Source organism: Pelophylax lessonae (assembly GCF_965119305.1).
Source record: "Pelophylax lessonae genome assembly, chromosome: 13".
NCBI classification, from domain to species: domain Eukaryota; kingdom Metazoa; phylum Chordata; class Amphibia; order Anura; family Ranidae; genus Pelophylax; species Pelophylax lessonae.
The window spans coordinates 6,450,991-6,515,877 of record NC_138780.1 but is presented as its reverse complement, the minus strand read 5'-3'; the positions used below and the strand labels follow the sequence as shown (position 1 = coordinate 6,515,877).

General features: G+C 49.3%; 3 protein-coding genes and 1 long non-coding RNA gene across 4 annotated transcripts; 2 read left to right on the top strand and 2 right to left on the bottom strand.

Moving 5' to 3' along the window:
- Positions 1 to 7,194: 7,194 nt before the first annotated feature.
- Positions 7,195 to 8,417, top strand: LOC309543451. The gene is made up of 3 exons (XR_014224792.1): positions 7,195 to 7,483; positions 7,730 to 7,884; positions 8,140 to 8,417. It is a non-coding gene; the product is annotated as an uncharacterized lncRNA (long non-coding RNA).
- Positions 8,418 to 13,345: 4,928 nt separating this feature from the next.
- LIX1L (limb and CNS expressed 1 like) lies at positions 13,346 to 32,011 on the bottom strand. The gene is made up of 6 exons (XM_082242809.1): positions 31,775 to 32,011; positions 23,296 to 23,459; positions 19,399 to 19,539; positions 16,857 to 16,952; positions 14,726 to 14,803; positions 13,346 to 13,636 (listed from the first exon to the last, which is right to left on the bottom strand). The coding sequence occupies exons 1-6, from the start codon at positions 31,980 to 31,982 to the stop codon at positions 13,394 to 13,396; spliced, it is 930 nt and encodes a 309-aa protein (XP_082098935.1). The 5' UTR covers positions 31,983 to 32,011; the 3' UTR covers positions 13,346 to 13,393.
- An 831-nt stretch (positions 32,012 to 32,842) lies between these two features.
- Positions 32,843 to 42,140, top strand: RBM8A (RNA binding motif protein 8A). The gene is made up of 6 exons (XM_082242752.1): positions 32,843 to 32,998; positions 34,535 to 34,594; positions 34,742 to 34,819; positions 37,861 to 37,997; positions 39,881 to 40,017; positions 42,011 to 42,140. Exons 1-6 carry the CDS (start codon positions 32,932 to 32,934, stop codon positions 42,054 to 42,056), a joined length of 525 nt encoding a protein of 174 aa, XP_082098878.1. The 5' UTR covers positions 32,843 to 32,931; the 3' UTR covers positions 42,057 to 42,140.
- An 8,094-nt stretch (positions 42,141 to 50,234) lies between these two features.
- Positions 50,235 to 64,452, bottom strand: LOC309569670 (gonadotropin-releasing hormone II receptor-like). The gene is made up of 4 exons (XM_082275606.1): positions 64,355 to 64,452; positions 54,830 to 55,895; positions 52,466 to 52,670; positions 50,235 to 50,779 (listed from the first exon to the last, which is right to left on the bottom strand). The coding sequence occupies exons 2-4, from the start codon at positions 55,403 to 55,405 to the stop codon at positions 50,286 to 50,288; spliced, it is 1,275 nt and encodes a 424-aa protein (XP_082131732.1). The 5' UTR covers positions 55,406 to 55,895; positions 64,355 to 64,452; the 3' UTR covers positions 50,235 to 50,285.
- Between the last annotated feature and the right edge of the window lie 435 nt (positions 64,453 to 64,887).

Here is a 64,887-nt window from a genome sequence, read left to right as displayed (position 1 = left end):
TCCTGTATGCCGGGTGTAATTCTCGGTATCTGTTCTTATTCTGTATGTATGGACTCTGCACAGTACCACTTCTCCTGTCCTGTATGCCGGGTGTAATTCTCGGTATCTGTTCTTATTCTGTATGTATGGACTCTGCACAGTACTACTTCTCTTGTCCTGTATGCCGGGTGTAATTCTCGGTATCTGTTCTTATTCTGTATGTATGGACTCTGCACAGTACTACTTCTCCTGTCCTGTATGCCGGGTGTAATTCTCAGTATCTGTTCTTATTCTGTATGTATGGACTCTGCAAAGTACCACTTCTCCTGTCCTGTATGCCGGGTCTAATTCTCGGTATCTGTTCTTATTCTGTATGTATGGACTCTGCACAGTACTACTTCTCCTGTCCTGTATGCCGGGTGTAATTCTCAGTATCTGTTCTTATTCTGTATGTATGGACTCTGCACAGTACTACTTCTCCTGTCCTGTATGCCGGGTGTAATTCTCGGTATCTGTTCTTATTCTGTATGTATGGACTCTGCACAGTACCACTTCTCTTGTCCTGTATGCCGGGTGTAATTCTCAGTATCTGTTCTTATTCTGTATGTATGGACTCTGCACAGTACCACTTCTCCTGTCCTGTATGCCGGGTGTAATTCTCGGTATCTGTTCTTATTCTGTATGTATGGACTCTGCACAGTACCACTTCTCCTGTCCTGTATGCCGGGTGTAATTCTCAGTATCTGTTCTTATTCTGTATGTATCGACTCTGCACAGTACTACTTCTCCTGTCCTGTATGCCGGGTGTAATTCTCGGTATCTGTTCTTATTCTGTATGTATGGACTCTGCACAGTACCACTTCTCCTGTCCTGTATTCCGGGTGTAATTCTCGGTATCTCTTCTTTTTCTGTATGTATGGACTCTGCACAGTACCACTTCCACTTCTCTTGTCCTGTATGCTGGGTGTAATTCTCGGTATCTGTTCTTATTCTGTATGTATGGACTCTGCACAGTACCACTTCTCCTGTCCTGTATGCCGGGTGTAATTCTCAGTATCTGTTCTTATTCTGTATGTATGGACTCTGCACAGTACCACTTCTCCTGTCCTGTATGCCGGGTGTAATTCTCGGTATCTGTTCTTTTTCTGTATGTATGGACTCTGCACAGTACTTCTCCTGTCCTGTATTCCGGGTGTAATTCTCGGTATCTGTTCTTATTCTGTATGTATGGACTCTGCACAGTACTACTTCTCTTGTCCTGTATGCCGGGTGTAATTCTCGGTATCTGTTCTTATTCTGTATGTATGGACTCTGCACAGTACCACTTCTCTCGTCCTGTATGCTGGGTGTAATGTGAATCATTCCACTAATGCTTCATGCTCCTCAGTTTATGGAGATATGGATGTAGCCTGGACTCTAGACCTTGGCCATTCAACCATGGGGATGTTCCTTCCTCAGCCCTGAGGCTATGGATGTGGCCCGGACTTTAAACCTTGGCCAATTACTTCTGGAGGTTTTCCTTCCTGAACCCTGAGGGTATACATGTGGGCCAAACTTTAAACCTTGGGCAATCAACTCGGAGGGTGTTCCTTCCTCGGCCCTGAGAATATGGATGTGGGCTGGATTCTAAACCTTGGCCGATCAATCCTGGGGTTTTCCTTCCTCAGCCTAGAGGGTATGGATGTGGGCCAGGATCTAAAGCTCAGGCAATCAACGCAGGGGTCCTTCCTCAGCTATGAGGATATAAATGTGGGCCAGAAGTTAAACTTTGGCCAATCAACTCTGGGGGTGTTCCTTCATCAGCCTTGAGAATATGGATTTGGGCTGGACTCTAAACCTTGGCCGATCAACCCTGCGGGTGTTCCTTCCTTAGCCCTGTGGGTATGGATGTGGGCACGACTCAAAACCTTGGCCAATCAACTCTGAGGGTATCCCTTCCTGAGTCCTGAGGATATTGATGTAGGCCAAAATGTAAACCTTGGCCAATCAACCCTGGGGGAGTTATCCTCAGCCCTAAGGATATGGATGTGGGCTGAACTCTAAACCTTGGCCAATCAACCCTGGGGTGTTCCTTCCTCAGCCTTGAAGATATGGATGTGGGCAAGACTCAAAACCTTGGCCAATCAACCCTGAGGGTGTCCTTTCCCCAGCCCAGAAGGTATGGATGTAAGCCAGACTTTAGACCTTAGGCAATCAACCCTGGGGGAGTTCCTCCTCAGCCCTGAGAATATAGAAGTGGGCTGGACTCAAAACCTTGACCAATTAACCTTGGGGTGTTCCCTCCTCAGCCGTAAAGTTATGGATGTGGTCGGAACTCAAAACCTTAGCCAGTTACCGTGGGGGTGTTCCCTCCTCTGCCCCGAGGATATGCATGTGGGCTGGACTCTAAACCTTGACCAATCAACCCTGGGGGAATTCCCTTCTCATCTCTGAGGGTATGAATGTGGGCCGGCCTCTAATCCTTGGCCAATCAACCCTGGGGGTGTTCCTTCCTTAGCCCTGTGGGTATGGATCTGGGCACGACTCAAAACCTTGGCCAATCAACCCTGAGGGTATCCCTTCCTGAGTCCTGAGGATATGGATGTAGGCCAAAATTTAAACCTTGGCCAATCAACCCTGGGGGAGTTCCTCCTCAGCCCTAAGGATATGGATGTGGGCCAGACTCAAAACCTTGGCCAATCAACCCTGAGGGTGATCCTTCCTCAGCCCAGAGGGTATGGATGTAAGCCAGACTTTAAACCTTAGGCAATCAACCCTGGGGCAGTTCCTCCTCAGCCCTGAGGATATGGAAGTGGGCTGGACTCAAAACCTTGACCAATTAACCCTGGGGTGTTCCCTCCTCAGCCGTAAAGTTATGTATGTGGTCGAACTCAAAACCTTATCCAGTTACCGTGGGGGCGTTCCCTCCTCTGCCCCGAGGATATGCATGTGGGCTGGACTCTAAACCTTGACCAATCAACCCTGGGGGTGTTCCCTTCTCATCTCTGAGGGTATGAATGTGGGCCGGCCTCTAATCCTTGGCCAATCAACCCTGGGGTGTTCCTTCCTTAGCCCTGTGGGTATGGATCTGGGCACGACTCAAAACCTTGGCCAATCAACCCTGAGGGTATCCCTTCCTGAGTCCTGAGGATATGGATGTAGGCCAAAATTTAAACCTTGTTCCATCAACCCTGGGGGAGTTCCTCCTCAGCCCTAAGGATATGGTTTTGGCCCGGCCTCTAGACCTTGGCCAGTCAACCCTGGGAATGTTCCTTCCTCAGCCCTGAGGGTATGGATGTGGGCCAGGATCTAATCTTTGGCCAATTAGCCCTGGGGTGTTCAATCCTCAGCCCTGAGGATGGTTCTGCCTTCTGAAATGGTCATTGTTAAATGGACAATGGATGGTTCTGAGGGCTGGGTCCGGCTTAGAATTTCCGACACCAGCACCAACCACACCTTGGCTGCCGCAAGCAGGCTACATACAACCGTTTTGGGGATCTCTCATGGATTCTGTACACATAACACAAATGTTTATGATCAGAAGGAACTATTTTCATCGCTCTGCAACATGAGAAATAAAATATATTCCTCTGCTCTTTGACAAAGGTAAACGCTGGTAGACAGTTTGGAGTCTTCTGGGTGTACAGGTCTCCCCTTGCTGGGTGTTGGAGGCAACATGTGGTTTTACGTGTTCTGATATCAGATGTTCCTAGATGATTGAAACCTGACCACACCTGGCCTAGAAATGCAAAGTACCCAACAGGTCATTCCTGACAAGGAGTCATAAATGGGAATTCTTATCCTCACAGGATGTTCTCGCATAAACCTCCTATTGTGAGGTATGGGTGTAGAGGAGCCTCAGATAAGATCTCCTGGGGAGGTTATACCAACATCAAAGGCCAACTGTTAATAAAAGATGACCCAGGTCAAAAACAGTGATTCGTGGACAGATGGCGCCCCTAGTGGAAGAATATAACATGCTTCCTATAAAGATGAGATACTAGGAAAGGGGGCATCTTATGAACTGTCATTGGACAAGAAGACAGTGGGTGTTTATGTGGGTGGTGTCTGAGTGGGCTTTAAATGCGGATTGCCAGCTAGAATCTGTCTCTTGGCTGTTGGCTCTCTTTGCTTTGGGCCATCATGGCTCTTGTGCTACCTCTTTCTCTTTTCTGTGTGCTTGAGAAAGATATCGAATCCCGAGGACGAATATGTAACGTATTATCTGTAATTGTTTTGTCTTCTATGCTCTGTAATATTCCTTTAGTGTTTTATGTTAGCATTTCTACTTTCTTTATAATAAATTTGATCCTTGTTTATTTAAGCAGTGTGTTTATATTTATAGCTAGCATTGTTAGCATACCTTCCATTAACCTTATCAGAGCTTTGTTAGACTATTATAGGAATAGACAATAGAATACATTTTTATAATAAATAGGGGAGGTATAAAACCACCCCATGTTTATTTCACTGGGCTTCGGGATAAAACAGTTAGGTCTTCCCTTTGGGACTCACGTTCGGTGACAGTTCATTTATCCTTATCTCTACCTACCAGGAGTGAGGATGTCCTCAACGTCGGCCGAACGATTGGCCGTCTTTTGTCCGGGGCTGTCCTGTCGGTTGAAAAGTGCTAAAGACTGCACACGAATTTTGTCAGCCAACAACAGCCGACTGCAGAAGTGATGTCATGTGATGGTTAACTTTCCGTGTGTTTTTTCTTCTCTGAGCATGCCCAGTCTTGCTAATCTGCTGTTTGTCGGCCGAAATCTGTACTGACTGGCGAACAATCGGCCGTTCTGGTGTTGGCCAACAAAAATTTTAATGCCTGCACACCAGATTCTGTTCAGCCGAAAAGTCGCAGTCGGTTGTCGGAAGCATCATACTAACAAGCCGACAATCGGCCGATCGGTCGGTGGCCGAATATTTACGGCCGACAATCGCTACGTGTGTACGGGCCTTTAATTCTGGTCTAGTGGCCTGCTCTTTTCAAATTCTAAAGGAGGAACATCTGTCCAATTTAAGCAGACTAAAGAGCAAAAACCAATAAACAATCATTGGTGGCCGATTCCCCGACCTGCAACCACACGCATGCAAACAGCGAGGTCTGAAGCAATCCATGTGACTTTTTTTTTTACATTTCACCCCAGAAGAAGAAGCCACTCTTGTCGGAAATCCATATTTTTTTTATTTGTATATACCGAAATACAAAGAGTTGCCGAGTATGGATATAAAACACAGGATATTGGTCCGGAAGCAGTCGTGGAGACTTCGTTAGGTAGTAAGAAGCAATATAAAAAAAAAAAGAAAGGAGATTTATACAAGAATATAGTGTACAGCCCCCGCTCTGTATGTGGGGAGGACCGACATATTGCTTTTGTTCTAGAAAACATTGATATTACAGAGCTACCGGTACACCTCCCACCTTGTCCTGGGAAATGATACAGAACTACAAAATAAAATGTGACATCGATCGGGAAGTGTCATTGCCTGTTATTGGCAGGAAAATGGCCACATTCACCCATCATTGATACAAAAGGCCCAATTCACAAAGATTGTAACGCAAGGATAAGGATCTTTATTTTATTCATGATGGTCATTTTCAAACCTCAATGGACACAAATTAGTATTCTTATCCCCCCTGTGTTAGTTTGATTGTTGGAGGATTCCCTTTTACCCCTCTTTCCCCTGACCTTACCTACTCCACCTTCCACAGATGCAAACTTGCCTTGTTCGGGAGGCAGCCGCTTCCAGCATTTAACATCCAGTACCTCAGGTCTTCATTGGCCTGGCCACACCCTAGTGACCCATGGACTTGGGTGATGGTCCCATCCAATACCTCAGGTCTTCATTGGCCTGCCCACCACCATAGTGACCCATAGACTTGGGTGATGGTCCCATCCAATACCTCAGGTCTTCATTGGCCTGCCCACCACCATAGTGACCCATAGACTTGGGTGATGGTCCCATCCAGTACCTCAGGTCTTCATTGGCCTGGCCACACCCTAGTGACCCATAGACTTGGGTGATGGTCCCATCCAGTACCCCAGGTCTTCATTGGCCTGGCCACACCATAGTGACCCATAGACTTGGGTGATGGTCCCATCCAATACCTCAGGTCTTCATTGGCCTGCCCACCACCATAGTGACCCATAGACTTGGGTGATGGTCCCATCCAGTACCTCAGGTCTGCATTGGCCTGGCCACACCATAGTGACCCATAGACTTGGGTGATGGTCCCATCCAGTACCTCAGGTCTTCATTGGCCTGGCCACACCATAGTGACCTATAGACTTGGGTGATGGTCCCACAGAAGTTTATAGAGCTGTGTCCAGAGGCCATAGACGGTCCAAAATACGTCAATAAGATTGTGTTCTGAGGCCAGAGACAATCCCACAGAAAGCTATAGGGTTGTGTTCCAAAGTCAGTAACGATCCCACAGAAGTCTATAGGGCTGTGTCCTGAGGCCAGAGATGGCCCCATAGAACTCTATGTGAATATATTATGCAGACCCAGAACAGGACAATGAAGACTTGCGGCACTGGATGTAAACAAGCACCAGAATCCGTGGCTGGCCAATCGAGGTAAATGCACTTTGGGGGAAATGTTGGTTAGTGAGGTGGGGGGGGGGGGGGGTTTGGCACAAAGGATAAATGCAAATTTGGGGAGGGGGGTTGGTTAGTGAGGTCACGGAGAGGGGGTACATTTTTTTCAAAGTCCACTTATCCTTTAACAATAGGATGAAGATCTTTATTTTAGTCATGCGACTCATATTGAAACCTCATTGGACACAGCTGAAAATAAGGATCCTTATTCTGGCGTGTTAGCGTCATGATTTCAACATTCATCTGCGATAAAACTGAGTGACGGATGGCTCTGCGATTGTGCTTCTCCAACATATCATTCCAGCCAATAACATATTAGCTTTCAATTACAATTACGCCCAAAAGGACAGCATTGTAGTGTATATGGAGGTAAAGTGGACCTGTCACATAAATGGGCAGCGGTGGGCACCACTAAGCTGCAATGTATACACAAGGTGATATTTGGGAACATTCATGACATATTCAGTATCTGAGAAGCCCGCCTAATGTCCTCTTTTTTTAAAGGAGCGCTACATTCTAAGCTTTTGTTTCATTCATGTGGATAAGATCAGTTTAATATAATCTGATCCATGAGCAACAAAGCCCAGCTCCACTGAAAATTTATTTTATTTTGGATGGAACAGGAAAGGTTTTAATAACCATTTGTGTCCCCATGGGGAGATTGCCCTTCACTTCCTGTCAGGAGAGGAAGCAATGGAAAATCTCTCCAATGCTAACCCAGACAGAGGCAAGCTTGTAAAGTGGGAAAAGGAGAAAATGTTCCCCTTTCTGCTGACGAGCGCACCGCTTTTTCGTGTATGGGCGTCACAGAGACAGGAAGTGAGAAAAATCTCCCCGTGGTTACACAGACAAATAAAACCCCCGCTCGATCACCCACAATGCCCCACCAGCCCGTCAGCATCTGATCTTTACCAAGGCTCTAGGTCACATGACCAAGTACAAAACACTATGTACAGTCACTCTCTCTAGGTCACGTGACTGAGTTTAGAAGACTATGTACAGTCCCCTATAACATGAAACACCCTCAATGCCCCCAGCAGCAGCCAACCAGCATTTGATCTTTAGCAAGGCTCTAGGTCATGTAACCGGGCTCAGAAGACTATGTACAGTCACTCATAATGTGAAACACCCACAATGTCCCACCAACATCTGATCTTTGGTAAGGCTAGGTCCCATTACTGAGCTCAGAAGACTATGTACAATCACTTTTTACATGAAAAACCCAAAATTTTCCCTGACAGCCACCCAATATCTGATCTTTGCCAAGGCTCTAGGTCACAAGATCGAGCTCAGAAGACTATGAACAGTCAATGCGAATACTGATGTGGGCCAGACTCCAAAGCTTGACCAATCAACACCAGGTGTGTTCTTTCCTCAGCCTTGAGGATACGGATGTGGACTCTAAACCTTGGCCAAACACTGGGGGTGTTCTTTCCACAGCACTGAGGATGTGGACTGGACTCAAAACCTTGGCCAATCTATACTAGGGGTGTTCCTTCCTCAGCCCCACAGATGTGTATGTGGGCCGAACTCTTAACTTTGGCCAGTCAAGCCTGAGGATGTGGGCCAGACTCTAAAGCTTGGCCAATCAACACCAGGGGTGTTCTTTCCTCAGCCTTGAGGATACGGATGTGGGCTGGACTCTAAACCTTGGCCAAACACTAGGGGTGTTCTTTCCACAGCACTGAGGATGTGGGCTGGACTCATAAACTTGGCCAATAAATACTAGGGGTGTTCCTTCCTCAGTCCCACGGATGTGGATGTGGGCCAGACTCTTAACCTTGGCCAATCAACACTTGGAGTGTTTCTTCCTTAGCCCTGAGGATATGAATGTGGGCTGAACTCTAAACCTTGTCCAATCAACACTAGGGGTGTTCCTTCCTCAGCCCTGAGGATATGAATGTGGGCTGAACTCTAAAGCTTGGCCAATCAACACTAGGGGTGTTCCTTCCTTAGCCCTGAGGATACAGATGTGGGATGGACTTAAAACATTGGCCAATCAACCCTGGAGGTGTTCTTTCTTAAAGCCTTGAGGATGGGAGCCAGACTCTTGACCTTGGCCAGTCAAACCTGGTGGTGTTCGTTCCTCAGCTTTGAGGAGGTTGGCCAAACTCTAAACCTTTGCCAATTAACACTAGGGGTGTTCCTTCCTCAGCCCTGAGGATATGAATGTGGGCTGAACTCTAAACCTTGGCCAATCAACACTAGGGGTGTTCCTTCCTCAGCCCTGAGGATATGAATGTGGGCTGAATTCTAAAGCTTGGCCAATCAACACTAGAAGTGTTCCTTCCTTAGCCCTGAGGATACGGATGTGGGATGGACTCTAAACATTGGTCAATAAACCCTGGAGGTGTTGTTTCCTGAGCCCTGAGGATGTGGGCCAGACTCCTTACCTTGGCCAGTCCACCCTGGGTGTGTTCGTTCCTCAGCTTTGAGGAGGTGAGCCAAACTCTAAACCTTGGCCAATCAACACTAGGGGTGTTCCTTCCTTAGCTCTGGGTATGTGGGCTGGACTCTAAACCTTGGCCAATCAACACTAGGGGTGTTCCTTCCTTAGCTCTGGGTATGTGGGCTGGACTCTAAACCTTGGCCAATCAACACTAGGGGTGTTCCTTCCTTAGCTCTGGGTATGTGGGCTGGACTCTAAACCTTGGCCAATCAACACTAGGGGTGTTCCTTCCTTAGCTCTGGGTATGTGGGCTGGACTCTAAACCTTGGCCAATCAACACTAGGGGTGTTCCTTCCTTAGCTCTGGGTATGTGGGCTGGACTCAACCTTGGCCAATCAACACTAGAGGTGTTCCTTCCTTAGCCCTGAGGATGTGAGCTGGACTGTAAACCTTGGACATTCAGCACTCGTGGTGTTCCTCCTATAGCCCTGAGGATGTGGGCTGGATTCTAAACCTTGGCCAAACAACCCAGGTGTTCCTTCCTCAGCCCTGGGGACGATTCTGCCTTCTGAAATGGCCAGGGTTAAATGATCCGTAAATGGTTCTGATGGTTGTTTCGCAGATAAGATTTCCCTCACCAGCGCATCACCTGTGGCTGCAGGAAAGAAAATCACATGGTCTACGGCTGGCCTAAATGCCCCCAGCAGCCAGCATCTGACCTTTACCAAGGCTCTAGGCCACATAACCGAGCTCAGCTCAAAACCCTAATGTGAATGAACATGGCCACACATTCTCGATCGGACCCCAGAAGGTGTACATTTTAACAACAGGTCCACTTTAAGCTCCTCCTATTTTGACTAGCACCCAGTAGTTAGTGTTCATCTCATTTTTTTGCTTAGTGTTAAGAACATGAAATAAAATCTAAGTCTGCATCCTTCTACAAACTGCCGTTAGATCTGTAAACTACTTATAAAAAAAAAAACAAAAAAAAAAACCAAAAACAAAATTTTCTCTATAAAAGCCGATTTCTGACCGAACTGTTAGGAATACGCTACCATCTCAGCCTCGGAAGATGCGACTGATTGCGGCTATCAAAATATAGAATATATATATTTATAAAAACAGTACAGGACACAGAGCGCCGGAGTATAAAAATGCTGTACAGAGCGCGCTCCTACAAAGAAAATGTGCAAAAGTGTATCGTAGGCGGAAGCCACCTCTTGGCAAGGGGGGGGGTGGAAGGTTGTGGTTTTGTTTCGTCTTTAGACGCATTCAGATGGTCAGAGGCCGGGATAAAATCGGAAATAAAAAGGCAGCTGGTCCCATCGATTGGTGACCCGGTTCATGGCTGCTTTGCAAATGAATGCTGAGAAGGAGTAAGGAATTCTGGGTAAATGACATTTTTGACACAGCAGGTCTAAAAGTGAACACCTGTTGGAGCGATCAGCGTTATAAATCTGGCCGCATGTTACAATCGCATTGTACAACGTACTGATTTGATGGTACAGAAGGGTCCATGTTTGTGGGGTTAAATGAGTTCCGATCCAATCTGAAAAATAAAATAAGCCAGGCCATGTCTGCCTTTATTTTTGAGACCCTGGTGCTCATCCAGCAACCCCCACCATTAATGATGGGGTATAAAATCTTTGCTTATGAGAATGGAAATTTATTAGGCCCACCAATAATCGCTGGAGCCCTTGGGTTTATTTTGGGAGTTCTATGGTGTACTTTGTCTACTCCCTCGATGGGTCCCTAAATAAATCCCCAAGGGGGCTGAGAATACCGATCCCCTGTCCTAGAAGAGCTTAAATGTAGTTGGCAGGTCAGCTGGACCTGGAGTGGTGCCAACCACCACAGTTCCTAGAAGCTGGAGTCATCAGCTGCTCCCCCTTCTACCCAACACTAGCCCTATACTGTCTCTCCTCTTTGTCCATGTCTACCCATTGCTTCTCTATCCCCCATTAATGATGGGGTATTAAAGATTTGCTGATGAGAATGGAAACTTGATTAGGCTCACCAATAATCTCTGGGGCTCTTGGGTTCATTTCATGAGTTCTATGGTGTACTTTGTCTACTCCCTAGATGGGTACCCTGCCCTATGGGCTTTGTCCCTAAATAAATCCCCCAGGGGGCTGAGAATACCAACCCCCTGTCCTAGAAGACCTTAAATGTAGTTGGCGGCTCAGCTGAACCCTGAGTGGTGCCAACCACAACAGCTTCTAGAGGCTGGAGTAATCAGCTGCTCCCCCTTCTACCCAACCCTATACTGTCCTTCCTCATTGTCCTGGTCTACCCATTGCTTCCCCCCCCCCCCCCATTAATGATGGGGTATTAAAGATTTGCTGATGAGAATGGAAACTTGATTAGGCCCACCAATAATCTCTGGGGCCCTTGGGATCATTTTGTGAGTTCTATGGCGTACTTTGTCTACTCCCTAGATGGGTACCCTGCCCTATGGGCTTTGTCCCTAAATAAATCCCCCAGGGGGCTGAGAATACCATGATCTCCTGTCCTAGAAGAGCTTAAATGTAGTTGGTGGCTCAGCTGGACCCTGAGTGGTGCCAGCCCTTGGGTTCATTTCGTGAGTTCTATAGTCTACTCCCTAGATGGGTACCCTGCCCTATGGGCTTTGTCCCTAAATAAATCCCCCAGGGGGCTGAGAATACCAAGATCTCCTGTCCTAGAAGACCTTTAATGTAGTTGGCAGCTCAGCTGGAGCCTGAGTGGTGCCAACCACCACAGCTCCTAAAGGCTGGAGTAATCAGCTGCTCCCCCTTCTAACAAACCCTAGCCCTATACTGTCCCTCCTCTTTGTCCTTGTCTACCCATTGCTCCCCCCCCCCCATTAATGATGGGGTATAAAAGCTTTGCGGATGAGAATGGAAACTTGATTAGGCCCCACCAATAATCTCTGGGGCCCTTGGGTTCATTTTGTGAGTTCTATGGTGTACTTTGTCTACTCCCTAGAGATGGGTACCTTGCCCTATGGGCTTTGTCCCTAAATAAATCCCCCAGGAGGCTGAGAATACCGATCCCCTGACCTAGAAGAGCTTAAATGTAGTTGGCGGCTCAGTTGGACCCTGAGTGGTGCTAACCACCACAGCTCCTAGAGGTTGGAGTAATCAGCTGCTCCCCCTTCTACCCAACCCTATACTGTCCTTCCTCTTTGTCCTTGTCTACCCATTGCTTCCTCCCCCCCACTTTACTATAACAGATCCCTGCTGGCACAGAGGGACATGGGTAGAGGTTCGCTCAATTTACCTTTGGGAGGAAAATGCTTTCATGGATTATCTTAATGTTGGATAATCCGTATCCTGGGATCCAGGAACACAATGCTGATTACACCTGACCAATGCGTCATATGAAAAGGAGGAGGAGCTTGATGAACCAGAGTTTCAAGATTATAGGGGGGGGGGCCCATCTGGGGACAGTACTTCAGCCTATTGGACCCTCTCAACACAGAAAGTTGTGTTTGCAAAGGTTATGCAATGCTTAAAAATCCCCCAAGCCTCCACTTCCAGGCCTGAAATACGTTTACCCAGAATTCCTCTCTCCTTCCGCTGAGACTTCTATTGCCGGAAATCTCCCTACTTGTAGTTCGTACTCCTGAGAAATTGCAGACCCCAAAAGCTAAAAAAAAAAATTCTACATTCGGTTTGCGAAACAAAAACCCTATAGGGAGGCCGAACGTACAAGATACAGATTCTGAAAACCTCATACAGCCCTTTAAATGGTCACTCCACCCAAAACTAATATTTAAGTTAAATCGGTTTATCTCTGGAGGACCCAAGTGATGAGATCCTTGGGTGCCCAGGCCTCCAAGTGATGAGATCCTTGGGTGCCCAGGCCTCCAAGTGATGAGATCCTTGGGTGCCCAGGCCTCCAAGTGATGAGATCCTTGGGTGCCCAGGCCTCCAAGTGATGAGATCCTTGGGTGCCCAGGCCTCCAAGTGATGAGATCCTTGGGTGCCCAGGCCTCCAAGTGATGAGATCCTTGGGTGCCCAGGCCTCCAAGTGATGAGATCCTTGGGTGCCCAGGTCTCCAAGTGATGAGATCCTTGGGTGCCCAGGCCTCCAAGTGATGAGATCCTTGGGTGCCCAGGTCTCCAAGTGATGAGATCCTTGGGTGCCCAGGTCTCCAAATTAGGAAGGTCTCGCTCTCCCTGTTGAAATTTTAATAGAAACAATCAGGAAGAGAGCCAGCAACTGGGTGGGAGATCTCAGTTCTGGAGGACCCCAAAGATAAAATGGAGTCAGTGGATGAACGCAGAAGACCCCATCTTTAACTGAAATATTACTTTTGGGGGGGGCCTATTGAAAAGTGCAATTCTCCATGTGTCCATTAGGTGACACCAGGGAGGAGTACAGAATCACATACAGGATAAGCTGTAGGACCAGCCTGCCCATGGCATGGGTTGGTGGGGGGGAGGGGACAGGGCGCCACCTAGCAGTTGGAGGAGTGTATGTTCCCCAGCTGTCCTGCGGCCAGCATCAGGATGTCCCTCTTCTCCTTGTGGTAACGGAGCTCCTTCCCGGCTAGCCGGGCCTCATCCAGCTGCCTCTCGGTGGCCGCCAGCTCTCGGGTCAGGGTTGATGGAGAGTCCTGCTCCCGGTTCACCCAGTCCATCGCCATCTGATTTCTCATGTCGTCGTCCAGGGCCCGATGGGAGTAGTGGGCCAGGACCTCCTGTAAAAAAAATAGAAAGACAAGCATAACTATGGTTTGAAACAGGATGCCCTCTAGTGGATGATATAGTAAAAGACAAAGGCAGATACCACATGATGTTACAGCAAGGGATAGGAAACTCCAGAGAGTCAGGGATCTACTGAACATAGAAGAACCCAAATATTACCGGGTGAGGGGACATTTTCAAAGGGGACATTACCATTCCCTCTTACACTGGTGGTCAGTGGGGAGCCCCAGTAACATCTCCTCTTACATTGGTGGTCAGTGAGGAGCCCCAGTAACATCTCCTCTTACATTGGTGGTCAGTGGGGAGCCCCAATAACATCTCCTCTTACATTGGTGGGGGTTGTGAAGAACCCCAGTAAGATCTCCCCTTACATTGGTGGTCAGTGAGGAGCCCCAATAACATCTCCTCTTACATTGGTGGGGGTTGTGAAGGGCACCAGTAACATCCCCCCCCTTACACTGGTCAGTTGTGAGCCCCAGTAACCTCCCCTCTTACATTGCTGGTCAGTGAGGAGCCCCAGTAACATCCACCCTTATACTGGTGGTCAGTGGGGAGCCCCAGTAAAATCCCCTCTTACATTGGTGGGGGGTTGTGAAGAGCCCCAGTAATATACCCTCTTACATTGGTGGTCAGTGAGGAGCCCCCAGTAACATCTCCCCTTACATTGGTGGTCAGTGAGGAGCCCCAGTAACCTCTCCTCTTACATTGGTGGTCAGTGGGGATCCCCAGTAACATCTCCTCTTACATTGGTGGTCAGTGGGGAGCCCCAGTAACATCCCCTCTTACACTGGTGGTCAGTGAGCCCTCCACATAAGGTGCCATCATTATGTATGTACCGCTAGGTGAGGTGAGACATATCTACCTGTTCTGGCGGGCTGATCCCTGCCCATCCCAGGCGCATGTATGTGAAACAGAGGGAACCAGAGCAGGTAACTGTCTTGCCCCCGCTTCCCATTAGGGAAATGCACCTCTGATGGAGGGTCAGTACAGAGGGAACACAATCTACTTGTCACATGGCTGTGATCCTCCACAGGTAGACAGCAACTGACCCAATACTGCCCGCCACATTATAGGTCACATACCTGACGGGAGCACTGCCGTTCCCGCATTGCCTTCAGACTGCCGTTCCAGTGCAGGAGCTGGAAGACCGTCATGAGCTCCTAGAGAAACCGAGAGAGAAGTCATATATAAAAGGAATTCCAACAATTCAACAAAACAATCCGTAACATTTACAGACCAATATGGAGCAAATGAGAGAAGCTCATCTATTTTTGGTGCTTCCATAGGCTTCAAGGTAAATCTAAATCTAATCATAATAATGTCCACTTGTCACATGCTCCCCGGGCAGAGACTAGCAGTGGCCATGCAGACACACACACTGCACAGGCACTGGTCCACTATTGCCCCTTCAGGAAACTGGTCCAGACCAATGACCAGGGCCAGGGGAGGCAGTGTAGAGGGCGGTGCAGAGCCCGAGGAGGCAGTGTAGAGGGCGGAGGGCAGTGTACAGCCTGGGAGGCGGTGCAGAGGGTAGGGCAGAGCCTGGGAGGAGGTGTAGAAGGGAGGTGTAGAGGGTGGTGCAAAGCCCGGGAGGCAGTGTAGAGGGCAGAGGGCAGTGCAGAACCTGGGAGGCAGGGCAGAGCCCGGGGAGGCAGTGTAGAGGGCGGTGCAGAGCCCGGGGAGGCAGTGTAGAGGGCGGTGCAGAGCCCGGGGAGGCAGTGTAGAGGGCGGTGCAGAGCCCGGGGAGGCAGTGTAGAGAGCGGAGGGCAGTGTACAGCCTGGGAGGCAGTGTAGAGGGCGGTGCAGAGCCCGGGGAGGCAATGTAGAGGGAGGAGGGCGGTGCAGGGCTCGGGGAGGCAGTGTAGAGGGCGGTGCAGGGCCCGCGGAGGCAGTGTAGAGGGCGGAGGGCAGTGTACAGCCTGGGAGGCAGTGTAGAGGGCGGTGCAGGGCCCGGGGAGGCAGTGTAGAGGGAGGAGGGCGGTGCAGGGCCCGGGGAGGCAGTGTAGAGGGCGGAGGGCAGTGTACAGCCTGGGAGGCAGTGTAGAGGGCGGTGCAGGGCCCGGGGAGGCAGTGTAGAGGGCGGAGGGCAGTGTACAGCCTGGGAGGCAGTGTAGAGGGCGGTGCAGGGCCCGGGGAGGCAGTGTAGAGGGCGGTGCAGGGCCCGGGGAGGCAGTGTACAGCCTGGGAGGCAGTGTAGAGGGCGGTGCAGAGCCTGTGGAGGCAGGGCAGAGCCTGGGAGGAGGTGTAGAAGGGAGGTGTAGAGAGCGGTGTAGAGTCTGGGAGGTGGTCCAGAGGGCGGTGTAGAGTCTGGGAGGCGGTCCAGAGGGCGGTGTAGAGTCTGGGAGGCGGTGCAGAGCCTGGGAGGTGTAGAAGGGAGGTGTAGAGGGCGGTGCAGAGCCCGGGGAGGCAGTGTAGAGGGCGGTGCAGAGCCCGGGGAGGCAGTGTAGAGAGCGGAGGGCAGTGTACAGCCTGGGAGGCAGTGTAGAGGGCGGTGCAGAGCCCGGGGAGGCAATGTAGAGGGAGGAGGGCGGTGCAGGGCTCGGGGAGGCAGTGTAGAGGGCGGTGCAGGGCCCGCGGAGGCAGTGTAGAGGGCGGAGGGCAGTGTACAGCCTGGGAGGCAGTGTAGAGGGCGGTGCAGGGCCCGGGGAGGCAGTGTAGAGGGAGGAGGGCGGTGCAGGGCCCGGGGAGGCAGTGTAGAGGGCGGAGGGCAGTGTACAGCCTGGGAGGCAGTGTAGAGGGCGGTGCAGGGCCCGGGGAGGCAGTGTAGAGGGCGGAGGGCAGTGTACAGCCTGGGAGGCAGTGTAGAGGGCGGTGCAGGGCCCGGGGAGGCAGTGTAGAGGGCGGTGCAGGGCCCGGGGAGGCAGTGTACAGCCTGGGAGGCAGTGTAGAGGGCGGTGCAGAGCCTGTGGAGGCAGGGCAGAGCCTGGGAGGAGGTGTAGAAGGGAGGTGTAGAGAGCGGTGTAGAGTCTGGGAGGTGGTCCAGAGGGCGGTGTAGAGTCTGGGAGGCGGTCCAGAGGGCGGTGTAGAGTCTGGGAGGCGGTGCAGAGCCTGGGAGGTGTAGAAGGGAGGTGTAGAGGGCGGTGCAGAACCTGGGAGGGCGGTGCAGAGTGTGGAATTTGGCTATAATGACTCCTTGCGGGGCAGGAAAGGCAGCAGTGCCGGGTGCGTCCGTGGCGTGAAGGAGAATTTAGCCAGACCTATGGGAAGCCGTACCTGGAACTCCAGCATGGATTTTCCTTTGTTGGCCTCCAGCATGAATCGAAACGCTCCGATCCCGGTGTTGGGGTTGTCGGCCTCCTCGCGATTCCCCTTTAAGAAATGAACATGGAAAATTCAGTGAACCTCCCCCCCCATCACATCTGCCAATGATTTTGCGTGTCGCTGACACTTCATCTGCTCCTCGTTGTCACAACACAAATGCGGCGAGGAAACCAAACGCATGTCTTGACACTGACGCAGGACGAGGATCTGCCAGAGAACACTTGTGACTAATTAGACCCAGAAACCTGGCGGAGGACAACTTGTCTTAACTCCTTCCTATAACATAGAGGAGGCTCCCCACACACAGTGCAATCCTCTTCTTCCAATTCAATCTTCATATATGTAAAAAGGTGCAATTTGCAGCACTTGGCATGCGACTCCACCCAAAGAAAACTATTCAGTTGTGTGTGGCTGTTACATGGGCTTACTGATCATGTGATCACTCCGATTGGCTCTCACAGTGATCAGGAGCCCAATCCTACTGGCTCCCAGAAGCAATTGGTGAAAGCCCACACCCAGCACAACACAGCAATGGCGGCCGTACGCACATAGGTGGCAGCATGACAAAGACCATCGCCATGCTGTTACATAAATTTGTGTTTGAATGCAGATTTAGCGGCAGTCTACCACTCCCCCTCCCCAGGGGTGGACCCCCATCTACCACTTCCCTTCTCTGCCTACCACCTGTGGATGGTAAATAGTTAATCTGGGGATCTGAAAGTAAAGCAGCTGCTCCGTCTCCTCACCAATAAAATGTATTTCTGCAAAAACTTCAAACAATACAAATCCCGCAAGAAACCTCCGGGGGGAGCCGTGTGTGGAAACTGCGACAAATGAAAACATCCATCCGAGTAATGGATTGGTCACAGCAACTTACAATGGAATTTTGGAACCAACCCTAAAAAATACAATAAAAGGGGAACTCCGGACCCCCTGCAAAGTTTTCTCTCTAAATACTGCCTCTGGCGCCTCTCCTGGACAGAAATGGTTGTATTTCAACACACTACCAGATTTTGTCCAAGGGTGGCCCCCCGTTCCTCTATGCTGTCACAAGGTGGCCCCCCGTTCCTCTATGCTGTCACAAGGTGGCCCCAGGCACTTTACACTGTCAGAGTGGTCCTCCTCCATCTAGATTATTAGGAAGTGTATATACTATACAGTGAGGCCCTCCCAGCCCCCCATACTGTAATAGTGTAGCTCCAGACTCACGTCGCCACAGGACGGTCCCCCCCGACCCCACAACGTTGCCACGGGACAATCCCCAGCCCTCCATCCTGGCACAGGGTCGCCCCCCCAGCCCTCCATCCTGGCACAGGATCACCCCCCCCCAGCCCTCCATCCTGGCACAGGGTCAACCCCCCCCCCCAGCCCTCCATCCTGGCACAGGGTCACCCCCCCCCCCCATTCTGGCACAGGGTCGCCCCCCCCCCAGCCCTTCATCCTGGCACAGGGTCGCCCTCCATCCTGGCACAGGGTCACCCCCCCCCCAGCCCTCCATCCTGGCACAGGGTCACCCCCCCCCCATTCTGGCACAGGGTCGCCCCCCCCCCAGCCCTTCATCCTGGCACAGGGTCGCCTTCCATCCTGGCATAGGGTCACCCCCCCCTCAGCCCTCCATCCTGGCACAGGGTCGCCCCCCCCAGCCCTTCATCCTGGCACAGGGTCGCCCCCCCCAGCCCTTCATCCTGGCACAGGGTCGCCCCCCCCAGCCCTTCATCCTGGCACAGGGTCGCCCCCCCCAGCCCTTCATCCTGGCACAGGGTCGCCTTCCATCCTGGCACAGGGTCGCCCCCCCCCAGCCCTTCATCCTGGCACAGGGTCGCCCCCCCCAGCCCTTCATCCTGGCACAGGGTCGCCCCCCCCAGCCCTTCATCCTGGCACAGGGTCGCCCCCCCCAGCCCTTCATCCTGGCACAGGGTCGCCTTCCATCCTGGCACAGGGTCGCCCCCCCCCAGCCCTTCATCCTGGCACAGGGTCGCCCCCCCCCCCCCCGCCCTCCATCCTGGCACAGGGTCGCCCCCCCAGCCCTTCATCCTGGCACAGGGTCGCCCCCCCAGCCCTTCATCCTGGCACAGGGTCGCCTTCCATCCTGGCATAGGGTCGCCCCCCCCAGCCCTTCATCCTGGCACAGGGTCGGCCCCCCCCCGCCATCCATCCTGGCACAGGGTCGCCCCCCCAGCCCTTCATCCTGGCACAGGGACGCCTTCCATCCTGGCACAGGGACGCCGGGACGCCCCCCCCCCCCGCCCCCCCCCAGCCCTCCATCCCGGCAGACAACAAAGGTTTGTAAGATTTCGGTTGCCTCTGGAATGCACTGATCGCATTCCAGCAGATATCACTGAGATTTAACAACTCACAGGAAAGAGTTCATTTAAATGACAAGATGAGTGATGCTGGAGAGAAGGTCAATGGAGCAATTAACAGCCATAATGATCCCATCAGGACTGGGGATGGGGGGGGGAGGGGAGCCCGCTACTATTGAACATCCTCTTACATTGAACGTGGCCAGGGCTTCGCAGACGCTCTTCTCGATAAATTCATCGGTGATCCTGCGGGAAGGATGCTCATTAAACACCGAATTCATTAACGCAATCTTTGCCGCGCTCCTCCTGGCTTCAGCTTTGGTCGGACAGAACTGGGAAGGAAGAAAAAGAAGAGATTTTGATACTTTTTTAAGCTTTATTGAAGCGTGCCAAATGCCCCGTGTGTAATTATTTTCTATTTGTTTAAAAGGGGCCCAAATGCCCCCCCCCCTTCCACTAAGCATACCCCCAGCTCTGCCCATCCACCCCTCTGCAGCAAGCCCCAGCTCTGCCCATCCACCCCTCTGCAGCAAGACCCAGCTCTGCCCATCCACCCCTCCGTAGCAAGCCCCAGCTCTGCCCATCCACCCCTCAGTAGCAAGCCCCAGCTCTGCCCATCCACCCCTCAGTAGCAAGCCCCAGCTCTGCCCATCCACCCCTCTGTAGCAACCCACCGCTCTGCCCATCCACCCCTCCGTAGCAAGCCCCAGCTCTGCCGATCCACCCCTCTGCAGCAAGACCCAGCTCTGCCCATCCACCCCTCCGTAGCAAGCCCCAGCTCTGCCCATCCACCCCTCCGTAGCAAGCCCCAGCGCTGCCCATCCACCCCTCTGCAGCAACCCCCCCAGCTCTGCCCATCCACCCCTCTGTAGCAAGCCCCCCGCTCTGCCCATCCACCCCTCTGCAGCAAAGCCCCAGCTCTGCCCATCCACCCCTCAGTAGCAAACCCCCCCGCTCTGCCCATCCACCCCTCTGTAGCAAGCCCCAGCTCTGTCCATCCACCCCTCAGTAGCAAGCCCCAGCTCTGCCCATCCACCCCTCAGTAGCAACCCACCGCTCTGCCCATCCACCCCTCCGTAGCAAGCCCCAGCTCTGTCCATCCACCCCTCTGTAGCAAGCCCCAGCTCTGCCCATCCACCCCTCAGTAGCAAGCCCCAGCTCTGCCCATCCACCCCTCAGTAGCAAACCCCCCCGCTCTGCCCATCCACCCCTCAGTAGCAAACCCCCCCGCTCTGCCCATCCACCCCTCCGTAGCAAGCCCCAGCTCTGTCCATCCACCCCTCAGTAGCAAGCCCCAGCTCTGCCCATCCACCCCTCAGTAGCAAGCCCCAGCTCTGCCCATCCACCCCTCAGTAGCAAACCCCCCCGCTCTGCCCATCCACCCCTCTGTAGCAACCCACCGCTCTGCCCATCCACCCCTCCGTAGCAAGCCCCAGCTCTGCCCATCCACCCCTCCGTAGCAACCCACCGCTCTGCCCATCCACCCCTCCGTAGCAAGCCCCAGCTCTGTCCATCCACCCCTCTGTAGCAAGCCCCAGCTCTGTCCATCCACCCCTCTGCAGCAACCCCCCCAGCTCTGCCCATCCACCCCTCTGTAGCAAGCCCCCCGCTCTGCCCATCCACCCCTCTGCAGCAAAGCCCCAGCTCTGCCCATCCACCCCTCAGTAGCAAGCCCCAGCTCTGCCAATCCACCCCTCAGTAGCAAGCCCCCCAGCTCTGCCCATCCACCCCTCTGCAGCAACCCCCCCAGCTCTGCCCATCCACCCCTCTGTAGCAAGCCCCCCGCTCTGCCGATCCACCCCTCTGCAGCAAAGCCCCAGCTCTGCCCATCCACCCCTCCGTAGCAAGCCCCAGCTCTGCCCATCCACCCCTCTGCAGCAAGCCCCAGCTCTGTCCATCCACCCCTCTGTAGCAAGCCCCAGCTCTGTCCATCCACCCCTCTGCAGCAACCCCCCCAGCTCTGCCCATCCACCCCTCTGTAGCAAGCCCCCCGCTCTGCCCATCCACCCCTCTGCAGCAAAGCCCCAGCTCTGCCCATCCACCCCTCTGTAGCAACCCCCCCAGCTCTGCCCATCCACCCCTCTGTAGCAACCCCCCCAGCTCTGCCCATCCACCCCTCTGCAGCAACCCCCCCAGCTCTGCCCATCCACCCCTCTGTAGCAAGCCCCCCGCTCTGCCGATCCACCCCTCTGCAGCAAAGCCCCAGCTCTGCCCATCCACCCCTCCGTAGCAAGCCCCAGCTCTGCCCATCCACCCCTCCGTAGCAAACCCCCCCGCTCTGCCGATCCACCCCTCTGTAGCAAACCCCCCCGCTCTGCCGATCCACCCCTCTGTAGCAAACCCCCCAGCTCTGCCCATCCACCCCTCTGCAGCAACCCCACCCAGCTCTGCCCATCCACCACTCTGCAGCAACCCCCCCCCAGCTCTGCCCATCCACCCCTCTGCAGCAACCCCCCCCAGCTCTGCCCATCCACCCCTCTGCAGCAACCCCCCCCCAGCTCTGCCCATCCACCCCTCTGTAGCAAGCCCCCCGCTCTGCCGATCCACCCCTCTGCAGCAAAGCCCCAGCTCTGTCCATCCACCCCTCCGTCGCAAGCCCCAGCTCTGCCCATCCACCCCTCTGCAGCAACCCCCCCAGCTCTGCCCATCCACCCCTCTGCAGCAAAGCCCCAGCTCTGCCCATCCACCCCTCCGTAGCAAGCCCCAGCTCTGCCCATCCACCCCTCAGTAGCAAGCCCCCCAGCTCTGCCCATCCACCCCTCAGTAGCAAGCCCCCCAGCTCTGCCCATCCACCCCTCTGCAGCAACCCCCCCAGCTCTGCCCATCCACCCCTCTGCAGCAACCCCCCCAGCTCTGCCCATCCACCCCTCTGCAGCAAGCCCCAGCTCTGCCCATCCACCCCTCTGCAGCAAGCCCCAGCTCTGCCCATCCACCATTCTGTAGCAATCAAGTTTTTAAAAAATGGTTATAAAAAAAAAAAAAAAAAAGAAGAACGAACGCACGCACGATCTCAATTCACCCCCCCATCTTAAAACGTCATGTCCTCGATTCTTACAGAGCTGTTCTCTGCTCACTCAGGCTACGTTCACATGTGGGCGTAGCGGATTGGGGGGCAGAATCACTGCGATTCTGCCCTGCGATCCGGAAATCATTGCAAATCGCAGGACGCCTGTGTGTTGCCCGTGATTTGCAATGGCACCCCAAACGCTGTGCGATGTTACCGCGATTTCCGCCTGCCAAATTGCGGTAACATTGCGCAAACAAAATCACGGGACGCATGGCGCCCCAAAGAAGCTCTTGAGTCTTTTTTGGGCGTCATGCGTCCCGCGATTTTGTTTGCGCGATGTTACCGCAATTCGGCAGGCGGAAATCGCGGTAACATCGCACAGTGTTTGGGGTGCCATTGCAAATCACAGGCGTCCCGCGATTTGCAGCGATTTCCGGATCGCAGGGCAGAATCGGTGATTCTGCCCCCCCGATCCGCTACGCCCACATGTGAACGTAGCCTTACAGCTGTCAAGAGAAAAAAAAAAAAAAAGGGCCTGAAGAAAATGTTTATCAACAGTGTCAAGGCTGCTAGAATACTATAAACACAATATTCTACAATGTATCATTTCCTTCTTTTACATCAAAGGAATGAACTTCTGTCTGCAAGTGAGGGCAGTTTAACCTCTTAAAGACCCCGCCTTTTTCTGACATTTGTTGCTTACAAGTTAAAAATTTGTATTTTTTGCTAGAAAATTACTCTGAACCCCCAAACATAATTTTATATATATATATATATATATATATATATATATATATATATATATATATATATATATATATATATAACAGGGGCCCTAGAGAGAGAATAAAATGGCGGTTGTTGCAATCCTTTAGGCCACACTGTATTTGCACAGAAGTCTTTCAAACGCAGTTTTTTATGAAGAAATACACTTTAATGAAATAAAAAAAAAACTAAACAGTAAAGTTAGACCAACTTTTTGTATAATGTAAGAGATGACGTTACCCCGAGAATCAGGATTCTCATTTTATCCAGAATCGTGCAGCTCTAATATATATATATATACACACACACAACACACCTGGAAGCTCCCAAAACAGCTGCCTCCGGGGAGGGTGACGTAGCAGATGTACGGCGGGCTGTTGGAAGGAACCATCTCATAAACCACCAGGGCTCCGTTCTTCAGATCTGCCCCCCGGGTCTGCTTCATCTGCCAGAACTCCTGCAGAGCTTCCACCACGTTTACTGAGGGGAGGAGAAGAAAAGATCAGGAGGTGTGAGGAGTCATTCCACTACTATTAATATCTGCTTATAATTTACCTTCCCTGGTCCCCCCCCCCCTTCCTGATCAACACACAAATAAAACTTTATGTTTTTATTACAGATCTTATTGTAGACCCTGCGATGTCTCCCCATCCATCATAATCAATTCTCATTGCCCCCTGTTCCTTATAATTGAACATCATTGCAACCCCCCCAATAACAACCACTTATTGCCCCCGTCCCTCATAATCCCCCCCTCGTTGCCCACCTGTTCCTCACAGCCCTCTATTGTCCCCATTTTTCTCATGGCTACCCTTCATTGACCCCCCCCCTTTTAATCACCCATCATTGCCTCCCTGTGCATCATAATCAACCCTCATTGCCCCCCCCCCCCAGTCACTCCTTATTGCCTCCCTGTCTCATAATCCCTTCCCATTCCTCCACTGTCCCCCATAATCATCCCCCATTCCAACCCTGTCCCCCATATTCACCCCTCATCACCCCCCATTCCAACACTGTCCCCAAAATTCACCCCTCATTATCACCCCCCATTCCAACCCTGTCCTCTTATTCACCCCTCATTATCACCCCCCATTCCAACCCTGTCCCCCATATTCACCCCTCATCACCCCCCATTCCAACACTGTCCCCCATATTCACCCCTCATCACCCCCATTCCAACCCTGTCCCCCATATTCACCCCTCATCACCCCCCATTCCAACACTGTCCCCAAAATTCACCCCTCATTATCACCCTCCATTCCAACCCTGTCCCCCATATTCACCCCTCATTATCAGCCCCCATTCCAACCCTGTCCCCACATTTTCACCCCTTGTTATCACCCCCCATTCCAACCCTGTCCCCCATATTCACCCCTCATTATCAGCCCCACATTCCAACCCTGTCCCCCATATTCACCCCTCATTATCACCCCCCCATTCCAACCCTGTCCCCACATTTTCACCCCTTATCACCCCCCATTCCAACCCTGTCCCCCATATTCACCCCTCATTATCACCCCCCATTCCAACCCTGTCCCCAATATTCACCCCTCATTATCACCCCCCATTCCAACACTGTCCCCAATATTCACCCCTCATTATCACCCCCCATTCCAACCCTGTCCCCCATATTCACCCCCCATTCCAACCCTGTCCCCACATTTTCACCCCTTGTTATCACCCCCCATTCCAACCCTGTCCCCCATATTCACCCTTCATTATCACCCCCCATTCCAACCCTGTCCCCCATATTCACCCCCCATTCCAACCCTGTCCCCCATATTCACCCTTCATTATCACCCCCCATTCCAACCCTGTCCCCCATATTCACCCCCCCATTCCAACCCTGTCCCCACATTTTCACCCCTTGTTATCACCTCCCATTCCAACCCTGTCCCCCATATTCACCCCCCATTCCAACCCTGTCCCCCATATTCACCCCTCATTATCACCCCCCCATTCCAACCCTGTCCCCACATTTTCACCCCTTGTTATCACCCCCCATTCCAACCCTGTCCCCCATATTCACCCCTCATTATCACCCCCCATTCCAACCCTGTCCCCCATATTCACCCCCCATTCTAACCCAGTCCCCCATATTCACCCCCCCCATTCACCCCTCATTATCACCCCCCATTCCAACCCTGTCCCACATATTCACCCCTCATCACCCCCGTCCCCCATATTCACCCCTTGTTATCACCCCCCATTCCAACCCTGTCCCCCATTTTCACCCCTCATCACCCCCCATTCCAACCCTGTCCCCCATATTCACCCTTCATTATCACCCCCCATTCCAACCCTGTCCCCCATATTCACCCCCCATTCCAACCCTGTCCCCCATATTTACCCTTCATTATCACCCCCCATTCCAACCCTGTCCCGCATATTCACCCCCCATTCCAACCCTGTCCCCCATATTCACCCCTCATTCCAACCCTGTCCCTCAATCGTCCCTCACTGCCCTGCCCCCCCCCCCCCCCCCATCACTCATTACCTCCTGCCCCTCATATTCACCCATCATTCTCTTCATATTGAACCCTCATTGCCCTTCCTGTTCCTCAAAATCCTTCCTCATTGCCCCCCTTGTCCTTCATATTCAACCCTCATTACTTCCTTGTCCTTCAAAACTACCTTCTCATTGCCACGTCCTTCAAAACTACCTTCTCATTGCCACCTGTCCTTCAAAACTACCTTCTCATTGCCACCCGTCCTTCAAAACTACCTTCTCACTGCCACCCGTCCTTCAAAACTACCTTCTCACTGCCACCCGTCCTTCAAAACTACCTTCTCACTGCCACCCGTCCTTCAAAACTACCTTCTCACTGCCACGTTCCGTCAAAACTACCTTCTCACTGCCACGTTCCTTCAAAAACTACCTTCTCACTGCCACGTTCCTTCAAAAACTACCTTCTCATTGCCACCCGTCCTTCAAAACTACCTTCTCACTGCCACCCGTCCTTCAAAACTACCTTCTCACTGCCACCCGTCCTTCAAAACTACCTTCTCACTGCCACCCGTCCTTCAAAACTACCTTCTCACTGCCACCCGTCCTTCAAAACTACCTTCTCACTGCCACCCGTCCTTCAAAACTACCTTCTCACTGCCACCCGTCCTTCAAAACTACCTTCTCATTGCCACGTTCCTTCAAAACTACCTTCTCACTGCCACGTTCCTTCAAAAACTACCTTCTCATTGCCACCCGTCCTTCAAAACTACCTTCTCACTGCCACCCGTCCTTCAAAACTACCTTCTCACTGCCACGTCCTTCAAAAACTACCTTCTCACTGCCACGTCCTTCAAAAACTACCTTCTCATTGCCACATCCTTCAAAAACTACCTTCTCACTGCCATGTTCCTTCAAAACTACCTTCTCACTGCCACGTCCTTCAAAACTACCTTCTCATTGCCCCCCGCCTTCAAAAACTACCTTCTCATTGCCCCCCGCCTTCAAAAACTACCTTCTCATTGCCACGTTCCTTCAAAACTACCTTCTCATTGCCACGTCCTTCAAAAACTACCTTCTCATTGCCACATCCTTCAAAAACTACCTTCTCACTGCCATGTTCCTTCAAAACTACCTTCTCACTGCCACGTCCTTCAAAACTACCTTCTCATTGCCCCCCGCCTTCAAAAACTACCTTCTCAATGCCACCTTCCTTCAAAACTACCTTCTCACTGCCACCTGTCCTTCAAAAACTACCTTCTCACTGCCATCTGTCCTTCAAAACTACCTTCTCATTGCCACCTGTCCTTCAAAACTACCTTCTCATTGCCACCTGTCCTTCAAAACTACCTTCTCATTGCCACCTGTCCTTCAAAACTACCTTCTCATTGCCACCTGTCCTTCAAAACTACCTTCTCATTGCCACCTGTCCTTCAAAACTACCTTCTCATTGCCACCTGTCCTTCAAAACTACCTTCTCATTGCCCCGTCCTTCAAAAACTACCTTCTCATTGCCACGTCCTTCAAAAACTACCTTCTCATTGCCACGTCCTTCAAAACTACCTTCTCATTGCCACGTTCCTTCAAAAACTACCTTCTCATTGCCATGTTCCTTCAAAACTACCTTCTCATTGCCCCCCGCCTTCAAAAACTACCTTCTCACTGCCACGTCCTTCAAAACTACCTTCTCACTGCCACGTCCTTCAAAACTACCTTCTCACTGCCACCCGTCCTTCAAAACTACCTTCTCATTGCCACGTTCCTTCAAAACTACCTTCTCATTGCCACCCGTCCTTCAAAACTACCTTCTCATTGCCACGTCCTTCAAAATCTCCCCTCATGGCCCACCTCCTCCCTCCTACTTACACTAAATGACCCCCCCTTGTCCCTCATAATTACCCCCTCAGCATTTACAGCCTCTCTGCAGATGTATTGTGGCACACTGCCCGTTCAGTAGCTTCCTACAGACTTGAATGTGGCCTTACAATCTATAAAGTCAGTGGGGACGTAACGCGTAGGGGTGAGCAGCGTAGAATAATGAGGCTGTAAACACGGGGGAAATCCAATGTCATTGTAAAGAGCTAAATGGGCGGGGTTTTACCAGGGGGGGGGGGGGGGGTAGTTTCTATACTGTAACATGAACTTGTATTTTATATAGAATCGGTAACGGGACAGACAAGCTGATCCCACGCAATTCCCGAACAAATGCCGCTTCAGCAGCTGCTAAATTTTCTATATTAATCCCAACAGATGCCAAGTGAGGTTCCCGTGCCAGACCCCCCCCACCCCCGCCACACACAGCGGACGAGGCTGCCGTCACCGCGACTACGTCTCCCGTCCGTCAGCTCTGCCGGGGGAAAAAAAAAAAAAGGTTACATTAAAAGAACCAAAACATTTGAGGAAGTGACCAGGCCTGGCGATGTCGGGAGGAATTGATCCCATATGTCGGAGGAGCTTTGTCTGATTCCAGCGCCGGCTCTGAGCAGACGGGAGGATTCCTGCGCACAGCTGGGGATGGGATTAGGCACTGAGCCTTGTTTACCGTCACATGTGCTAAACAGCGCCCCCCCCCCCCCCCGCGCGCAAAAAAAAGCGACGTGATCTGCAATATGCAACTACAGAGCACAGAACCACCCCGGCGGCCGAGCGCGGCGTGTTGGGATCTGTAGTGCTGCAGACAACGTTACATTGTTTCTCTTTTCTGCAGACAACACTTGGATTAGTGATCCTACATCATCCATCCGACATACCCTGAGGAGTGAGACTACCGATTTCTCTGCCTGCAATTATTTACCGCACAACCAGGACCCCCAAATATGGGCCGCCCTCAGATCTTCCATTCCAGTGCCTGAAACACGAGACTGTCAGGTCTTATGAATGTTATATATGGGGACAAAACTTTATTGTTCTTAATCTTTCAACCCCCCCCCCCCCATGGCAGACCCCCCCCCTCACCATGACACCCCCCCCATAATAAACCCAACATCCCAAGACACCCTCCGCCCCCTCATTCTCCATAACTAAACTTCTCACATTTCTTTTTCTTTTAAAGTCACCCCCATATTACTCATCTGACAGATGCCCCCCCCCCAATCTCCTATCCCCCACAATTCACCCCTCACCCTTCCTAATTAACCCCTTGTCCTCCATAACTGTCCCTTTGTTATCCCATCAACACGACGACCCCCCACCCCTATAAATACCCCTCATAACCTCCTGTCCCCTATAACTAACCCTCATGCCACACCACCCTTTTTATTTACCCCTCATGCCCCCCCTTATCCTTTATTTATTGCTCCTCGTGTCCCTTCTTAAAATTATCCCTCATAATCCCCCCCATCCCTTATAATTACCCCTCCCCCTATAATTCCCCTTCATGTCCCCCCATCCTTTATGATTACCCCTCATGACTCCCCATTCCTTATGGATTACCCCCCTCACTTATAAATACACCCATGTCTCCCCCCCCCGTTCCTTATAAATACACCCATGTCTCCCCCCCCCCGTTCCTTATAAATACACCCATGTCTCCCCACCCCCAAACCCTTATAGTTACCAATCATAATCACCCCTCATGTCCCCCCTATAATTACCCATCATATCCCCCTCGTCCCCCCTATAATTACCCATCATATCCCCCTCGTCCCCCTATAATTACCCCTCGTCCCCCTATAATTACCCATCATATCCCCCTCGTCCCCCTATAATTACCCCTCGTCCCCCTATAATTACCCCTCGTATACCCCTTGTCCCCCTATAATTACCCCTCATATCCCCCTCGTCGCCCTATATTTACCCCTCATGTCCCCCATAATTAACCCTCATGTCCCCCTCATCCCCTATAATTACCCTCATGTCCCCCCTCTCTCCCTTATTACCCCTCATGTCCCCTATAATCACCCACATGTCCCCCCTGTCCCCTTAATCACCCCACATGTCTCCTCTAATCACCCCTCATGTCCCCCCTGTCCCCTATAATCACCCCTCATGCCCCCCCTGTCCCATATAATCACCCCTCATGCCCCCCTGTCCCCTATAATCACCCCTCATGTCTCCTCTAATCACCCCTCATGTCTCCCCTGTCCCCTATAATCACCCCTCATGTCCCCCGTTACCCTATAAATTTCCCCCATCCCCTATAATTACCCCTCATGCCCCCCCCCTATCCTTACAATTACCCCTTATGTCCCCATGTCTCATGTATAATGGACAGGGGGGAGGGGGGGACATCAGTGCTTATAAGTGACAGGGGAGTGGGTATAAATATAAGGGGGGGGGGACATGAGGGGTAATTATAACAGATGGGGGGGTGTAAATATATGGGGGGCACGAGGAGTAATTATAAGGGACTGGGGGGGGGGCTAAGGAGTAATAAGTGATGGGGGGACATTTGGGGTACTTATAGGGGATGGGGGGGATGTGGGGGTAATTATAAGTGGATGGGGGATAATTATAGTCAGGGAGGGGAGATGGGGGTAAGTGTAAGGGGAGGAGGGGTAATTATAAGTGAATGAGGGGGGAAGATGAGGGGTAATTGTAAGGGGATGGAGGGGGGGGGTATTTATCAGTGAATGAGGGGGGGGGGATATGAGGGGGTAATTATAAGGGGTGGGGTAATTATCAGTGAATGTGGGGGATGGGGGGTAATTATCAGTGAATGTGGGGGATGGGGGGTAATTATCAGTGAATGGGGGGTAATTATCAGTGAATGTGGGGGATGGGGGGTAATTATCAGTGAATGTGGGGGATGGGGGGTTTTTATCAGTGAATGGGGGGATGGTGGGTAATTATCAGTGAATGTGGGGGATGGGGGGTAATTATCAGTGAATGTGGGGGATGGGGGGGTAATTATCAGTGAATGGGGGGGATGGGGGGTAATTATCAGTGAATGTGGGGGGTGGGGGTAATTATCAGTGAATGGGGGGGATGGGGGGTAATTATCAGTGAATGTGGGGGATGGGGGGTAATTATCAGTGAATGTGGGGGATGGGGGGGGTAATTATCAGTGAATGTGGGGGATGGGGGGTAATTATCAGTGAATGTGGGGGGTGGGGGTAATTATCAGTGAATGGGGGGGATGGGGGGGTAATTATCAGTGAATGGGGGGGATGGGGGGGTAATTATCAGTGAATGGGGGGGATGGGGGGGTAATTATCAGTGAATGTGGGGGATGGGGGGTAATTATCAGTGAATGTGGGGGGTGGGGGTAATTATCAGTGAATGGGGGGGTGGGGGTAATTATCAGTGAATGTGGGGGGTGGGGGGGTAATTATCAGTGAATGGGGGGGATGGGGGGGGGTAATTATCAGTGAATGTGGGTGATGGGGGGTAATTATCAGTGAATGTGGGGGGTGGGGGGGTAATTATCAGTGAATGTGGGGGATGGGGGGGTAATTATCAGTGAATGGGGGGTAATTATCAGTGAATGTGGGGGATGGGGGGTAATTATCAGTGAATGTGGGGGATGAGGGGGGTAATTATCAGTGAATGTGGGGGATGGGGGGTAATTATCAGTGAATGGGGGGGATGGGGGGTAATTATCAGTGAATGGGGGGGGTGGGGGGGTAATTATCAGTGAATGTGGGGGTGGGGGGGTAATTATCAGTGAATGGGGGGGTAATTATCAGTGAATGGGGGGGATGGGGGGGTAATTATCAGTGAATGTGGGGGGTGGGGGGGGTAATTATCAGTGAATGGGGGGGTGGGGGTAATTATCAGTGAATGTGGGGGGTGGGGGGGTAATTATCAGTGAATGGGGGGGATGGGGGGGTAATTATCAGTGAATGTGGGTGATGGGGGGGTAATTATCAGTGAATGTGGGGGGTGGGGGGGGGGGTAATTATCAGTGAATGTGGGGGATGGGGGGGGGGGGTAATTATCAGTGAATGTGGGGGATGGGGGGGTAATTATCAGTGAATGTGGGGGATGGGGGGGTAATTATCAGTGAATGTGGGGGGTGGGGGGTAATTATCAGTGAATGGGGGGGGTGGGGGGGTAATTATCAGTGAATGTGGGTGATGGGGGGTAATTATCAGTGAATGTGGGGGATGGGGGGGTAATTATCAGTGAATGTGGGGGATGGGGGGGGGGTAATTATCAGTGAATGTGGGGGGTGGGGGGGTAATTATCAGTGAATGTGGGGGATGGGGGGTAATTATGAGGGGGGGGGGGTAATTATCAGTGAATGTGGGGGATGGGGGGTAATTATCAGTGAATGAGGGGGGTGGGGGGGGTAATTATCAGTGAATGAGGGGGGTGGGGGGGGTAATTATCAGTGAATGGGGGGTAATTATGAGGCTAATTATCAGTGAATGGGGGGGTGTTCTATCCCCCTCCCCCTCCCTCTCACCTCTGCCGTAGCCCTGGGTGTGTTTGGCGAAGCTCCTCACCACCGCCTCCACCGCTTCCCGGAGCACCGCCGGACTCCCGGACACCCCGAGGCTGAGCGGAGGGGGAGGAGCCGTGGCCTGAGCCCCGCCCGTCACCCCGGGCCGGAGAGAGCGCAGAGTTCCCCCCGACACCCCCGGCTGCAGCCTCTGAGCGCCCACCGACTCCATGTCTGCCGGAGAACGGGACCCAGGAGAGCCTGCTGCCACTCAACACACCGCCGCCCAATCAGCGGGCTCCTACACAAGGGAGGGCGGGACCGAGCGGTAACTGACCACATCGCCAGCCAATCCCTGTGGCAGATCAGCGGAGGGGGTGGGCCAAATAACGGGACTGAGAAGGCTGACATGCCACTCTTCTGATAAATAGGCGGGGCATTTCAACTACCAACCAATCAACAGCTCTCTAGGCTTCAGTGTGTGTGAATAACGGGACTGAGGTCCTTCAATTAAAAGAAGGCGGGGCTGAAAACAATCAGCCAATCACACGCCTCAATCTGCGGATTAAGCGGCGCAGGATAGCACGGTTTATCCGTCACTCAAAATAAAACAAAGGGCGGGGCCTATCACGATCTACGAATAACCAATCTCAGTCAGCAGAGTGGGCGTGAAAGTCCCGCCTATAACCTGGGATGACGGTGTGTACTGCGCATGCTCTTTGTGGCGGCACATTGTCTATAGAGGAATCTGCTGTCTGAACCTCTGTAGTCTGACCACGCCTGTCTGTGTATAACTCCGCCCACAATAATAACCCCCAACATTGGTGTCACTGACCCCATTACATATTTTTGACAATAAGTTTATTTTTGCTGATTTTTAGATACATTTTGATACAAAGTCTATTATAAGACACTCTATGATTTATTTCTGGGTGATTTGTAGAAGGAGAAATAGGATTATAGACGCTTTTCTCTGCCACCTCCAATATGGCGCCCCACTCCTGCCGGCCACGCCTCTCTGCCTCCTTCAATATGGCGGTGTTACACCGCCCGTTTGTACACGCCCTTTCACTTCCGCTCTCTCCGGTCGGATATGTAGATACGTCATCAGGCGGCGCCGGAAGAGGAGTGATTATTGTCTCCCGCAGCCCGCTGGTTTCCTCGGAGAGCGCACAGCGATCATGGCGGATGTTCTGGATTTACACGAGGCCGGCGGGGAGGACTTCGCCATGGATGAGGATGGGGACGGTGAGAGGAGGGATGGGAGAGCTCTATAGAGGGGGGCCCTGTGGGGAAGGACTAGGGGTCCCCTTGGAAAATGTTAGGGAGGATTTGGGGTCCTGGCAGGTCAGTGTGAAGGACTATGGGACCCAGTGGGGGAGGATTAGGGGAGATAACAGGTAGGACTATGGATTCTAGCAGGGTGGGAGGGGGCAAAGGATAATAGTTTGGGGGTTCCAGTGGCAGAAGACTGCGGGGCGCCGAGGTTCCAAAGGGGGGGGGGGAGACTGCGGGGCGCTGAGGTTCCAGAGGTGGGGGAGACTGCGGGGCGCCGAGGTTCCAGAGGGGGGGGGGGACTGCGGGGCGCTGAGGTTCCAGAGGGGGGGAAAGACTGCGGGGCGCCGAGGTTCCAGAGGGGGGGAAAGACTGCGGGGCGCCGAGGTTCCAGAGGGGGGGGGAGACTGCGGGGCGCCGAGGTTCCAGGGGGGGGACTGCGGGGTGCCGAGGTTCCAGAGGGGGGGAAAGACTGCGGGGCGCCGAGGTTCCAGAGGGGGGGAAGACTGCGGGGCGCCGAGGTTCCAGGGGGGGGGAAAGACTGCGGGGCGCCGAGGTTCCAGAGGGGGGGGGGAGACTGCGAGGCGCCGAGGTTCCAGAGGGGGGGAGACTGCGAGGTTCCAGAGGGGGGGGAGACTGCGGGGCGCCGGGGTTCCAGAGGGGGGGGAACTGCGGGGTGACGGGGTTCCAGAGGGGGGGGGAGACTGCGGGGCGCCGGGGGTTCCAGAGGGGGGGGGGAAGACTGCGGAGCGCCGGGGGTTCCAGAGGGGGGGGGGAAGACTGCGGGGCGCCGAGGTTCCAGAGGGGGGGAAAGACTGTGGGGCGCCGAGGTTCCAGAGGGGGGGGGAAAGACTGCGGGGCGCCGAGGTTCCAGAGGGGGGGGGGAACTGCGGGGTGCCGGGGTTCCAGAGGGGGGGAGACTGTGGGGCGCCGGGGGTTCCAGAGGGGGGAAGACTGCGGGGCGCCGGCGGTCCAACGGGGTGGAGGGAAAGATTGCGGGTTGCCGGCAGTCCAGCAGAGGGGGGGGGGGGGTAAGGGGTGCAGTGTGGGACCAAATGGGCCAGCAGGAGGACAAGGGGCCCTTCTCTTCTGGTCCAGTGGGGGAGGACAGGGGGTGCCAACAGGTCTCAGCTTAGTGATACATTGTTTGAACACCAAGCAGCGTGTCACCTAGCCCTTTAAGGTGATGTCTGTTTCCTGATTGGCTGTTGTACTTCAGGTGACACCCAGAATTGCTGGGGGAGGAGACTCAGGGCTGGATTGGAGAAGAGATGACGGTCACCTCTGTCAGTTGTAACAAAAATGATCCACAGTTTATCACCAAAACCAACCTCCTTCTGTATGGACCAATCACCGGGAAAGGAAGTGAGGGAAATCTTTACAAAGGGGACACAAACAGCATTTAGAGTCTGACACAGCTGCCAGCCTCCCCCTCCCTTCCTGTCCGCCTTAATAATCCATCCTGGTATAGATATTGACCCGTCCAATATTTCTCCCTTTTCCTTCCAGAAAGTATCCACAAGCTGAAGGAGAAGGCCAAGAAGAGGAAAGGCCGAGGATTCGGTGCAGGTGAGACCTCTCTCTCCTATTGCTACAGACGCCGGCTGTGCCGGTACTTTTGGTCTCCTCTCAGGAGATCGCTCGCTCGCTCGCTCAGACCTTTTCTGTCCTTTCACTAAAGAAATGCTAATTTGGCTCTTTGTTTCTTCCCCCCAGAGGAGGGGTCCCGGGCCCGCGTCCGAGAGGACTACGAAAGTGTGGAGCAGGACGGAGACGAGCCCGGCCCTCAGAGATGTAAGTCTGGGTGTGGGAAGCCGCACCTCCCCTCGTCTTCTTGGTGTTTAATAGATGATGAAGGGGGAATATTCTAATGGGGACACCCAATCCAGACCTAGAGTACAACTTTGTATCCTTCTGTCCCACCGTGACCCAGAGCCTCCATTACTGAGTGCTCCTATTACCGAAAAAAGTCAGCCCCATCATCTACACCAGGGATATGCAAACTGTGGCCCTCCAGCTGTTGGGAAAACTACAAGTCCCATCATGCCTCTGGGTGTCATGCTTGTGGCTGTCAGTCTTGCTATGCCTCATGGGACTTGTAGTTCTGCAACATCTGGAGGGCCACAGTTTGCATATCCCTGACCTACACCTTTCCCTGCCCCCTCCCCCCCCTCTCTGCTGTCATGGAGAGACAAGGACGCAACTAGACAGGGGCTTACTTGGCCCAACATCTTCTCTAGCAATGCCTGTGCAGCATGTCCCCATAGACCTAAATAGTCAACGTATGCGATTTGCTTTGTTCCAAATTGAAATGGGGACACATTTTACGTTGTTTGGATGTATCCAAATTCCAAAATTACAATGGTAACGGCCGAAATTTGAATCGAATATTAAAACAAGAATAGAATAGAGAAAAACAGAATATAATAGAGTAAAACACAATAGGGTAGGGTTAGGGTAGGGTTAGGGTAAGAGTTAGAGTTAGAGTTAGAGTTAGAGTTAGAGTTAGAGTTAGAGTTAGAGTTAGAGTTAGAGTTAGAGGTAGAGGTAGAGTTAGAGGTAGAGGTAGAGGTAGAGGTAGAGTTAGAGGTAGAGTTAGAGGTAGAGTTAGAGGTAGAGTTAGAGGTAGAGTATGAAATAAAGGAATATAATATAAAAAGAATAGAATAGAGTAAAACCTGATATAAAAAAAAGAATAGAATCAAAAATATGAAATGAAGGAATAGAATATAAAATAGAACACAGTAAACATAATAGAATATAAAAGAATGGAATAAAATAAGGGAATAGAAAAGAATCTCTAAAATAAAAGAATAGGGTAAAATAGAAGAAAGTAAAACGGAACAAATTAGAAAATTAATTTAATAAAATAGAATTAAAAGATTAAAATGGAATAGAAAAAACAATAGAATATACCCGTGTTCTGAAATTCAAATTTTGAATTAATTAGAATAGAAAATAATAAAGTGAAGCAGAACAAAATAGAAAATAAAAGAACAGAATAGAATGAAAATGCAATAGAATATATCCGTCTTCTGAAATTCGAATTTTGAAAATAATCTATTTGAATAGAAGAGATAACCGAAAATAATGTAACTGTCTTCTGAATTTTGAATTGAATAGATTAGAATAGAAAAAAAAATAGATTGGAAAAGAATAAAATAGAAAAAAAGAATAGAATAGAATTGTTTTGAGAAATTCTAATTTCTAATAGAATAAATTGGAGTAGATGAGAATTGAATCGAAGAAAACAATAGAATCTAACCGTCTTCTGAAATTTTAATTTTGAATTGGAAAGAATAAAGTAAAACAGAACAAAATAGAAAATAAAAGAATAGAATTAAAGAAATAAAATGGAAAAGAAAAGAAAATAGAATTTACCCGTCTTCTAAAATTCGAATTTTGAATTGATTAGAATAGAAAATAATAAATTGAAACAGAACAAAATAGAAAATAAAAGAACAGAAAATAATTAAAATGGAATAGAAAAAAGCAATAGAATATATCCGTCTTCTGAAATTCGAATTTTGAATAGAATAGAAGAGATAACAGAAAAGAATGTAACTGTCTTCTGAATTTTCGAATAGATTAGAATAGAAAAAAAATAGATTGGAAAAGAATAAAATAGAAAAAAGCAATAGAATATAACTCTTTTCAGAAATTCAAATTTCGAATAGAATAAATTTGAGTAGATGAGAATTAAATAGAAGAAAACAATAGAATACAACCATCTTCTGAAATTTGAATTTTGAATTGAAAAGAATAAAGTAAAACAGAACAAAATAGAAAATAAATTAATAGAATTAAAGAAATAAAATAGAAAAGAAAAATCAATAGAATATAACCAACATTCAAATTTCGAATAGAATAGAACAAAATCAATAGAATATAACTGTCTTTTGAAATTCAAATATAATAGATTAGAATAGAAAATAATAGATTAGAAAAAAGCAATAGAATATACCAGTCTTCCGAAATTAGAATTTCGAATAGAATAAATTTGAATAGATGAGAATAGAAAAGAAGAAAACAATAGAATATACCAGTCTTCAGAAATTCGAATTTCGAATAGAATAAATTTGAATCGTATTTGAAAACGAATTTTCGAAAACAAAAGTATTTAAACAATGAATCGAAAGGAAAACCTATTTTTTTTTTGTTTCCGTTCTGCACACGTCTATGGAATGGGGCCGTATCTCTGCCCTGGAGACGCTGCGGCCCCTTCAAGTTCTTTGGGAAGTCACAGCCACTACCAGAGATTTTTGGGCAAGGAATAAAAAAAAAAAAAAAATTGAAAGAATCCGAGCCTGTCACAGAGAGGAGGTAGGGGGAGATCTGGGGTAGGTTAGCGGCCTTGGGAGGGTGGGCTTTGGCTTTTGTTTGAAAGTGATCTTGACCTCCGGATGGTCCCCCCCCCCCCCCCAATGACCAGGCCATATTTTGTGACACAGCACTGCGCTAATTTATCTGACAATTGCGTGGTCATGCAACGCTGTACGCAAATCACCACACCTCTGCATTTTTTTATTTTTTCTTGCGCTATAAGCAAAAAAAGACAATTCTGGAAAAAAAAAAAAGAAATATATTTTTTACTATAAAACCCGGAAGTAGGCGTGGATGTAGCAATACTTTGCTTTGCCTACAGTACAATGCAGGCGGGCGTTCAGTATATATGTAATGGGGGCGGTGCCTATCTCCTGTGCAGCATCACAGGTCCTCTTTAGTTTCTGTTGGCCCATTGAACCCAGGTCTCCACCCTATTAGGACAGTTGGGATTTATCCTCAGATTTCCGCACAGTGACTGTTTATCTGTCATTTGATGTTTCTTTTGTCAGCTGTGGAGGGTTGGATCCTGTTTGTCACCGGAGTCCATGAGGAGGCCACAGAGGAGGACATCCATGACAAGTTCGCTGACTTCGGAGAGATCAAAAACCTTCACCTAAATCTGGACCGCAGGACGGGATATCTGAAGGTGAGAAATGTTCCGCTGTGTTCGATCTATAGTTTAATTTTGGGTGGGGGGGTCTGATGGGGACCCTGCCAGGATTTTCTTGCTGTAGGACAGGGGTCTCCAAACTTTCCAAACAAAGGGCCAGTTTTTTGTCCCATCACTGGTGTCAGTGGGAGGAATAGTGCCCCATCATTGGTGTCAGTGGGAGGAATAGTGCCCCATCATTGGTGTCAGTGGGAGGAATAGTGCCCCATCATTGGTGTCAGTGGGAGGAATAGTGCCCCATCATTGGTGTCAGTGGGAGGAACAGTGCCCCATCATTGGTGTCAGTGGGAGGAATAGTGCCCCATCATTGGTGTCAGTGGGAGGAACAGTCCCCCATCATTGGTGTCAGCGGGAGGAACGGTGCCCCATCGTTGGTGTCAGCAGGAGGAATAGTGCCCCATCAATAGTGTCAGTAGGAGGAATAGTGCCCCATCATTGGTGTCAGTGGGAAGAATAGTGCCCCTTCATTGGTGTCAGTGGGAGGAATAGTGCCCCATCATTGGTGTCAGTGGGAGGAATAGTGCCCCATCATTGGTGTCAGTGGGAGGAATAGTGCCCCATCATTGGTGTCAGTGGGAGGAATAGTGCCCCATCATTGGTGTCAGTGGGAGGAATAGTGCCCCATCATTGGTGTCAGTGGGAGGAATAGTGCCCCATCATTGGTGTCAGTGGGAGGAATAGTGCCCCATCATTGGTGTCAGTGGGAGGAATAGTGCCCCATCATTGGTGTCAGTGGGAGGAATAGTGCCCCATCATTGGTGTCAGTGGGAGGAATAGTGCCCCATCATTGGTGTCAGTGGGAGGAATAGTGCCCCATCATTGGTGTCAGTGGGAGGAATAGTGCCCCATCATTGGTGTCAGTGGGAGGAATAGTGCCCCATCATTGGTGTCAGTGGGAGGAATAGTGCCCCATCATTGGTGTCAGTGGGAGGAATAGTGTCCCATCATTGGTGTCAGTGGGAGGAATAGTGTCCCATCATTGGTGTCATTGGGAGGAATAGTGCCCCATCATTGGTGTCAGTGGGAGGAATAGTGTCCCATCATTGGTGTCAGTGGGAGGAATAGTGCCCCATCATTGGTGTCATTGGGAGGAATAGTGTCCCATCATTGGTGTCAGTGGGAGGAATAGTGTCCCATCATTGGTGTCATTGGGAGGAATAGTGCCCCATCATTGGTGTCAGTGGGAGGAATAGTGTCCCATCATTGGTGTCAGTGGGAGGAATAGTGCCCCATCATTGGTGTCATTGGGAGGAATAGTGTCCCATCATTGGTGTCAGTGGGGGGAATAGTGCCACATCATTGGTGTCAGCGGGGAGGCATGGTGCCTCGTCAATTGGCAGAATCTTGTCTAATAAATAGTCCCATGGGCCGGATAAAAGTAAGAAAAGACACATCTGGCCCCCGGGCCGCAGTTTGGAGACCACTGCTGTAGAGAAGCAATCCCATTCACATCACAAGGTGGGGTGTTGGTTACCTTCCCCTTCCCACCGCCTTCCTTGGCTCTCCTGCCCCACTGGGAAAGCCAGGTACTGAAGCCGACTGACCATAGAGATGAATGAGGTCCAGAATGTCCCCATCAGTATTTCATCACTTCCAGTTTCACCGGATGTAATCGGCACCATTACTGGCTGCTTGGGAAAGCATCGGATCAAACCGATCTTGGTTTGATCCGATGCTTTAAAGAGCAGAGTAGAGAGATCTGGGGTCTGGTAGACCCCAGATCACTCCATAAAGAGGACTTCACCCTGCCCATGATACCACAAGTTAAAGTTCCCCCATCCCTCCGTGTTGCACGCAGAAGTGGACACCTATGTAAGTCGCACACAGATATGTAAATGGAGGTTCTCTGTCTCTCGCAGGGTTACGCCTTGGTGGAATACGAGACTTACAAAGAGGCTTTGGCTGCTATGGAAGGATTGAACGGTCAGGACCTCATGGGGCAGCCGGTCAGCGTGGACTGGGGTTTTGTTCGTGGACCACCAAAGGGAAAGAGACGGTAAGAATTATTTCATTATGTAGGGCTGAGATGTATCGACTGGCTGTTTGTTTATTTGTTCCAGAGACCCCGGAGTATCGGGGATGGGGGGCTTATTATGGCTGTGCAGCCAGCCTGGGGGACAAGGGGGCCTTAATGTATCTGTAGCTACAAAATCTGCAGTTGTCCATAGATTGGGGGGGGGGGGGGGGGTGCAACTGGTGTTGTATCTGCAAAATGTGGAGTCAGTTCCGACATCCTGGGGAGCTCAGCCATGGCTTGTTGTGTTTTATTCAATTTATTTTCTCTTTTGTTGTTGGATTTCTTGTGGGTTTTTTTTTTTTTTTTTTTTGGGAATTTTATTTATTCTTTTTTTTTGTTTGGGTTTTTTTCGTCTTTTGTTGTTGGGGGTTTTATTTTTGGGTCTTGTTGGCTTCTTGGCTTGTTTGGCTTTTTTGTTTTGGGGGGGGGGGGGGGGTTATTCATTTATTTTTAATTTTTTGTTGTTTGGATTTTTTCGTCTTTTGTTGTTGGGGGTTTGTTTTTTGGGTCTTGTTGGCTTGTTTGGCTTTTTTTTTTTTTTTGGGGGGGGGGGGGTTATTTTTTAATTTTTTGTTTGGGTTTTTTCGTCTTTTGTTGTTGGGGTTTTTTTTTTTTTTTTTTTGGGGGGGGTCTTGGCTTTTTTGTTCGTTTTGTCCTTTTTAGTGTGGGTTTTTTTTTTTTTTTTTTTTTTTTAAATATCCTTTTGTCAGGACTTCCCCTCTTGTTTCTTTTGTAGTAACAACTCTTAGGGGAATAGTTATAAAGTGGTTAAGCTGACATTCATCGCAGGTGAATCTTCCTGGTGCTTTGTTTTCTAGCAAAAATAAATGCCATTTTTAACTTTTAAACAAAAAGTGCTAGCAAAAATTGCCGATCTTTACATATAGTGAGTGGCAGACTTGGCCTGGTCTTAAAGTGGTTTAAGACCAACCCCCCCCCCGGTCCCGTGAGGTTTATCACTCTTTCCTGGAAACCTCTTTATTGTCTCGTTGGCTTTTTTTTTTTGACTCGTTGGCTTTTTTTTTTTTTTGTCTTGTTGTTTTTTACCTTTTCTCAAGTCGTCTTCAAGGACAGCCAATGAGACCCTAGGGCTCCTCCTACCAGGACAGGAAACACGTTAACCCCACCAGATAAATGGTGGTCCTCCAGTCCTCCCCCTTTAGTATTTCTCGTGAACCATAGGATGCCCCTGCAAAACATATTCATGATACAAGTTATCCCCAGGTGGGAATCTGGCTGTCCTGGAAGACTCTCAGAAAAGGAGTTACCGGTTAGTCTAAAGGCCCGTACACACGTACCGATCGTCGGCATACAAACGTCGGCGGACGAAAGAACTGCCGATTGTACGCTTGTTAGTATGATGCCTCCGACAGCCGTCAGCGCACATTCTGCAGACAAGAGTCTGTCTTGCAAGCATTAAAATTTTGGTATGCCGACACCAGAACGGCCGATTGTTCGCCAGTCAGTACAGAAATCAGCCGACAGACCGCAGATTTGCAAGACTGGGCATGCTCAGAAAAGAAAAAACACAGGGAAAGTTAACCATTACATGACATCACTTCTGCAGCCGGCTGTAGTCGGCAGACAAAATTCTTTTGCAGTCTTTGCACTTTTCAACAGACACCGACAGCCCGGGGACAAAAGACGGACGATCGGTACGTGTGTACGGGCCTTTACTCAGCTTTTCTCAAGTCGTCTTCCAGGACAGCCCATGAGACGATGAGCCAGAACTGACCAGTCTAAGGAGGGCCAGGCATATGGGGGAGGGGAGAAGGTCACTGACCACTGTGTAAGGCCTGACAGACCAACAAGTAGCTTACATTGGAACTAGACAGGTTCCCTTTAAGAAAAATATGTCATCAATAGATCGGACACACCCAGTAAAGCCCGCTCTGAGAAAAATGTCATCAATGGATCGGAAACACCCAGTAAAGCCCGCTCTGAATTTTATTTATTTTTCACTTTTTTGCAGGAGTGGGCGGAGGAGGAGCAGAAGTCCAGACAGGAGACGGCGCTAAAGATTCCCCCATCACCGCCCTGAATCCGTTTGCTGTTCTTAAGTGCTTTTATGTTTTTTGTTATACTATGTTAATGATGAGTAGTCTGCGAATTGCGCCCCCTTGTGGGAGAGAGAAAGGCGGTAAGGACTGTACAGCCGATTGTTCAAAATAGAACGGATCCACCATCGAAGACTGGACCGCGGCGGATTACTGACCGAGGCCACAATGGTGGCTGAAGGAAATACGATGATGTCAGAAGGTGGTCTGTGTGTGAGAGTTTTTCCAAAACTACTAAATAAAGTCTTTTTATGTTACCTGATGGAGTGTTTTATTCAGAGATGGGGGAGGGGCGCAGGAGAGTTGGGCGCACACAGAACATGATCTTAACCACTTCAAGTCAGCAATACGTATACGTTGCGGCTTTAAAGTTTTACTAAACCCACAACAGTAAAATCTGTCTGTAGATGCAGAATAGCACGCTTGTTATACTCACTGTGGAACTTAAGTGATTAATCCTCTGCATTGTGTAAAAAGGCTGTTTGATCCTGTATGCACAGATCATCCCCCTCCTGCAAGTTCACTCTGGACAAGTCCAGATAAGACACAGTAAGTGTAGTTCAGCTGCACATGCTCTGTTTGGTCCCTATTGCTCAGAGAACACTTCCTGGGTTTAGCTGAGCTATTTAGGTCACATGGTATTGACATCACACATGTGGGCGTGTATACAGATCCTAAATGGCAGCCCAGTCCCTCCTTCCACGCCCACTAATAAAAAAAAGAACGCCGTGGGTGGGATGTCACATCTTCATTGATGATTTTTTTTTTTTGTTCCTGGGAGGGTACATGTGATCAACACAGGGCCAATCAGCACTGTCCGGTCATGAGAGAATTAAGGGTCTTGAAGCCTGATAGGACAATCGTGGGAGAAATGAAAACTCCTACAAACTATCAGAACTCACTGATACAAGTCACAAGATTGCTCTAATTGCTATATACTGCTGATGAAAAAAAGGTATTAATCAGTTTATATTTACTAAAATAATTAATTGAATTTACATGTTCTGTGTACTTTAGGAGATCAGATATAGTGACTGCAGAGTCCAGGGGAGATCAGATATAGTGACTTCAGGATCCTGGGGAGATCAGATATAGTGACTGCAGAGTCCTGGGGAGATTGGATATAGTGACTTCAGGATCCTGGGGAGATCGGATATAGTGACTGCAGAGTCCTGGGGAGATCGGATATAGTGACTGCAGAGTCCTGGGGGGATCAGATATAGTGACTGCAGAGTCCAGGGGAGATCAGATATAGTGACTGCAGAGTCCAGGGGAGATCAGATATAGTGACTGCAGAGTCCTGGGGAGATCGGATATAGTGACTGCAGAGTCCTGGGGAGATCGGATATAGTGACTGCAGAGTCCAGGGGAGATCAGATATAGTGACTTCAGGATCCTGGGGAGATCAGATATAGTGACTGCAGAGTCCTGGGGAGATTGGATATAGTGACTTCAGGATCCTGGGGAGATCGGATATAGTGACTGCAGAGTCCTGGGGAGATCGGATATAGTGACTGCAGAGTCCTGGGGGGATCAGATATAGTGACTGCAGAGTCCTGGGGGGATCAGATATAGTGACTGCAGAGTCCTGGGGAGATCGGATATAGTGACTGCAGAGTCCAGGGGAGATCAGATATAGTGACTGCAGAGTCCAGGGGAGATCAGATATAGTGACTGCAGAGTCCTGGGGGAGATCGGATATAGTGACTGCAGAGTCCTGGGGAGATCGGATATAGTGACTGCAGAGTCCTGGGGGAGATCGGATATAGTGACTGCAGAGTCCTGGGGAGATCGGATATAGTGACTGCAGAGTCCTGGGGAGATCGGATGTAATGACTGCAGGATCTTGGTTTAGTACCAATTTAAGGTAGTTTACCGGGATTATGGCTGAAGATCTCAGCCATAACCCGGTATTTTTATTTTATTTTTTTCTGCCGGTGGCTGACTTTCTGATAAACTGCTGGCATGCTTTCAGAAGCGGAAGGGACGTTATACCCCCCCAACCCCTCGCCCCCATCCCATGGCTTACTGGAGATTCACAGGAGTCCTCTTCCGCTTCTCCATGACGACATCACGGAGCTGGTGGATGTTAGAGAGACCTTGTTATCATATTAACAACCCCAAACACACCTCCAAGATGGCCACTGCCTTGCTAAAGAAGCTGAGGGTAAAGGTGATGGACTGGCCAAGCGTCTCCAGACCTAAACCCTATTGAGCATCTGTGGGGAATCCTCAAACAGAAGGTGGAGGAGCGCAAGATCTCGAACATCCACCAGCCCTGTGATGTCATCATGGAGGAGGGGAAGAGGACTCCAGTGACAACCTGTGAAGCTCTGGTGAACTCCATGCCCAAGAGGGTTAAGGCAGTGCTGGAAAATAACGGCGGCCACACAAAATATTGACACTTTGGGCCCAATTTGGACATTTCCACTTAGGGGTGTACTGACTTTTGTTGCCAGTGGTTTAGACATTAATGGCTGTGTGTTGAGTTATTTTGAGGGGACAGTAAATTTACACTGTTATACAAGCTGTACACTCACTACTTTACATTGTAGCAAAGTCTCATTTCTTCAGTGTTGTCACATGAAAAGATAGAATAAAATATTTACAAAGATGTGAGGGGTGTACTCACTTTTGTGAGGTACTGTAGCTTTGTTATCTACATTTAACAATGCTATTGGTTTATAGCTAGAACACAAAGTAGCGCGTCCTTTCTTTAGGTATCGCTGTAATATGCGCCTCCAGTGATTTCTTCCTCCTCTCCTTCACTTCTCCTAATCCATTCATAAATGCGCATCATTTTGGTACCCATCAGGTCCAGGACTCTTTCCTGTTCCTGTTAAAGCTGTTTTGATCTCTTCTTGCGTTCTCCTTTCTTCTAATACTAGTTGTTTTTCTATTGATATTTTGGAGAGGTTCACTTCTTCCGGACTGCCCGGTGCAGATATACTGCGGCAGGCAGCCCCTCCTGCGTGAGCCGACGTAGCCCTAGCCTGCTGCTAGGGGGCGAGCATGCTCCCGCCCCCACTCAGCAGCGGAGACTCTGATGCACGGGTCAGGCGGCTCCGGTTGCTGTCGGCCGCCCACAATCACTCCCCGCTGAGAGAGAACGGTCAACTGTTGTAAACAGCGAATCATTCTTCTCTCTGGAATGATCACAGAGCGCCTGTGATCCTTCTATATAGGAACACAGGTCTCTATGGTCATTTCAAAAACCCATCCCCCATACAGTTAGAATCACTCCCCTAGGCTCACATTTAACCCCTTGATCACCCACTGTTAACCCCTTCCCTGCCGGTGTCATTAGTACAGTGACAGTGCATATTTTTTAGCACTGATTACTGTAGTGATGTCACCGATCCCCCCCAAAAGTGTCAAAAATGTCAGCCAGGGGTCCGATCTGTCCGCCGCAATGTCGCAGATCGCCGCCATTACTAGTAAAAAGAATAAATAAAAATGACATAAATCTTTCCCCTAGTTTGTAGACGCGATAACTTTTGTGCAAACCAATCAATATACACTTATTGGGATTTTTTTTTTTATCAAAAATATGTAGCACAATACAAATTGGCCTAAAATGATGAAAAAAAAATATATATTTTTTTTTTTTATTGGAAACGTTATATAGCAGAAAGTGAAAAAAAAAATCTATATTTTTTTTTTTTTTTTTTTCAGAATTGTCGCTTTTTTTTTTGTTTATAGCGCAAAAAATAAAAATCGCACAGGTGATCAAATGCCACCAAAAGAAAGCTCTGTTTGTGGGGGAAAAAAGGACATCGATTTTATTTGGGTACAGCGTCATACAACTGCGCAATTGTTGGTTAAATTAATTCAGTGCCGAATCACAAAAAAATGGCCTGGTCATTAAGGGGGTAAATCCTTCCGGTCCAGAAGTGGTTAATCATACATTACAGGGTTCATTCGTAGACCCTGGGTTATGCAGGTACCTTCAGATGGAAAAAAAATAAATAAATGAATGGTCTCTTTGCAATGCAGAGGCATAGGTACAAGTTCAAATACAGCGTTGTCACTTCCAGATTCCACCACAAGATGGCGCTGATGTCAACAGTCATTCCTTCTTATCTTCATCTTGACCATAAAGAACAATCACTGATCAATAGTTGGCAGATACTAAAATAAACTCAGATTTTACTGCAGTGCAGAGTCATGGTGTATGCAAATTATAAATAGAACCTGTATTTCTGCATGTTTTTTTCTTTTTTTTTTTGGCAAACCTACCAAAAATACACCTGATTTGTAGACGGTCTAGACTGCTGTGTGTACTAAGTGCAATCACCTCCCTCATTTTTGGTGTCACAGGCCCTAGGGAGTGCGGTGTTCCGTGAAAATTCCCAACCCGTGAAAATTTCCTACCCTCCTCACTGGCACCAAATATGGTCGTTTAAACTGAAAGTGAAACCAGATACAGCTCTGTAAAGTAGAAAGGGCCCCAGATATGGCTCTGTAAAGTGAAAGCGGCACCCAATGTGGCCGTTTAAACTGGAAGCGAAACTGGATACAGCTCTGTAAAGTAGAAAGGGCACCAAATATGGCTCTGTAAAGTGAAAGCGGCACCCAATATGGCCGTTTAAACTGGAAGCGAAACCAGATATAGCTCTGTGAAGTGGAAAGGGCACCAGATATGGCTCTGTAAAGGGAAAGCGGCACCAAATATGGCCGTTTAAACTGAAAGTGAAACTGGATACAGCTCTGTGAAGTAGAAATGGCACCAAATATGGCTGTTTAAACTGGAAGTGAAACCAGCTATAGCGCTGAAAAGTAGAAAAGGCACCAGATATGGCTCTATAAAATGAAAGCGGCACCGAATATGGCAGTTTAAACTGGGAGTGAAACCAGATATAGCTCTGTGAAGTGGAAAGGGCGCCAGATATGGCTCTGTAAAGTGAAAGCGGCACCCAATATGGCCGTTAAAACTGCAAGTGAAACCGGATACAGCTCTATAAAGTAGAAAGGGCATAAGATATGGCTCTGTAAAGTGAAAGCGGCACCAAATGTGGCCATATAAACTGCAAGTGAAACCGGATAAATCTCTGTAAAGTAGAAAGGGCCCCAGATATGACTCTGTACAGTGAAAGCGGCACCAAATATGACAGGTTAAACTGGAAGTGAAACCAGATAAAGCTCTGTGAAGTGGAAGGGGCACCAGATATGGCTCTGTGAAGTAGAAAAGTACAAGATATGACTGTAAACTGGAAGCAGCACCAGATATGGCAGTTTAAACTGGAAGTGAAACCAGATATAGCTCTGTGATGTGGAAAGGGCACAGATATGACTTTAAACTGTAAACACCACCAGATATGGCTCTGTAAAGTGAAAGCGGCACCAAATATGGCTACTTAAACTGTAAGTGAAACCAGATATTGCCCTGTAAAGTGGAAAGGGCACAGATATGACTGTAAACTGCACCAGATATGACTCTGTAAAGTGAAAGCGGCACCAAATATGGCCGTTTAAAGTGAAACCAGATATAGCTCTGTGAAGTGGAAGGGGCACCAGATATGACTCTGTGAAGTAGAAAAGTATAACATATGACTGTAAACTGGAAGCAGCACCAGATATGGCTCTGTAAAGTGAAAGCGGCACCAAATATGGCTACTTATACTGGAAGTGAAACCAGATATTGCCCTGTAAAGTGTAAAGGGCACAGATATGATTGTAAACTGGAAGCGGCACCAGATACGGCTCTGTGAAGTCAAAGCAGCACTAGATATTTCTCTGTAAAGTGAAATAGGCACAGACATGGCTCTCTAAAACTGAACATGCTCCAGATTTGGCTCTGTGAAGTGCAAACAGCACCAGACATGGCTTTATAATCTTGAAGCATAAGCAGATACGGGCCTGTAAACTGGAAGTCAAATCAGATATTGCTCTGTAAAGTGGAAGCGGCACCAGATATGCATCATTATTGTATTTGTAGTTCCTCCACATCTCCAGGACACAGAAATCTTTCCCTCCAGACACCATGTGGAATGGTGGAATTTAATTCATCTGCAATAGATGGATCAGCGGATGAGTGGGTTGTTGCCTTCTCCCCTTTCAGGAACAGCCCCACGTCTCTTTGCGGGTGGGGGAGGGGCTGCGTTGGCGCTCAAGGTCGCTCATGTTGGGGTAATTTTCTAGCTATGGGAAACGCGTCTCCTATTATATTACTGCGCTATCTTCCTGAGACGCCAGGCGGATTACGGAGACGTCGCCGCTGTGAGGAAAGAGCGATTACACCGCAACTCTTCCAGCCAACCTCTATATAAAAATAGAATCAATTTGTCCTTCGAAAAAACCAGGCCATCTATTGTTCTATATAAAGAAGGCAGGATCTCGTTCTAAGAAGAAAACATGCTGAGATGACTAAACACAACCAAGTATTCATTTTATCTTCTGCTCTGATCAGTGTGCAAGTACGATACCTGATACCCTCACAAACTACATGCCCCTCCCCCTCCCCTGCATCCTGGTCTGTACACCCGCTGTGCCCATTATGAGGGGTTCCCATCATCCCTGTGCTGAGTTCCCGGGTCTGTACACCCGCTGTGCCCATTATGAGGGGTTCCCATCATCCCTGTGCTGAGTTCCCGGGTCTGTACACCCGCTTTGCCCATTATGAGGGGTTCCCATCATCCCTGTGCTGAGTTCCCGGGTCTGTACACCTGCTGTGCCCATTATGAGGGGTTCCCACCATCCCTGTGCTGAGTTCCCGGGTCTGTACACACGCTGTGCCCATTATGAGGGGTTCCCACCCTCCCTGTGCTGAGTTCCCGAGGTCTGTACACCAACTGTGCCCAATATGAGGGGTTCCCCCATCCCTGTGCGGAGTTCCCAGGTCTGTACACCCGCTGTGCCCATTATGAGGGGATCCCACCATCCCTGTGCTGAGTTCCCGGGTCTGTACGCCCGCTGTGCCCATTATGAGGGGTTCCCACCATCCCTGTGCTGAGTCCCCGGGTCTGTACACCCGCTGTGCCCATTATGAGGGGTTCCCACCACCCCTGTGCTGAGTTCCAGGGTCTGTACACCCGCTGTGCCCATTATGAGGGGTTCCCACCATCCCTGTGCTGAGTTCCCAGGTCTGTACACCCGCTGTGCCCATTATGAGGGGTTCCCACCATCCCTGTGCTGAGTTCCCGGGTTTGTACACCCGCTGTGCCCATTATGAGGGGTTCCCACCATCCCTGTGCTGAGTTCCCGGGTCTGTACACCTGCTGTGCCCATTATGAGGGGTTCCACCATCCCTGTGCTGAGTTCCCGGGTCTCTACACCTGCTGTGCCCATTATGAGGGGTTCCACCATCCTTGTGCTGAGTTCCCAGGTCTGTACACCCATTTTGCCCATTATGAGGAGTCTCTATACGTTTTAGGTGGACTAACTTGCCAGATCCGAATACAGAATGAGTTAAGTTTACCATAAACACAGATAATGACGTACATCTAATAAAACGAGCAGGTCAATGATCTAATAAAATCAGAATTTAATGGTATCCGGCTACAAACACAACATACGTCTTGTAGAAGGACAATAGCAAGTCTTGTCAGTGACCACAAGAGGGCGCTGTCTCAGTCCCGGCCTTTCCCGCCTCTTATGATTGATATCACCAGAAAAAAGAGAGCCGCCCTAGGCGATCCACTTTTGCCTTTGCGCCGTAATTTGATAAAAGGACAATCGCCCAACCATATCAGCTTTTGTAGAATCTCTTCACCCACATTTCAATACTTTTTATCCTTTTGCATAATTCATTTTCTTGGTAATTTCCCATTGGCCCATAATTGGCCCCTTTTCATACAATTTTTGATGCTGCAAAATTTGGGGGCATAGCAAGCTGAGTGTAATACAGCAGGGAGCTGAAGTTTAATCGGCTTGTATTCTGCCTTCCCTGATTGTTCCTTCCTTCCTCCTCATCATGATGATGACATTTTTAAAGAAAACCTTATTTTACACCCAGTGATGTCATCACTGGGTCTCTGTGCTTCTCATGCCTGCAGATCATGGCTGGTGGGAGCTATACATAGATACCTGAAAACGTCACAGCACCCTTCAAAATGTATCTAAGCCAAACTTGTTTTCTGTTTTGGATGGGGTGGTAAAGGGGTTAGATCCTCTGCTCCACTAAAAATACAACATCTTTGAGTTTGTTCTTTATCTTTTTGCCACCCCCGGTGACCTCCGATGGCCGCTCCTTCACATAAAGCTCTCTACGATTTTGCGCTTACAATGTTCGCATTTCCCTGAATGGAGGCCCACTCCGGTCACCTCCAGGTCGAACTTACACGAGCCCCCCGAAGCCCCCGCCGACCTCTTCAAGGGCACTGCGGCTGTGGAGACGCGGAAGGACCCGGTGCCCAGCGAGGTCGCATCGGCGTCCTTTCCCTGAGTGGCGCACCTGCAGACGCGTCGTATTTCCCGGCGGAAGTGGATGGTGAAGAGGCCGTAGATGATGGGGTCGAGGCACGTGTTGAAAAGGCCAAAGAGGAAGAGGATGTGGCTGAGGGATGGAGGAACTCTTCGACTGGTCAGCATCTCCGGGGAGAACCAGTACCATATCCCCAGAAGGTAATACGGAGTCCAGCACACGATGAACGTCAAGACGATGACCAGCGACATCTTGAAAGTCCTCATCCGAGCCCGTGGGATGTTGTTGTAGGAGCGCCGGAGGTTGACTTCTCTGGAGGAGACTGGAAGAAAGAACACATCAACTCAATTGACAACCAGTAAGTGAGTGGTTGGGTTTAGCTAAAAGGTCGTTCATGGAAGAGCAAGTCTTAGAGAGGGGAGAGGAGCCACCAAAGGCTGACTCAACTGATAATTATCTTTCTTGGCACCAACATGGCAGCATACATATGGATTGGCGCTGGGAAAGGAAAATTACGGTAAGTATTTGATACAATTTTCCTGACACCAACATGGCAGCATACACATGGATTGGCACCAGGAAAGGAAAATTACGGTAAGCATTTGATAGAATTTTCCTCCACCAACATGGCAGCATACATATGGACTGGCACCAGGATAAGAAAATGATGGTAAATATTTGATACAATTTTAAATTATTCTGGTGCCAATCCATATGTATGCTGCCATGGACTGGCACCAGAAAAAGAAAATTGTTACAGAATTTTTCATTTTCCAGGCACCAACATGGCAGCACTGGTATGGACTGGTGCCAGGAAAGGAAAATGACGGTAAGTATGTTAAACAATTTTCCATTTTCCTGGCGCTAATCCATTTGTATGCAACTATGGATTGGCGCCAGGAAGAGAAAATTACGGTAAGTATTTCATAGAATTTTCCTCCACCAACATGGCAGCATACATATGGATTGGCGCCAAGATAAGGAAATTATGGTAAGTATTTGATACAATTTTCCAGTTTCCTGGCACCAACATGGCAGCATGCATATGGATTGGCACCAGGATAAGAAAATTATGGTAAGTATTTGATACCATTTTTCTGGTGCCAATCCATATGTATGCTGCCGTGGACTGGCACCAGGAAAAGAGAATTACGGTAAGTATTTGATACCATTTTGCATTTTCCAGGCACCAACATGGCAGCATATGGATTGGCGCCAGAAAAATAAAAATTACGGTAAGTATTTGATACAATTTTCCAGCTTCCTGGCACCAACATGGCAGCATACATATAGATTGGTGCCAGGATAAGAAAATAATGGTATTTGATACACTTTTTCTGGTGCCAATCCATATGTATGCGGCCATGGACTGGCACCAGGGAAAGAAAATTACGGTACATATTTGATAGAATTTTTCATTTTCCAGGTACCAACATGACAGCATACATGTGGACTGGCACCAGGAAAGGAAAATGACTGTAAGTATTAAAAACTATTTTTCATTTTCCTGGCACCAATCCATTTGTATGCTACTATAGATTGGTGCCAGGAAAAGAAAATTACAGTAAGTATTTGATACAATTTTCCATTTTCCTGACACCAGCATGGCAGCATACATATGGATTGGTGCCAGGAAAAGAAAATTACGGTAAGTATTTGATATAATTTTCCATTTTCCAGGCACCAACATGGCAGCATACTGGCGCCAGGAAAGGAAAATTATGGTAAGTATTTGATACAATTTTCTATTATCAAATTGGTACTTTGTCTTTCAGACAGGAGACTCAAAACAGCCAATATACATCATCGTGGTGCAACAGTTTATTACTATTGGCTGTCAATGATCACGCCTGACACAAGGCCAGATTTAATTACTATTGGCTATCAATGATCACATGACACTCTTACACTGTCTGCTTTCATTGCTGTTGGCTATGGGTGACCACATGACATCCTCACACCTCCTGTAGAGCCATGTGTCACAGCCGGAGATGCCGCTTCTCCTCACCTTCAGCCTTCTTCATCTTGCGGGAGATCTCCACCAGGATTCTTCCGTAGCAGAAGACCATGATGAGGAGCGGGAGAAGGAAGAGGCAGCAGAAGGTGAACATGTTGTACAGGGTCTCCAACCAGTGGGCCTTGAAGCTGCCCAACGTGGCGCACTGGACGAAGTGGACTGGCTGTGACCGGCTCACCGTGTGGAACACAAACAGCTGCGGGGGGGAAAAAAACATATCTACGTGGATGCGCTGAAAACATATAAAGGGTTACAAATGTTGCCACAAATATGGAAACTTTTTTTCTGGTATCAACATGGCAGCATATATGTGGTAGTATGCTGCCATGGATTGGCGCCAGGAAAGAAAAACTACTGTAAGTATTTAGATACAATTTTCAGTTCTCCTGGCACTAAGATGATAGAATACAACCACATGTATGCTGCCATGGATTGGCACCAGGAGAGAAAAAACTATGTTAAGTATTTGATACATGACGTCGCTCCTGTCCTCCTAGATCATAGAGGTGGGGAGAGATGATCTTATCTCTCCTCACCTCTGTGGCCAGCCGCTCGAACCATCAGATCGTTTGCCAGGCTCATCAGTAAGAACGGAAAAACCCAGAGAAAATCCGCCAAGCGGCCAGTCTCACTCATAAATCAATGGTGATGGATGTATATATATATACAGTGCCTTGCGAAAGTATTAGGCCCCCTTGAACTTTTCGACCTTTTGCCACATTTCAGGCTTCAAACATAAAGATATAAAACTGTAATTTTTTGTGAAGAATCAACAACAAGTGGGACACAATCATGAAGTGGAACAAAATTTATTGGATATTTCAAACTTTTTTAACAAAAAAAGCTGAAAAATTGGGCATGCAAAATTATTCAGCCCCCTTAAGTTAATACTTTGTAGTGCCACCTTTTGCTGCGGTTACAGCTGTAAGTGGCTTGGGGTATGTCTCTATCAGTTTTGCACTTCAAGAGATTTTTGCCCATTCCTCCTTGCAAAACAACTCGAGCTCAGTGAGGTTGGATGGAGAGCGTTTGTGAACAGCAGTTTTCAGTTCTTTCAACAGATTCTTGATTGGATTCATGTCTGGACTTTGACTTGGCCATTCTAACACCTGGATATGTTTATTTGTGAACCATTTCATTGTAGATTTTGCTTTATGTTTTGGATCATTGTCTTGTTGGAAGACAAATCTCCGTCCCAGTCTCAGGTCTTTTGCAGACTCCATCAGGTTTTCTTCCAGAATGGTCCTGTATTTGGCTCCATCCATCTTCCCATCAATTTTAACCATCTTCCCTGTCCCTGCTGAAGAAAAGCAGGCCCAAACCATGATGCTGCCACCACCATGTTTGACAGTGGGGATGGTGTGTTCAGGGTGATGAGCTGTGTTGCTTTTACGCCAAACATAATGTTTTGCATTGTTGCCAAAAAGTTCGTTTTTGGTTTCATCTGACCAGAGCACCTTCTTCCACATGTTTGGTGTCTCCCAGGTGGCTTGTGGCAAACTTTAAATGACACTTTTTATGGATATCTTTAATGGCTTTCTTCTTGCCACTCTTCCATAAAGGCCAGATTTGTGCAGTATACGACTGATTGTTGTCCTATGGACAGAGTCTCCCACCTCAGCTGTAGATCTCTGCAGTTCATCCAGAGTGATCATGGGCCTCTTGGCTGCATCTCTGATCAGTCTTCTCCTTGTATGAGCTGAAAGTTTAGAGGGACGGCCAGGTCTTCGTAGATTTGCAGTGGTCTGATACTCCTTCCATTTCAATATTATCGCTTGCACAGTGCTCCTTGGGATGTTTAAAGCTTGGGAAATCTTTTTGTATCCAAATCCGGCTTTAAAGTTCTCCACAACAGTATCTCGGACCTGCCTGGTGTGTTCCTTGTTCTTCATGATGCTCTCTGCGCTTTAAACGGACCTCTGAGACTATCACAGTGCAGGTGCATTTATACGGAGACTTGATTACACACAGGTGGATTCTATTTATCATCATTAGTCATTTGAGTCAACATTGGATCATTCAGAGATCCTCACTGAACTTCTGGAGAGAGTTTGCTGCACTGAAAGTAAAGGGGCTGAATAATTTTGCACGCCCAATTTTTAAGTTTTTTATTTGTTAACAAAGTTCGAAATATCCAATAAATTTCATTCCACTTCATGATTGTGTCCCACTTGTTGTTGATTCTTCACAAAAAATTACAGTTTTATATCTTTATGTTTGAAGCCTGAAATGTGGCATAAGGTGGCAAAGTTCAAGGGGGCCGAAATACTTTCGCAAGGCACTATATATATATATATATATATATAAAATTAGCGCTGCACTTTTTGTTTTAAACTAGCTGAGATACCAACCTACCTGTGGAGTAGCCAAGAGTAGACTTAGTGTCCAGGCTATGGACAACATGGCCTTGTTCTTCTTTTTCGCATCTCCTATGCCCAAAGGGTTCAAGATTGCGGCGTGCCGGTCAAGGCTGATCACCACGGTAACAAAGGCCGAAGAGTACATGGCCACCAACTTGAGAAACATGAGAATCCTGCAGGCCACATCGCCGGCGTACCACTGGATGGTGACGTTCCACACTGCATCCAGCGGCATCACCACGAAGGTGATCAGCAGATCGGCTGCTACTAGGTTGATGATGAGGATACGGATGTGCGATTTCTTTCGGTACTTATAGGTGATGGTCCACAGAGTGGCCATATTAAAACAGGCGGAGGAAATGAATAGGACGCAGGTGATGGCCACCCGGACCTTGGCAGCAGTGGAGAAGGTGGGGAGCACAAAGTGGTCTTCATTAAGGAAAGTTATATTGGGTCCTTGCGGTTTCTCAAACCCGTTGTCGTGGACGCAGCTGAGGTTGAAGCCTTTGAAGGAGCAGAGTCCCGGAGGAGCGGCCTCTCCATCTCCCATAGGTTGGTCACTAGCGTTCATCTTGAGTTCATGGTCAACGCTTATCAAGTCTGTCCCACTTGGCAGAAGATATGATCATTATGAATTTCAATTTAACAGGACCTGTAGTGGGAAGGTTAGAGGACACTCGGAGGTTGTACAGCTCTACCAAGCGTCATAGAAAGAACTTTTTAGACAGTTTGGTAATGGCAAAATAATATAGTCTATACAAATATTTTCCTTCCTTTGTGAGGTCATGTTAGGTGTCTCTGATCGTTCACCCTTCCCGGAGGATATGAGCCAAAACGCCTGCCAATCGTCACCTCCAAAACAGAAACTTTATCCAGGTGATTTGTTCCAGAAAGTCCTCCAACTCTTCAGTGTTTGTAAGGTTGTCCTCACCCAACATCCTTTCAAGGACAGATGGAGATAAGCCCCAGCAGGTTCATGATGATGGTCTGCGGGTTGGTCTGCTCCTGGCTTCCCTTCTGTGTTGACCGACTAAGAGGACCTCCGCTTCCAGCGATCGCTTCTGAAAAGAACCAAACACCGTGTTAATGTATAACCACGAAACATGAACTGCCAACTTTGCAGAAGGTAAATGGGATGGAGCAATGTTCTGCAGATCTCTAGAGAGGCCAGTAATGGAATAATCTTCAGAATATTTCAATATATATCATAATGATCTAATACAAAAGTTGTACAAGCTAGAACTGAAAACTTGGGTGGTTCATTGGATATGAAGTTGGCTAAATGATAGATATCAGAGTGTGGTTGTAAATGGGGTTCACTCAGAACAGAGAGCAGTCACTAGTGGTGTACCACGAGGCTCTGTTCTATTTAATCTCTATGTGAGTGATAGAACTTAAGCTTTGTTGGGCAAGGTATGTCTGTTTGCTGATGACACAAAGGTGTGTAATAGGGTTGATATCCCTGGAAGTGTCTGTAACATTGAACATGATTTGGCATTGCTGGAAGATTGCTGGAAACTGAAGTTCAACGTTTCTAAATGTAAAATAATGCACCTAGGGGGGAAAAATAATCCCCTGTGAGAGTACATTGGGGGTACAGTGTTGGCCAGCACTACAGAGGAAAAAGATTGTGGGGTACTTATTTCAGATGATTACAAAATGAGCAAACAGTGTGACCAGGCAGTGGGGAAAGCGAATATAATCTAGGATGCATCACTAAAGGGGTCCCCAGCAGGAGGAAGAAGGTCCTGATTCCTCTATATAGATCTTTATATTACTAGAGGGGTCCCCAGCAGGAGGAAGGAGGTCCTGATTCCTCCATATAGATCTTTATATCACTAGAGGGGTCACCAGCAGGAGGAAGGAGGTCCTGATTCTTCTATATAGATCTTTATATCACTAGAGGGGTCACCAGCAGGAGGAAGGAGGTCCTGATTCCTCTATATAGATCTTTATATAACTAGAGGGGTCACCAGCAGGAGGAAGGGGGTCCTGATTCCTCTATATAGATCTTTATATCACTAGAGGGGTCACCAGCAGGAGGAAGGGGGTCCTGATTCCTCTATATAGATCTTTATATCACTAGAGGGGTCACCAGCAGGTGGAAGGAGGTCCTGATTCCTCTATATAGATCTTTATATCACTAGAGGGGTCACCAGCAGGAGAAGGAGGTCCTGATTCCTCTATATAGATCTTTATATCACTAGAGGGGTCACCAGCAGGAGGAAGGAGGTCCTGATTCCTCTATATAGATCTTTATATCACCAGAGGGGTCACCAGCTGGAGGAAGGAGGTCCTGATTCCTCTATATAGATCTTTATATCACTAGAGGGGTCACCAGCAGGAGGAAGGAGGTCCTGATTCCTCTATATAGATCTTTATATCACTAGAGGGGTCACCAGCTGGAGGAAGGAGGTCCTGATTCCTCTATATAGATCTTTATATCACTAGAGGGGTCCCCAGCAGGAGGAAGGAGGTCCTGATTCCTCTATATAGATCTTTATATCACTAGAGGGGTCCCCAGCAGGAGGAAGGAGGTCCTGATTCCTCTATATAGATCTTTATATAACTAGAGGGGTCATCGGCTGGAGGTAGGAGGTCCTGATTCCTCTATATAGATCTTTATATCACTAGAGGGGTCACCAGCAGGAGGAAGGAGGTCCTGATTCCTCTATATAAATCTTTATATCACTAGAGGGGTCCCCAGTAAGGGTAAGAAGGTCCTGATTCCTCCCTATAGATCTTTGGTGAGACCTCATTGTGTCCCATTCTGGAGACCTGAGTTACAGAAAGATATTGATAAGATAGAACGAGTCAGGCAACACGATGGTGAAAGGTTTGGAGGATAAAACATATGAAGAGAGACTTCAGGAACTTAATATGTTCAGTGTGGAGGAAAGAAGGGAAAGAGGAGACGTGATTGAAACCTTTAATTACATCAAGGGGGTGAATGAGGTTCAGGAAGGCTGTTTTCTCAATATTAAACCAAAATCAATATCACGGGGACACGACCTCAAACTAACTGGAGAAAAGTTCAAAACTTATTCTAGAACGTATTCCTTTACTGGAAGGGTAGTTGATGCTTGCAATAAACTTCCAGCAGAGGTAGTAAGACAGGGAGTCAACTGTAATGGCTTCAAACATGCTTGGGACAAGCATAGATCTATACTCTATAAATAACGGGCAGACTCAATGGATTACTAAGTCTTATATCTGCCGTCACTTTTCTATGTTTCAATATGGATCTGTCAGGAGGGGGATGGGATGGAGCGATGTTCTGCAGATCTCTAGAGAGGTCAGCGATGGAATAATCTGCAGAACATATCGATATGGATCTGTCAGGAGGGGAATGGGACGGAGTGATGTTCTGCAGATCTCTAGAGAGGTCAGTGATGGAATAGTCTGCAGAATATATCACTATGGATCTATCAGGAAAGGGTTGGGATGGAGCGATGTTCTGCAGATCTCTAGAGAGGTTAGCGATGGAATAATCTGCAGAATATATCAATATCGATCTATCAGGAGGGGGAATGGGAAAGAGCGATGTTCTGCAGATCTCTAGAGGTTAGTGATGGAATAATCTGCAGAATATATCAATATGGATCTGTCAGGAGGGGGATGGGGCAGAGCGATGTTCTGCAGATCTCTATAGAGGTTATCGATGGAATAATCTGCAGAATATATCAATATGGATCTATCAGGAGGGGGAGAGGGCAGAGCGATGTTCTGCAGATCTCTAGAGAGGTTAGTGATGGAATATTCTGCAGAAAATATCAATATGGATCTGTCAGGAGGGGGATGGGACGGAGCAATGTTCTGCAGCTCTCTAGAGAGGTCAGTGATGGAGTAATGCTTATATCTTGGCTGGGGGTGAGAAGGAGATCCGGTTTATTCTGATGTTAAAAAATCGATCCTCTCTTGTGAAGTTGGGCAGCTGATCATTTATTTATGGAGTGCGGGAAGTGGTCAGGTTGGGTGATGGAGCGTTGGTGATGGTGGGGGGGTGTCGGGGGGGGGGGGGGGGGTTGGTGATGGAGGGTTGGTGGGGGGGGTGATGGTGGTGGGGGAGGGGGGTCATCTGGTTTGTTATTATATCTCAGTGTGTGAAGTGTTTCTCCTGATCGTTCGGTGTTGGAGGGAAATGAGGACATTTGGGTGACCAATCAGTGCGGTCAGATGAGACATTGCGACGTGGGTTGAAGCAGAAGAACTTTTCTGACACATAAAGGACGCATCATGCAGTGACATCTAACCGCCTCCCACACACAACAGTCCCAGTCAAAGTTTCCTATTTCCAGAATATTCTAGTCTATTCAATTACTGCAACCTGAGTGCCAATATCTAGGACTGGAATCTCGATTGGACGAGGTGGAAGATCCTTGCTGCGTTTGATACATTGTCAATGCTATCACCCCCAGATTCTCGTGCTTTTGGAAGCTCAGCACACCTGACACCCATCAGACTGAATTTAATGTTCTCCTATGTCTCCCCGGCATGTTCTCCTATGTCTCCCCCCATGTTCTCCTATGTCTCCCCGGCATGTTCTCCTATGTCTCCCCGGCATGTTCTCCTATGTCTCCCCGGCATGTTCTCCTATGTCTCCCCGGCATGTTCTCCTATGTCTCCCCAGCATGTTCTCCTATGTCTCCCCAGCATGTTCTCCTATGTCTCCCGGCATGTTCTCCTATGTCTCCCCAGCGTGTTCTCCTATGTCTCCCCAGCATGTTCTCCTATGTCTCCCCAGCATGTTCTCCTATGTCTCCCCAGCGTGTTCTCCTATGTCTCCCCAGCGTGTTCTCCTATGTCTCCCCGGCATGTTCTCCTATGTCTCCCCGGCATGTTCTCCTATGTCTCCCCGGCATGTTCTCCTATGTCTCCCCAGCATGTTCTCCTATGTCTCCCGGCATGTTCTCCTATGTCTCCCCAGCGTGTTCTCCTATGTCTCCCCAGCATGTTCTCCTATGTCTCCCCAGCATGTTCTCCTATGTCTCCCCAGCATGTTCTCCTATGTCTCCCCAGCATGTTCTCCTATGTCTCCCCAGCATGTTCTCCTATGTCTCCCCAGCATGTTCTCCTATGTCTCCCCGGCATGTTCTCCTATGTCTCCCCGGCATGTTCTCCTATGTCTCCCCGGCATGTTCTCCTATGTCTCCCCAGCGTGTTCTCCTATGTCTCCCCAGCATGTTCTCCTATGTCTCCCCAGCATGTTCTCCTATGTCTCCCCGGCATGTTCTCCTATGTCTCCCCGGCATGTTCTCCTATGTCTCCCCAGCATGTTCTCCTATGTCTCCCCAGCATGTTCTCCTATGTCTCCCCGGCATGTTCTCCTATGTCTCCCCGGCATGTTCTCCTATGTCTCCCCGGCATGTTCTCCTATGTCTCCCCAGCGTGTTCTCCTATGTCTCCCCAGCATGTTCTCCTATGTCTCCCCAGCATGTTCTCCTATGTCTCCCCGGCATGTTCTCCTATGTCTCCCCGGCATGTTCTCCTATGTCTCCCCAGCATGTTCTCCTATGTCTCCCCAGCATGTTCTCCTATGTCTCCCCGGCATGTTCTCCTATGTCTCCCCGGCATGTTCTCCTATGTCTCCCCGGCATGTTCTCCTATGTCTCCCCAGCGTGTTCTCCTATGTCTCCCCAGCATGTTCTCCTATGTCTCCCCAGCATGTTCTCCTATGTCTCCCCAGCGTGTTCTCCTATGTCTCCCCAGCGTGTTCTCCTATGTCTCCCCAGCATGTTCTCCTATGTCTCCCCGGCATGTTCTCCTATGTCTCCCCGGCATGTTCTCCTATGTCTCCCCAGCATGTTCTCCTATGTCTCCCCAGCATGTTTTCCTATGTCTCCCCGACATGTTCTCCTATGTCTCCCCAGCATGTTCTCCTATGTCTCCCCGGCATGTTCTCCTATGTCTCCCCAGCATGTTCTCCTATGTCTCCCCAGCATGTTCTCCTATGTCTCCCCAGCATGTTCTCCTATGTCTCCCCAGCATGTTCTCCTATGTCTCCCCAGCATGTTTTCCTATGTCTCCCCGACATGTTCTCCTATTTCTCCCCAGCATGTTCTCCTATGTCTCCCCGGCATGTTCTCCTATGTCTCCCCGGCATGTTCTCCTATGTCTCCCCAGCATGTTCTCCTATGTCTCCCCAGCATGTTCTCCTATGTCTCCCCAGCATGTTTTCCTATGTCTCCCCGGCATGTTTTCCTATGTCTCCCCGACATGTTCTCCTATGTCTCCCCGGCATGTTCTCCTATGTCTCCCCAGCATGTTCTCCTATGTCTCCCCAGCATGTTCTCCTATGTCTCCCCGGCATGTTCTCCTATGTCTCCCCAGCGTGTTCTCCTATGTCTCCCCAGCATGTTCTCCTATGTCTCCCCAGCATGTTCTCCTATGTCTCCCCAGCGTGTTCTCCTATGTCTCCCCAGCATGTTCTCCTATGTCTCCCCGGCATGTTCTCCTATGTCTCCCCGGCATGTTCTCCTATGTCTCCCCGGCATGTTCTCCTATGTCTCCCCATAAAGAGTTCCTGTCACTCCTATTACTGTCACATTCCCCCTGATCCCTCCATAAAGAGTACCTGTCACAGCCTATTACTGTCACAGGGGATGTTTAAATTCCTTGTGACAGTGATAACAGTAATCAGAATTTTTTTTTTTCTGCCAGGTAAATCTATATTGTTTTCTGCCAACCAGAGAGCAGGATCTGCTAGTGAGGTCTGCTCATGATGCTCAGGGGCAGCTCAGTTTGTCTGCAGAGTGTTTCACACTGGTCCAATAGGGAGGCATATTGGACAGTGGGAGGAAACCTGACAAATGAGTGCAGAGGCATTTAGTACAACCCTGGTGATTGGCAGATGAAAGGGCATCAGTGCATGCTGGGATACTGTATAAATGCCAAGGGCCTTTCAGCTGTAGAGCAGGGCCCCGAAGGCAGGGGGTGGCTGCCCTTCCTCTGTAGAAGTTGCCATGTGGCCTCAGGTGGTTGACTTGAGGGCCGGAGAGTCAGAAAGGAGCTGAACCGGGAAGTCCTGTAGAGCTGACTGGAAGGGAGACACTGGAGAGGATCTGATTCTGCCTACAGTGAGCACAGATCTGTGTCGTGGGGAATGTTCTGAGAGGGCCATGCCTTCAGCTAGAAGAGTCAGCGGACGGGTGTCAGTCAAGGGGATGCTAGAGAGTGTCCTGAAGATAATGTAGTTGCAACAAGTCTGATGCTAGCAAGAGGACTTAATTCTTCCATACAAGTGGCGGTATGGTTAAAGCAGTGTGTCTGCTTCCACAAATAACCCGGTGAGGCCAAGTGAGAGTTCTCCTCATCTACTGTCAAAAGTTCAAGTTGGAGTATCCCACTATTCACTTCTCCCATCCAAGTTCCACAGTAAGTGTAAAACCAAAACCCCTAGACCAGCCTTTCTCAACTTTGTCAACACAGAGGAACCCTTAAAATAAATTTCTGGTCTCGGGGAACCCCTGCTAAAAATTAAAAATCTACAACTCATGACACATTAGTGTGACAGTCAGTGGGAAGAATGCTCCTTACTCTTGTCATCATTGGGAAGAATGACCCCCTTACAGAGAGCTAAAAGAAACAATGGTGTCATTGGGAACTTATCTGAGAGGCAGAAATTGCCCATTGCACAAGGAACCCCTAGCAACCTCAGGAGGAACTCCTAGCAACCTCTGGAGGAACCCCTACCAACCTCAGGAGGAACCCCTAGTAACCTCAGGAGGAACCCCTACCAACCTCAGGAGGAACCCCTAGTAACCTCAGGAGGAACCCCTACCAACCTCAGGAGGAACCCCTAGCAACCTCAGGAGGAACTCCTAGCAACCTCAGGAGGAACCCCTACCAACCTCAGGAGGAACCCCTACAAACCTCAGGAGGAACCCCTACAAACCTCAGGAGGAACCCTGGTTGAGAAACCTTGCCCTAGACTGTTTATTGAGTAATAAGCAACTCGGAGTAAGGATGGTTGGGTGAACTGTCCCCTAATTACTGTCTGCAGGTAATCAGAGGAGACCCAAGAAGTCATCACACAGTAAGCCCTAACACTTGCTCCTTGGATGTGTAATGTGGACATTCTGCAGTGTAGGATACGATGAGGACGATAGGGGGCGCACTAAAAAGGTCAGAAACCTAAAAAAAAACAAAAGGGGGGAGAAGCCAGGTGGAAAAAAAGGTGTTTTATTGGGTGAAGGTCTATAATTTGTTAATGTAACATAAAAATAATAATTTAAGACTTATAGCGCTATGGGCGAATTTACTAAAACTGGTTAAGGCTCGGGTCACACTATTGCGATGCGGGATGGCTGCGAATTCGCAGCCTTTTCCCGCATCGCACACGCACCCCCGGCAGTTCACACTGCCATATGCGATCCGCTGGGGGTGTCAATGTAATCTTAACGACACCCCCAGTTTGATCGCATATCGCACTGCGATCGTGCAGTTCGCACAGGATGGGATCGCACAAGTGTGAACCGCTGTGCGATCCGATCCTGATGCGGCTGCAAAAATGCCTCCTGTGCGTGTTTGCACCGGGTGTGATGCGAATTTAGCCATACAAACTGTATGGCTAAACTCGCACCGCACAGCTGATCGCATGTAATGTCGGAGCAGTGCGCTCCGACATTACATGCGAACCCGGCACTCGCATCAGTGTGAACCGGGTCTTACCCTTGGAGAAGGAACATGGGAGGTGACGAAACGCGCCAAGGAGGAGTTTATTCACGTCATCGAGCTACCCAGAAGTAGCTGCATCAGATGGTTGGTGAGGTGATGCTGCAGTTTCACATCTTAAGGGGGGCAATACACCTTAATATTTTAAAGATATTTTATGGCGGTGCTCTAGCTGGATGGTGCACCAGAACGTGTGTTATTCTGCTCTTTTATTAAAGTGGATTCTTAAAAAGATAGAGTACTATGCAAGCTTTCTTTCTTTGTTTTTTGTTTTTTTTGAGCAGAGGCAGAGCTATTGGATGGTGATGCAAGATGGCACAGCAGAGTCTGTTTTCTTTCATACTCTCTCTCTTTTTAACTGAAACTGTGTATGAAGCCATACAACGCAGAGGAGGTGGTGCTCCTATACAGTGCAGAGGAGGCAGGGGGGGGGCTAACTCCTATACAGTGCAGAGGAGGCAGGGGGGACTAACTCCTATACAGTGCAGAGGAGGCAGGGGGGTACTAACTCTTATACAGTGCAGAGGAGGGGGAGACTAACTTCTATACAGTGCAGAGGAGGCGGGGGGGACTAATTCCTATACGGTGCAGAGGAGGCGGGGGGGTCTAGCTCCTTTAGCCATCCATTCAGCTCTGGGTATAATCTGAGCTTCAGTTATTGATCTCTGCTTTTTTTTTCTGGCAAAGCAGTTAAGATTAGCCTGGTTAACACCTAAAAGGAGCTTAGAGCGCCATCTGCTGGCTGGAAATCATGACATGTAAGATCTCACATTTACCTCATTAAAAAAAAACAAAAGAGGGAAATGGCACAGAATGGGACCCGAGTTATGGTAATAAAGGTACTCACCGATAACACTTTGTACTATCCCAGGATTCTGAGCGGCCAGCAGCTCTGGGATTCTTCCGCCTCTTTACCGGCTCTGCACCCCACACCTGTATAGGAAGGTGGTGGTGGGATAGTGATGGCGGTGGGATAGCGATAGCGGTGGGATAGCGGTGGTGGTAGGAAAGCAGAGGAGGTGGGATAGCGGTGGTGCTGGGATAGTGGTGGCGGTGGGATAGCGGTGGTGGTAGGAAAGCAGAGGAGGTGGGATAGTGGTGGTGCTGGGATAGCGGTGGTGGTGGGATAGTGAAGGAGGTGGGATAGCGGTGGTGGTGGGTTGGCGGTGGTACTGGGATAGAGGTGGTGGTGGGATAGTGAAGGGGGTGGGAAAGCGGTGGTGGTGGTGGGATGGTGGTGGGATAGCGGTGGGGGTGGGATAGTGAAGGAGGCGGGATACCGGTTATGGTGGGATGGCGGTGGGATAGCAGTGGTGGTGGGATAGTGAAGGAGGTGGGATAGCGGTGGTGGTGGGATAATGGTGGTGGGATGGAGGTGGG

What these genes read in the sequence shown, in the direction of transcription:
- LOC309569670 (XM_082275606.1), bottom strand. Translation starts at nt 55,405, where the DNA reads ATGAACGCTAGTGACCAACCTATGGGAGATGGAGAGGCCGCTCCTCCG. An exon ending in TACTCTTGGCTACTCCACAG is followed by an intron (nt 52,671 to 54,829) that starts GTAGGTTGGTAT and finishes TCCCCCCCGCAG; the next exon opens with CTGTTTGTGTTCCACACGGT. An exon ending in CAAGATGAAGAAGGCTGAAG is followed by an intron (nt 50,780 to 52,465) that starts GTGAGGAGAAGC and finishes TCTTTCTTCCAG; the next exon opens with TCTCCTCCAGAGAAGTCAAC.
- LIX1L (XM_082242809.1), bottom strand. Translation starts at nt 31,982, where the DNA reads ATGGAGTCGGTGGGCGCTCAGAGGCTGCAGCCGGGGGTGTCGGGGGGA. An exon ending in GCTGTTTTGGGAGCTTCCAG is followed by an intron (nt 19,540 to 23,295) that starts GTGTGTTGTGTG and finishes CTTCCTTCCCAG; the next exon opens with TTCTGTCCGACCAAAGCTGA. An exon ending in AACGGCAGTGCTCCCGTCAG is followed by an intron (nt 13,637 to 14,725) that starts GTATGTGACCTA and finishes TTTTTTTTACAG; the next exon opens with GAGGTCCTGGCCCACTACTC.
- RBM8A (XM_082242752.1), top strand. Translation starts at nt 32,932, where the DNA reads ATGGCGGATGTTCTGGATTTACACGAGGCCGGCGGGGAGGACTTCGCC. An exon ending in AGGCCGAGGATTCGGTGCAG is followed by an intron (nt 34,595 to 34,741) that starts GTGAGACCTCTC and finishes TCTTCCCCCCAG; the next exon opens with AGGAGGGGTCCCGGGCCCGC. An exon ending in CCACCAAAGGGAAAGAGACG is followed by an intron (nt 40,018 to 42,010) that starts GTAAGAATTATT and finishes ACTTTTTTGCAG; the next exon opens with GAGTGGGCGGAGGAGGAGCA.